The sequence below is a fragment of the Podarcis vaucheri genome (genome assembly GCF_965113315.1).
Source record: "Podarcis vaucheri genome assembly, chromosome: 7".
NCBI lineage: Eukaryota > Metazoa > Chordata > Lepidosauria > Squamata > Lacertidae > Podarcis > Podarcis vaucheri.
In genome coordinates, this window is record NC_138765.1 from 89136340 (window position 1) to 89206660 (window position 70321).

Here is a 70321-nt window from a genome sequence, read left to right on the forward strand (position 1 = left end):
CACGTGACCTCCTGTCTTCTGCTTGCCAGGATTCAAGCAATCTTGATCTTGAACACCTTTGACCCAGGAGAGGACTGACCAGCAGTGGTGCTTTCAAGGTCCAATCATCAGACTGGAGATCAGACAGACCCAAGAGCCATCAAGTTTCATAAATAATTGAGCATCTCTTTTTTTGACATAATTTTTTATTGCTTTTCATACAATATTCGATTCACTTTCCATACACTATTCTCATTTTGACCTCCCATCCTTACTTCCATGATGTTTCTCTTCAAATCCTTATATTTATTGCCTTAAATATAATACTTATTTCTATAAAATATATCCTCATTATGTTCCTTTGTCATTCTCATTCCTTTGCTTATATTTCCAGTCCTGCCTGCAATTTCATTTGGCTATAATAGTTTCTCAGATAATCTGAAAAGGGCCTCCACTCTTTCCCAAATATTCCATCCTTTTGGTCACTTATTTTTGGCGTCAATTTCGCCATCTGCATGTAGCCCAGTAGCATCTCCTAGCTATAAAAACTTGAGAACTCTCTCACTCTCTACATGTGTGTGTGCCTCTCTCTCTCTGTGTGTGTGTATACATAAATAAAATTTATGTAGTGCTTGAGTGTCAAAAACAACAACCCTCAAAGTGGTTTACAAAGAGAATAAAACAATGAAACTACAACTCCTTTGAATATTCAAAAGATAAAATCAGCAATCTGCTAAAAACAGATTAAAACACACATTGACATTCTACCTATTTGTGTTGGTTTGCCCAAACTGAAATGTGTGTCCTGTTGGAACCTGCATTCGACCGAGCTGGCAAAGCTCATCCTCCAACGATGATTAACTACCAGAGCCTTTGATGAGGCTCCAGTCACGTTTCCCCATTACGCAGAGTATCCAGCATGCAGGGAAGGACGAGAAGTTTGAGCTACATTGCAAAGAGTTTTATTTCTAACTATGCAGACAGAAAAGAAACACCCCCTCTCTGTGAGAGCAGAGACACAACTGAACAAACAAAGGAACAGGAAACCAGTAACGTCACATCCGTCTCCTGTCTTCCATGAGACTTCCAACAGTCTGGAATCCCTGGAATGTAAACGGAGTCCTGTGACTCCAAGCAACTGCACAGTGGCACAAACAGAAGCTAACATGTCCGTCCCCGTCCCCCCACTGAATATATATTTTACTGAACCATGAAAGGGGCAGAGGGAGACATATTCCAAGGGTATCCTTGAAATTCCTTTAAATGTTCACAGCTCTGTGGAAATACACACCCTGATCCTCCAGATCAATAATGCATATTCCCAAGTCTCTTCCCCAACTGTTAAAGAGAGAGAGAGAGAGAGAGAGAGAGAGAGAGAGAGAGAGAGAAAGAAATATACTGGGAGTTGAGAGTGGATTTCATGCTATTTATTCAGCTCATAGTGGTGAGGAGGAATCAAAGTTCCCCCAGAATGTCTGCTTTATATATATTATTTACACAATGGGCCCTATGTGATTGGCTAATTCCGGGATTCACCTGTAAGCAAATCAGGTTGAGGATTCACTTCCACCTGGAGCTGGATTGGGTGGCTCCTGTGGACCAATCAGACTGCTGCATTCTGGGTCCTATTGTTCTAGGACCAATCAGACTGCTGCCTTTTGGATCCTGTTCAACTCAGTACAGAAAGAAAGAAAGAAAGAAAGAAAGAAAGAAAGAAAGAAAGAAAGAAAGAAAGAAAGAAAGAAAGAAAGATGTTTTGCACAGGTGCCAAAAAGAGGACAGCAAAGGCGCTTGCCTGGTGTCAAGAGGCAGGTAGTTCCACAGTGTAACGCTTTAGACTGGCAATGAGAAATGGTTGTGCTTCTTGAGCAATCCCTTCAAGAGGCAATTCTGGCATGGTCCATAGCGTCTCCTTCCTTCTTTTCCTTACAAGGGAAAACGCTCCCCGTTGTTGACACTACTCCTAGCGCACTGTTGTGCCGTCAAGCATCAATACAAGGTGGAACAATCAGATAAGCTCCTTTATCTCCAGCTGCAGGTTTCCCATTAGTCAGAAACCTTCTGCTTCAACTCTCTGGGGGGATAAGTGGCACCTTTGAGTCCTGCTTGTCACCAAGAGCTTATTTTGGAGTGGTCTCCTGGAGCATGAGAGAATGCGAGTTATGTCTGCTTTGTGGGTGGGGTGTTAGACATCAATATGCCCCGGGAAAATAAGATCTCCTGCTAAAAGAACCTGTGCCAAGTTCTCTATTTATATTGTGAAACAGAGCTTTGCTGCGGTTCTTTCCCTGTGAGGCTCCCGAGCAGAACCCAGGGAACACCGCTGAAATCCCTTAAGAAAGGACAAACGGTCTCTAAAGAGAATGCTCAGCGCCTGTTTGTGTCATTCCTTCCTTCGTAATTTTGTTTGCTGCTTTTCTGTGCTCAAAGAGGCTTACTACTGCGATAGGAATTTTGAGGTCTTAAAGGTAAAGGGTAAAGGGACCCCTGACCGTTAGGTCCAGTTGTGGCCGACTCTGGGGTTGTGGCGCACATCTTGCTTTATTGACCGAGGGAGCCGGTGTACAGCTTCCGGGTCATGTGGCCTGCATGACTAAGCCGCTTCTGGCGAACCAGAGCAGTGCACGGAAACGCCGTTTACCTTCCCACCAGAGTGGTACCTATTTATCTACTTGCACTTTGACGTGCTTTTGAACTGCTAGGTTGGCAGGAGCAGGGACTGAGCAACGGGAGCTCACCCCGTCGCGGGGATTCAAACCACCGACCTTCTGATCAGCAAGTCCTAGGCTCTGTGGTTTAACCCACAGCACCACCCGCATCCCTTTGAGGTCTTAAAAGGTAAAGGTACCCCTGCCCGAACGGGCCAGTCTTGACAGACTCTGGGGTTTGTGCGCCCATCTCACTCAAGAGGCTGGGGGCCAGCGCTGTCCGGAGACACTTCCGGGTCACGTGGCCAGCGTGACAAAGCTGCATCTGGCGAGCCAGCGCAGCACACGGAACGCCGTTTACCTTCCCGCTGGTAAGCGGTACCTATTTATCTACTTGCACCCGGGGGTGCTTTCGAACTGCTAGGTTGGCAGGCGCTGGGACCGAGCAGCAGGAGCGCACCCCGCCGCGGGGATTCGAACCTCCGACCTTTCGATCGGCAAGCCCTAGGCGCTGAGGCTTTTACCCACAGCGCCACCCGCGTCCTTATATGTTAAATGTTCATAAGTGTACCAACCAAGCACGTACATAGATCAGCGCAGGGGGATCGACCTGGAACCATTTTTGATTCCTAAACTGAGCAAATGTTTTCTCTGCAAGGTCAAAGGAAAATGGAAGACTCCCCATTGTCTTTTCCTTCACAAATCCTGTCTTAAGGGTATGTCTGTTTTTGAATAGGGCGTGAGCCTGTGACCTGGCCCAGGAACTAAGTATTTATCATTACAAAAGACTGGCCAGGCTCCCCAGGCAATCCAATCAAGTAACCTGCCAGACAGGAGATAAACAACTACGGGGAGAAAAACAACATTCAATTTTCTGTTTTAGACCACCTTTTCTGTGAAGGTATAATGTTTCTGGGGGGTGGTCTTGATCCAGTGGCGTAGCGTGGGTTGTCAGCACCCGGGGCAAGGCAAGTAATTTTCGCCCCCTAACCCGTGGATTTGCGCCCCCTAATCCTAACCCCCAGATGTTGCACCCGGTGCGGCCGGCCCCCCCTGTACCCCCCACGCTACACCACTGTCTTGATCTACAGGGTGGAATTTCAAAAGTCTTTATAAGGCCTTGCACGCCATTGTTCTGGGTTCCTCCTCCTTTCCTGCGTGTGAGGGGAGCACCCTGTTGCAACAGATCAATAAAGATCAGGCTTACTAGCTGCTTTGCTTCTCAATATTCTCTGGTTGGCCTCTGTTATTTTGTCCTACCAATAGAAACCTACAAAAGGACTCTATATGGGCTCTTGGATACCCCATAAGGGAAAAGGGCAGAGAGTTTGTTTACAACATACATGTGCATGCCACGCCTTCCCACAAAAGTTGGACAGCCACCTGTCAGGGACGAATCCCGCATTGCAGCAGGGGGTTGGACTAGATGACCCTTGGTGTCCCTTCTACAATTCTATTTTTCTCTGCCAACCCACTCCTGCACATTGCTTTGCGAGGTCACAGCCTCGAAAAGTGACTGATCAGTAACTGAAGCAAATAAACAGACAGAGAGCTACGGCTACCCATGGAATTGCCGCCTCAGTTGAAGTTTCGCGTACCGTTCCTGGAGGGAATCGGTTCTCCATGAATATCTCCCTCATCCACACAATGAAATGCAAGGCAGCTGCTTCAGCAAGTAATGGCGCTGGCTGCCTCCTCATCTTCCTCCTCCAGGGAACCAGGTTTTCCCTCTTCCGCTGACACTTTGATTAATTAGCAAAAAGCGTGCTAAACGCCATGCATATTAAAAGCCGAGGTGTCAAGCACGGCGTGTTGAGAGAGGCCTGCTGCGCAACAGAGAAGCGGGTGGCAGCGCCCCATGGAGACCCGGAAGGTTCCGTGTCAGCTTCTGTCAGAAACAGGCACCGAGGGCTGGCGGGTTCAACAGGGATGCTTTGCAGAGGGGAAGTAGCCAGAGGAGCGTCAACAAAATCTGCAACGTTATATGAATTCTAAGGTCCCAAATATACAGTCATACGTCGGGTTGAAGTAGCATCGGGATGAATCTTTTCGGGTTGCGCTCTGTGGTGACCCGGAAGTAATGGAGTGCGTTTCTTCCGGGTTTCACTGCTTGCACATATGCAGACGCTCAAATTGACATCATGCGCATGCGCAGAAGCGGCAAAACGCGACACACATATGTGCAGACGCACAGTCATGTCTTACGTTTACTTCTGGATGCGAACGGGGCTCTGGAACAGATCCCGTTCGTATCCAGAGCTACCACTGTAAAAGAAACGTTCATAAATGTACAAGGCAAACACATATATAAATATATAAACCACGTGTCTGAAATAGTACGGGAGAGCAATCCTGAAGCCAGTTTGACTCTCCCAAATTGACCTCAATTTTTTCTCTGCAAGGAGGAAGGAAATGCGAAAGCCTCTCCACTGTCTTTTGCTTACCTGTCTTAAGGGCACATTTGTGTATGAACAGGGTGAACCTGTGACCTGGTTTCAGGAATTTAAAGTATTTACCATCACAAAAGAACGGCCAGGCTGCCCAGGTAAAGCAACCAGTGACCATTAACTGATATCCTGACAAACAAGATTTCTGCTGTAGACCACCCCCTTCTGTGATGTATATATGATGTTTTGGGGGTGGTCTTGAGCTACAGGATGGGCAATTTCAAAAGTCTATATAAGGGCTTGCACACCATTGTTCTGGGTTCCTCCTCTCTCCTGCGTGTGGTGAGTGAGGACCCTGTTGCAACACTTGAATAAAGATCAGGCCTACTAGCTGCTTTGCTTCTCAATATTCTCTGCTTGGCCTCTGTTATTTTCTCCTACCGATAGGGAACCCACTTAAGGACTCTATACGGGCTCTTGGATAGGGACGTGGGTGGCGCTGTGGGTTAAACCACAGAGCCTAGGACTTGCCGATCAGAAGGCCGGCAGCTCGAATCCCCATGACGGGGTGAGCTCCTGTTGCTCGGTCCCTGCTCCTTCCAACCTAGCAGTTTGAAAGCACCCTAAAAAGTGCAAGTAGATAAATAGGTACCGCTCCGGCAGGAAGGTAAACGGCCTTTCCGTGCGCTGCTCTGGTTCGCCAGAAGCGGCTTAGTCATGGGGGCCACATGACCCGGAAGCTGTACGCCGGCTCCCTCGGCCAATAAAGCCAGATGAGCGCCGCAACCCCAGAGTCGGTCACGACTGGACCGAATGGTCAGGGGTCCCTTTACCTTTTTACGGGCTCTTGGAAACCCCATAGGGGAAAAGGAACAGATTTTTTCTATATCAGCGGTAACAGGAGGCCTGCAGCTTACATGAATGTGTGTGTTTACATTCCAGGGGTCTGTGCGAAAAGGCAAAATTGTGCCAAGCCAGAAGGACCCCTGGAAATGTCCCCCCTCCCACCTGTTCGAAGGCAGTGTGCCAAGAGGGCCGTACTTGGTGGCCTCTGGGAGATCTTGGGAGCCTCGCAGGGCCCTCCCAGGGCCCTAGCGTGATTTTCCTGGGGGCATGGGTGCCAACTTGAATAAAATATTGGGGGGGGGGTAGGTAAGCACCACTTCACATAATCAATCGCACAACGCATCAGACACCATTTGAATGGCAATGCCCATTAAATTGGGGGAGTGCCCCTCTCAAATATTTAATCGGGGGGGGGCTGAAGGGATCTGGGCCTCTAGGAGTTGACTTCTCTGCCTGGAGGCTGGCTGACAAGGGGGGAGCATGGAAAGCTCTTTCATGCCTGGTTTTCTCACTGCAGCATAGGTGCCAACTCTTGGGGGCCAAGGTCCCTTTGCCTCCCCCCCAAAAAAAAAATTAGGGGAACCGCAGGGCTTACCTGGGTCCCCCCCAAAATTTTATGCAAGTTGGCACTTCTGCCTTGCAGAAAGAGCTTTTCATTTATTTATTTTTGTAATAATTTCCATTGCATTTTCTGTTTTATAGTTTCAAATGAGCGTTTTAAAAAAATTTAAAATATCCAGTGACTTCCCCTCTTCTTTTTCCATGCTTCCATTTTACGTATCATACATGCCTGCATATTTTACTACAACCCTTCAAATCAATTTCCCACTTTTACATCCATCAAAAATTATTTACGGGTCTCTGGAGGCTCTCATGAGATCTCTCAAGCGACCCCTTCTGGCAGTTCTTTCGCCCTCTTTCTATTGATCCGCTATATTTTTCAACAGAGCATGCAAGGCTGTGATCGCATAAGTAAACTGTGCACAAGGTTTCGGGACTCCTATATGGAGGTGGCAGAGCCGTCACCTCAGGGCAGCACATTTTCTGTTTACTTTTGAGCCACAACTCTTTGCGAGAAAGTGCGCCGGTCAAATCGATCTTCATAGAATCCCACCTCTGGTTTTTGCTCACCGCCCCAGCCCCATCGGTGAAATCGTGAATTATCTCCCAAATTAACTGCATGTGAAATTGGATAGACAGACTGGCTCAGCCCACCTTTTGTAGAAAATATTTATTAATGGACTATGAAATATTAACAGAAAAGACAACAAGAAGAGCAAGAAAGTTGCTCGACAGGCTCCGTGAAACAACAAATCCCTGAAGCATGATTTATACCCATGGGACTTCACACTCCTTTCACTTCAGTCAAATCCTCCACTGGGGGGGGCAAGGTGTGTGTGTGTGTGTGTGTGTGTGTGTGTGAGAGAGAGAGAGAGAGAGAGAGAGAGAGAGAGAGAGATTTCCTGAATATGTATTAGAGAACTCAGGGACGGTCATCTCACATAGGTCTATTCATGTGGGAGATTCAAACCACCAAGAACCAGTTGTCTGTGTAGTAGAATCAGCTGGGGTCTGAGAATCCTGCCTTTCTTTTTTGAAACTCAAGTAGCTAGCCCTCATGCTTTGTCAGAGAACTTTGAAATCAAGTAGGCAGTGCGCAGCTCTGGTGTTTAGAGGATGGAGCTGTGTTGCTCCACCTGTCTACAAAACCTGTTTTATTGATCTATAACAGTTCTCCTGGCACAGTGGTGAAGACCTGTGGCCCCCTCCCCAAATGCTGCTGTGCTAGAACTCCCACCTAGAGACCCCAGGTTCAGCCGCCCCTGCTCTGACCATAAAACCCTCTCATCCATCATTAAAAAACCACGACTCTCCCTTTGGCATCTCAAGGGAGCAAAATGAAACATTATCTGGTGTGATAGGGATTTTGAGATCTTAGATATATGGTAATGTTCATAAGTGTACCAACCAAGCACGTACATAGATTAGCACAGGAAGACCGACCTGGAACCATTTTGATGTTTTCCCTGCAAGGGGGGGGGGGTCAGGGAGCCTTCCCATTGTCTCAGGAATTGAGTAATCAGCATTTTAATGGCTGATAAGCTATCAGGATAGGCAATCAGGAAAGGCAATCAAATAACCTGGCAAACAGGAAAAACAACATTCAAATTTCTGTTTAAGATTGCCTTTTCTGTGATGTAGGTATGATGTATCTGGGGGGTGGTCTTAGGTTACACCCCTTCTGTGATGTATGTATGATGTTTCTGGGGGTGGTCTTGATCTACAGGGTGGCAATTTCAGAAGTCCATATAAGGCCTTGCACGTCATTGTTCTGGGTTCCTCCTTTTCTGTGTGTGAGGGGAGCACCCTGTTGCAACAGACCAATAAAGATCAGGCTTACTAGCTGCTTTGCGTCTCAATATTCTCTGCTTGGCCTCTGTTATTCTCTCCTACCAATAGGGAACCTATGTAAGGACTCTGTATGGGCTCTTGGATACCCTATAAGGGAAAAGGGCAATTTTGTTTACAACACTGGGTACGGGGCAGAAGATTCATCCTGAATCTTTGGCTGTGTTTGAAGCAGGGTCTTGGAAACCTTTGGCCTGGAGTCAGGAGAAACGCAGCCTCGTGGACCCTCCCCCAAAAGATGGTCTTTCCTTTAGCACCAGAGTTTCATTTTCTGAGCCGTTTTCATGCACCAGAAGTGGGAGACTATTTTGGCCTGGAGGGGCCCGACCCTTATCTAAGCCCAACCCCATGGGTCAGCTTTGATGTCAGGTGATTTATAAGAGGGCAGTCCCATCCACAGACCCATGGCGGGGCAGTGGGGGGGGGAGTGTCTGCTTAGCCACTGCATTCTGCGCAGTACATGGACCCAGCAGGACTGAACTCTACCCCCACCCCACCCCACCCATCAGCAGACATCGGCCAGTGACACCAGCTGACTGTCAGCTGCCTGTGGTTTGGCCTGGCGGGTCTGGGGAAATGGCCTCATGCGGAAAATTGGGCCCCCTGGCAGAAGGTTGGCAGAAGGTTAAAATGAATTCGGGAGAAGGGTTGGGAATTCTTAGGATGCAGCACAGCCGCATGACGATGGAGCGTGCCCAGGGGGTTCAGAATGCTGCACTGTTTTCTGGGGATGGAACCAGCAGTGGTGTAGTGGTTAAGAGCGGTGGACTCGTAATCTGGTGAACCGGGTTCGCTTCCCTGCTCCTCCACATGTTGTCGAAACATGACGTCTGATCTCCCTGGAGACCTAGAGATATAATGTTAGACTGCTTTGCCTCTTTCATTTGGCAAATGTTTTGTGTCACTGGGAAGGCGGTAATTCTGTATTGATTTGCTATGGATGTTTGTAAGGGACCCCTGACCATTAGGTCCAGTCGTGGCCGACTCTGGGGTTGCGGCGCTCATCTCGCTTTATTGGCCGAGGGAGCCGGCGTACAGATTCCGGGTCGTGTGACCAGCATGACTAAGCCGCTTCTGGAGAACCAGAGATGCTCACGGAAATGCCGTTTACCTTCCTGCCGGAGTGGTACCTATTTATCTGCTTGCACTTGGAAGTGCTTTCAAACTGCTAGGTTGGCAGGAGCAGGGACCGAGCAACGGGAGCTCATCCCGTCATGGGGATTCGAACCGCCAACCTTCTGATCGGCAAGCCCTAGGCTCTGTGGTTTAATATCCCATGGATGTTTGTATGTGATGCCAATAAAAGGTTTGATGATGATGATGACATGCAGCTGCTGGGTGACCTTGGGCCAGTCACTTCTCTCAAGTCTCTCAGCCCCACTCACCTCACAGAGTGTTTGTTGTGGGGGAGGAAGGGAAAAGGAGATTGTTTGCCATTTTGAGACTCCTTAAGGGGAGTGAAAGGCGGGGTATCAAGTCCAAACTCTTCTTCACCAGGGGGAGGGGGAACGGAACGGCATCTCCGTGAAAAGAGCATGGCTGGCTGGCTTTCCGAACAGCAGCATGCCAGGCTGCAGATCCCATTTTGTTCCCATTTTGATATGAAAAATGTGAGAATTTGGCTTTGTCATTGGGGTCAACAATGGGGGCGAATGCACTGTGAGCGGAACTACGTTGCAGATATTTAGAAAAATGAGTGCTTTTTTGTCATTTTGGCTACACCAGTTGTACATGGTTTGGTGGAGTTGCTAAGAGGTCAGTCGGGGCATGAAGGGGCAGCCATTCCATCAGACGGCTTCAGCAGAAGAGACAGGAAGCAGGACTCATTTCATTGGCTTCCCTGGAGGCCCACCTCTGTCAGGCATCTCCTGCCCCTGAACTGCACCCAACTGGTCATTGTAGGAACCACTGTTTAAGAATAGGTGCCTGAGTTTGATTGTTTCCTCTTCCCTCCCCTGCCCTTGCCCCTTGTGTGTCGTGTTGTTGCTGTTGTTTTCTAGATTGTAAACCTGTGGGCAGGAAATGGCTTGTTTTGACTGATTGTATATAAGATACTCTGCAAGCCTTTTTGGCTGAAGAGCCAGGGTACAAGTGGTCTAAATAAATGAAATAATAAACAAATTTGAGGATACAAATACTGCTTTGGAAGCAGCACTGCCTGATTGCTTCTGTGCCGTCTGCAACATGCATAGTTGCAATCGGATTATTGCTATTTTAAAAACTAAGCCTACAGTGTTCTGTCTGCTCCTGCCTATTAAAAATCTGTCCTACACTTTCAAATGTTTGGCGCAAGGAAGCATGAACAACAAAGTTTATTCCATAGTTCCTGTATTTCCATTACTGAAAGATAGATTGATGCAGGAAAGTTTAATTTTGAAGACTTGGCCTTGAAGCTTGCATGGGTGACTATGGGCAAATGTTTATGGGATGGCCTTTGTGATTTATCCCATGAGGATGAATGACAGGATTGTATTGATATGATACATAACTCCTTTTTTTGGAACCATTGAAAATTTAGAAGCCCTGGGAATATCAGATTGTAGTTGGAAAACCCACTCTGCAATATCCGACCTCCTCCTTGCCTCTGTGAGCAGACCAACAGATGCGTATATTCTACAGCTCAGCTCAGACTAGAATTGTCTCCTTTTCAGTCACTGAAGAGGGTTTTGTGAAGCTCCTGCGGGCAATAGTTGAATGGACAGTGTCCTCACTCAGTGCATTGGCCAGCCTGGAGAGGACAGTCACCTTAAACTTTTTGAAATCTTGGCCCATGAAGACATAAAGAACAGGGTTCATGCAACTGTTGGAAACAGCAATGGCTGTGACAATTGGTATTCCATTCTCAAGGACGGCTTTGCTGAGAAACTGGTGCTGCGTTTCCATGAGGTTGAGGACATGGTATGGGCACCAACAGAAGAAAAAAGTCATTATAATGGCAATGATGATTCTCAAGGGCTTTTTGGACTTGGCGAGGCGGTTTCTTTTCAGACGGACAATAATGATAATGTAACACACTGTGATGACAGTCATTGGTACTATGAAACCAGCCAGGAATCGCAGAATGGTGACTGTCTTATGCCTCTTTTCATCTAAATGGTGGTGAGCTGAAAGGCTGGACAAAGAGTAGTTGTTAAAACAAATGACACGATCTTGATGTGCTGCTGTGTCCCGAAAAACAAGGGCAGGAGAACTCAACAGAAAGCCAAGAACCCAGATGAGGGCACACAGCAACCAAGCAATCTTAGGATTCCGGTGGTTTTGAGACCAGACTGGAAAAGCCACCGAGATGCAGCGATCGATGCTGATCATGGTCAACAAGAACACACTGGTGTACATATTGAGAACAAGAAGGAAGGTGTTGACCTTACACATCCCTTTGCCAAAGACCCAGTGGTAGCCCATGGCGGTGTAGGCAATGTTCAAAGGCAGGAAGACATTGAAGAGGAAGTCAGCCACCGCCAAATTCAGGAACCAGATGGCGTTGACCGACTTCTTCATCTTGAGCGTGATGACGGAAATGACCAAGCCGTTGCCCAGGAGGCCCAGGATGCAAGTGACCGTGAAGATTAGGAGAGCAAGGATTCGAGTGATGAATGTAAAGTCTTGGGCTGATTCCTTCGTCCGGTGGCTTTCATCAGTGGTGACGTAGTAGTCGTCATTGTAGTAGCGGCTTAAATCATCGTAGTAGTCCGTAAAATTATCAGGTAGATCCATGACCTGTTGGAACACAGATTGGTGAAAAAGTTAACTTTGTGCAAGCGCCACTTACAGGGCAAACTCCAAAAGAGAGGAGCAGAGACAGCTGGAGCCCCCTAACTCCTGGAATGATTGGGGAGAGGGAGGAGCCCTACACTACTTGCGTGTAGTGCCTCTGTGTAAGTGAGGGTGAGCCCTCTAAGGTCTAACAGCCATGCCACTACGCCCACCACTCTGCACAGGTTGGAGGGCGAAGTTTGGCTTGCCCTGATCACCTGTAGGTTGCCTGCATAGGTGAACATGATGCTTGAACAGGTTTAAAGACTGCAGCTGTAAACAAGAGAGGCTAACTGACAAAGGAGAGGGAGAGTTGCAGTAAGGGCCGGCTCCAGACATTTTGCTACCCGAGGCAAAGGACAAGATGGGGACAAGAGATACACAGTAAAATGCTTCATGAGAGATATTTGTAAGAGGAGTGTTGTGTGCTGATTGGCTACGGGTGGAGTGCGACAGCTGGAACAGGTTGTGGGGAAAGAGTGAGCTGGGTTTTAGGGGGAGAAGGAGAAGGCTGGTTGTTGTGGGTCCTGAGGATTAGGGGATAGGATTAGCATTAGGAATGGGGTTTTAATTATATGTTAAAATCCAAAGTATTCAAACACAGGTATTAGAAACAAATCACATAAGAAGCTGCTGTATTAAGCTTTTACTTGAGTAATAAAGTTTTGCTGTTCCAAGAACGTCTCATATTTGGCCAAGCTATCAAGAGATAATGGTCTTTTTATGGTGGCAACAGAGCACCAGTAATTAGGGTTTTCAAAGGCCAGAAGTGGGAGCCTTCAATATATTTATTGCCCGATCTTCACCCTAAGTTCCCAGGTTGGGTTACAGAATTAAAACACAATATTAAAAACCAATTAAAACAACCTGCAGCCGTAAAAATAAAGCGGGCCCTAAAAATACATGCCTCAAAATAATTTTGCAAAAGGAAGTAAGAGTTACAGAGAAGGTATACTGGTTTTACTGCATATAGGACGGGAAGATATAAGATTGCATATATCCAATGAAGATTCCAAGCCCTACATTCCTGGAATTCCTTCCACCAGATTGTAATTTTCAAGCTACACACAATCAGCTCTCTCACTCTTGTTATCAGTGGTTGTGAAACTCTGAGTTCATTGGAAGTGTATTTGGAGTTTTCCCATGGAAATATGTAAACATGTGAATCTACCTTTTACTGAGTTAGACCACTGTTCTGTCTAATACAACACTGACCACACTGACTGGCTTACAGCTCCCCTGAGTTTCAGGCAATAACCTTTCTGAGTCTTCCTGCATACAATTCTATGTCTGTATGAGTCGTGTCCGTTGATGCTGAGAATTGAACCTTGGACAATACAAAACAGACGCTCAGTCCAAAATCAATCAGGGCAGTCAAGACACCTTCCTCACTACTGCAGATTTCTCTTTGCAATGCACAGAGGAGTGTTGGGAGTGTTCTGGATAAAGGACATAAGGAGATTAGTGTGGCTTTTCCTTTGCCCTGGAGTGGTTTACAATTCAGATGATAACTAATAGTATCATTTGCAATATTCAAAACTGATATTGAAGACAATAGAGATGCGCGTATGAAGTGGTAGTGCAGCCTGACCAAAAACCCAACAGCGTGACTGGGAAAGTGAGTCAGGATAAAGCATTCTAATTTACAGCACTTTTCCTTTTGTCTCTGGCCAAATTCCGGGCTGAGACCAGTGAAGTTTTTTCAGATGCAGAGGCGCAGTTCTCCAGGGCCACAGGGGGTTATTGCCCCCTTACTTAATTAAGTCCTACTGAGTTTGAGGGCCCCGGTGCCAGCCTTACAGTGCCATCCTATTTGTGCTTACTCAGAAATAAGCCCCGCTATAATTTTCTGTGTTTCTGAGCAGCTGTCCTTTTTAATGGACTCATTAGAGCAGTGGTGTCCAAACTTTTTTCAAAGAGGGCCAGATTTGATGAAGTGAAGGGCCGTGAGGGCCAACTAAAGGGCTGTTGAGCTTTTTTAAGGACTGAAGTTGTTGAGCTTTTTTTATGATTTTACCCCAAAGTTATTGAACGTTGGTTTTTTTAGGGTTGAAGTTGTTGAGGTTTTTAACTGACCAGCAGGTTGGATTAGACTCCCAAAACATGCCTACATTAGAGGGTGTCTGGAAGTGAAGCTGTGAAGAAAGTGTTGGGAAGCTGCCAGGGAGATGGGGGCATCAGGCAGGCCCCCAGCTGGCTCCAGCCACCGGCCGGCAGCTAGGCGAACTCCGGTTCCCGGAGCAGCATCAATCAGCGACACGAGCCTCCAAAATGTTCAGAAGCTGTGCATGCTCTTATCAGCAGAGTGAATAAATCCTCACAACAGAAGCGGCGGACAGAGACATGTGTAAGCATTATTTACAGGCGTTTATTCAGCATAGTTCAGGAACAAAGGAAAAACATGTCTGCTTCCCTTCGTGTCCAGCAAAACAGCAGTATAGCAAAAGCAATATACAAACGGAAGTTCCCAGCAAACCTGTGCTGGAAGTAAACAGGCATGTGACACACAACAGTCATGCCTGTTCCTTTTAAGGTGGAACAGAACTATATCCTAACATGCTTCCCCTTTCCGTGTAACCCGTAGTACCTGTGGTTCAACCCAATTGCAACCTCTGTACATAAACCTTAAGTTGCTCTCTGGTAACAACTTTAGACAACAGATCTGCAGGAATTTCGTTTCCTGGCATGTAGGACACCTGAATGAATCCTTTCTGAATACACTCTCTTGCACGATGTAACTTTATCTGCAAGTATTTGGTTCTTTGCTTGCAACTTTCTGAGTTCAGCAAAGCCAAACAAGATCTATTGTCTTGATACACCTGTATAGGACATTTCACAGAAACCTTGATGTCCTGAAACAGTTGCATCAACCATTCACAATCCATGAGTGAAAATGACAGAGCATTGAGTTCTGCTTCACAGGAACTTAGGCTTACTGTCGTCTGCTTTTTGCACAGCCAGTCAAAGGTGTTGCCATGGTTTATGGTCCTATCACCTCCCCCATCCCGCAATTTTGCAGTTGCAGGCAATGTCAGGGCAAAGCCCAAGAAGACACACACACACACACACACACACACACACACACACACACACACGCCTACATGGCAAGGCAGGCAGGCTGACTGTGGTTCCTCTGCCTTGTCAGAGTTCGCAGAGTTCTTCTCTCACCCACAAGGCTGCCTCAGCACATTTGCTAAACCACCAGACAGTGTGTCCCAAATTAGAAGCCTCCAACTTCCTGACTCAGCTGCTGCCCACCATGTTAGCAGCGGCGAGAAAACAAGCAGGCAGCGAGAATGCCCGTGTCACAGGGCCAGGGAATAACTCCAACACGGTTTTCGTGAGGGAAAGTCCTCTTGTTTTACAGTGGAGCAGCACAAAACAGGCTATTGAAGCAGCATTTTCAGTCTGTGTGCCAAAGGGGGCCTTCTTGTCTCCGACATTTCAGTGCCAATGAAAAAGACAAAGCACTTGGTTGCCTGTGAATTGTAATTACAGGTAGGTAGCCGTGTTGGTCTGCAGTAGTCAAAACAAAATAAAAAAAATTCCTTCCAGTAGCACCTTAGAGACCAACTAAGTTTGTTCCTGGTATGAGCTTTCGTGTGCATGCGCACTTCTTCAGATACCTGCAGAAGATATCAGATATGGTATCTGAAGAAGTGTGCATGCACACGAAAGCTCATACCAAGAACAAACTTAGTTGGTCTCTAAGGTCCTACGAGAAGGGGGGGGGGAATTATTTTGTGAATTGTAAGGCAGAAAGCATCCATTGCACAAATGGACCAATCTTCTCCTCCACCCCTACTTCTTATTCTGTAATCTACCTCATGATTTGTAATCCCCATGATTTGTAGTAGGGTTGGGCTGCATTTTAATGCATACCTAATTCACACATCCCTAAACAACACGAGAAGGGGAACTACAGCTGTCCTTTAACATTCACACACAGAATCATAGAATTGTGGGGTTGGAAGGGACCCTGAGGACCATCTTAGCCTACTCCCTGCAAGCAGGGAAATGCTGGCCCAAGTCACCCAGTGAACTTCATGGCTGAGGAGGGATTTGGACACTGCCCCCCCCAGGTCCTATTTAGTTCAGTGGGTGGCGCTGTGGTCTAAACTACTGAGACTCTTGGGCTTGCCAATCAGAAGGTCGGTGGTTTGAATCCCCACAACAGAGGGAGCTCCCGTTGCTCTGACCCAGCTCCTGCCAACCTAGCAGTTCGAAAGCACACTAGTGCAAGTAGTTAAATAGGTACCGCTGCGGCGGGAAGGTAAATGGCATGAAAGAGAGATGAGCGCCACAACCCCATAGTTGCCTTTGACTGGACTTAACCGTCCAGGAGTCTTTACCTTTTACTTAGTTCAGCACTCTAACCACATCAACACACAGGCATCTCCCTCTCAGAGTCAAACTTCATTATATCCTAGGCTGGCCAACTTACCTTGGCACCTGAGAGTAAAAATCCACTAATAATAAATTAAACAACTGACAATTTGCAGTTCTTCCATCACACACCCCTCTGCTTCATGGTGGGGCTGGCCTTCCCCCCATCCTTCCCAAGCTAGATGGAGGACCTTTTCCTTAACTAGTTAAAGCACAAGCCTTTCTCAACCTGTCCCTTTTGCATCTGCAATCCGGCCAGTTTCTGGAGTGGGGAGGGGTGGGGTGCTGTGACGTAGTGTTGGGGGTGCCAGGGGGGCCGTTGCCCTGGGCGCACATAAGGGGGCGTAAACCAGGTGCCACCCACAGAGATCCAGCCCATGTGCACCCGCCCATCGGTGGCGAGGGCTGGGGAACGTGAAGGATGCTCTTCAACTTCCATGCCCCGCCCCTGCCCCGCCCCACGGCCTGAGCCACCCCACACCCCGGGCACTGGCAGACAGTGCTATGCCCCTGATGGGGTGGAAGCAGAAAGGTACCAACATCAGAACCCGAAAGCAACAAGCCGGAATAAACACGCAAAGAAACTTTGTCATTGGAGTTTGGCTGCGAGGCAGTCCGGACATGTAATTAACGGCAATCGCAAGCAGATGTGGAAAGAACATCTGCCGGGAGGTCTCACACTCCCACTGGCTGGCCTGAATTCCTGACGCTGCTCATAAAGCCCAGCGGCCAACAGAGTGGTTTCTTTCCCAAAGTCAGAGCTGGCTCTGCTCTTTCCTGGACGGAACTTGATGCAGCCAGCACCCTTTCCTCTTCGCAGCCAGCTGTGTTCAGACTTTCTGCCGTCAAATGCTTCATACTTAGACATTAAAGCATGGAGATAGCACGTCTCCAGCAGTTACATCACCTTCCGTACTGAATGAGCCTTTGTATTTCTTTTGGCCCTCGTGGAAGAATCCATAACATTATACAGATCTCTGGTGTGGCTGCCTTGGGAACACTGTGTACAGCTCTGTTGCTTCACCTCAGAAAGAGTGAAGCAGAGTTGGAGAAAGTTCAGGAAAGGGCTACCAAAATGATCAGAACCACCCAGTCCAACATTCTGTTCTCGCAGCTAGCCTTCTCTATTTATAGTCTCTCATATACATGAGCTGCGGAGCTAAAGAAGGCCAACTTTCATAGGTGAGCTTCAAATAAACAGGATATGTCACAATTGACTACAGGCCTATAATTTAGCTCAATTACGGGGTTATGGGGTGGGGGTGGGGAATCCATTAGTCGGAAGAAACTGAAAGGTCTTTTAAGGCAAATATCTATCCAAAGGGTACAACCTTTCAAGATATGGCAGCACCTTAAAGACATTTATTATGGCATCAGCCAGGGCCCATTTTGCTGGTTACATCTCATCCTTGGAAAGATGAAGTAGGCCTGAAGTTTGAATTCCCCACGCCCAAAGCCAGAAGGGATGAGATCTTTACATGGACGGAAAGAGAGAAGTGGCAAAAAGTACAAAGCGTTATAGGAATTCAAATATACAGTGGTACCTTGGGTTACAGACACTTCAGGTTACGCGTTTTCGGGTTGCGCACTGTGCCGAACCCGGAAGTACCGGAACGGGTTACTTCCAGGTTTCGGCGCTTGCGCATGCACAGAAACACATGCGCGAGCAGCGAAAGCATTCTGTTACTTCCGGGTCGCTGCGGAGCGCAACCCGAAGGCGCTCAACAACTTCAACCTGAGGTATGACTGTAGATGACATGTGAGCATCAGTCCTTCCCGGGAGTGGGAAAGACACAATCATGTCTTGAGCGACAAAACAACAAAATAAAATTACACGAGATGTGGTAGAAGCAGGAGGCCAACGTGATTGCAACGGCCTCATGTGATGTTCCCCAAATAGACAGCTGAAGACGTCCATTTCTGTTGACTTCCTCCCATCAGGCCATCCTATTGCTCATTTTCCACCTGGCATGCTATAGTTGTCCCTCCCTGCCTCCATCAAGGACTCCATTCTCATTCCGAAAAGATATTGTTGCCTGTCAGTCCAACCTCTGAGTGGCAAGAGACTCCCAAGGCTTCCTGCACTTACTCAGGGTTCAGTTTCCTTGGGATGAAGGTCCACGGAGATTGTGGTGTCTTCAGGACATACCTTCTACCCCCACAGATTCAAGATCCCAAGAATCGGGAGGGACTCAGGGCATCATCCAAACAGACCCCCACCCACCCACTCACAACAACATTTGGAAGGGTCTGGCATTCAGATGGCTGAGAAGACTGCCAAAAATATAACCTGTTTCCCAGACGCAAACCTAGAACTGTGCTTGGTGAGCAGTGGAAGAGATGCTTTAAGACAAATCCAGACTTGTTGTCACCAAAGGCAAAATAATGCTCACTGAATTTGAGGGATTCAAGCCTAGCACAGGTCTCTTGAACAAAGGCCTTCTGAATGACTGTGATGTTTTCACCACCACAATGGCTTAAAGTTCAGAGCCAATCTACCCTTGAGTGGTAGACCAGATCGCAGAATTCTGGACCACACAGCTTTAGGCTGAAACTGGAGAAGGCGTATTTTTAATGTTCCCTGCATGGAGAAATCTAGTACAGCAGGGAGAAAGGTTCCATGCATCCCTCTCCCTGACTTGCTACTTTATATACTGAAGTGAGATGGTTGGTGTATGTGCGTGTTTTAAAAAAGAAATCTCATGAGGACCATCTGAATATATGAGTCACCACTTGAGAAGCGCATAATTCAGAGGACTGCTCATTCTATCTCTCTACAGACAGAGCAACCAAAATGGCAAGGACCCATAACATTATGTCTGCTGACTGGGAACAGTTGTGGACCGCCGGTATAAAATTTACGGCATGTAATGCCTTAAGAGAGAATATTATGAAAATGATTTACAGGTGGTACATGACCCCAGTCAAGCTAGCAAGAATTTACCATTTGCCTGACAATAAGTGTTGGAAATGTAAAGAAACGGAAGGTACTTTTTTTCACCTTTGGTGGACGTGCCCGAAGATTAAGGCCTTCTGGGAAATAATATATAATGAAATGAAAAAGGTACTTAAATGTACTTTCCCTAAGAAACCAGAAGCCTTTCTCTTGGGCATTGTCGGCCAATTGGTGCCAAAGAAAGACAGGACTTTTTTATGTATGCTACTACAGCAGCAAGTATTCTTATCGCAAAGTATTGGAAGACAGAGGATCTACCCACTCTGGAAGAATGGCAGATGAAGGTGATAGACTATATGGGACTGGCTGAAATGACTGGCAGAATCCAAGACCAGGGAAAAGAGACGGCGGAAGAAGATTGGAAGAAATTCAAAATTTATCTTAAGAAATATTGTAAAATTAATGAGTGCTAAAATGTTGAGGTTATAGAAAAAAGGGGATTACAGCTGTAAAAGATTAAGTAAAAGAAAAGAACAAGGGAAAATCAGATAAACTCAAGGGGGAGGATTTGCTGAAACAAATTTGGGAATTGGGATGCAGAAAGGGGAGGTATGGGGAAGTCGGTGAAGTAAGGTTTAAGAAAAAAGGATGTGAAATTATACATGTTTGTTTATGTGTTTGTTTGTTTGTTTGTATTGTGTATTGTTTGTGTTTATATAAAGTGTGAAAAACCAATAAAATTTTTTATAAAAAAAACCCAAAATGGCAAGGACTCACTGCCCCAGATCCCCTATCTCAGTGTTTCCCAACCACTGTTCCGCGGCACACTAGTGTGCCGCGAGATGTTGCCTGGTGTGCCGCGAGATGTTGCCTGGAGGGAGGCGGGCAAGTCGGGCAGCGAGAGGCAGGGCAGCGGCGGTGAGGAGAGGCCGCCCAGCGCAGGGCTCTCGCCGTCTGCCTGCCTGGCTGCCTGCGAGCTCGGCGGGCAGCGCCTCCGTCCGCAGCGCCCGCCTCGCGGCTCTCATTCCCTGCCCCTGCCAAAGCTCACCCAGCCAAGCCGCACTCTCCTTCCTGCCTCGCTTTGCTGCCTCCTCCCCCCCCCCAAAGCTTGGAGGTTCCCCGGCAAGGGGGAGGGGAAAAAATTGAAACTTACACTTTCGTGCGTCCCTCCCGGCGTGACGCTGCGCGCTGACGTCACGGGGCTGTAATGGTGGTGTGCCTCGAGATTTTTTTCATCAAACAAGTGTGCCTTTGCCCAAAAAAGGTTGGGAAACACTGCCCTATCTGACCCCAACCATGGACCAGTATGTTTCTCCCATTCTTCCTTCCATCCCAATTTCCCATTTGGTACCAGCAATCTGTCACAGTTCTCTAAGCCCTAGAGTCTGCTTATCTTTCAAGATACAATACAGACTTCTCTGTTTGTTTTCCAAAGTCATTACTTTCCAGAATGGAGATAAGGATGTGTGCAGAGTTTGGGCGTGGGGGAGGCTTTTGTGAACTTAGCATCGCTGGCTCTGCTCAAAAGATATCTGGAACAGAGGGGGAAGAAAAGAAAAACAGGACCAGAATCCAGGGTTCTGAGGTCAAGATGAGACTTCACTGTAATAACATGGCAACACCCTGACCACTGCAGCCTATTATTATTATTATTATTATTATTATTATTAGCCACCCATCTGACTGGGTTGCCCCAACCACTCAGGGTGGCTCCCAACAAAATATTAAAGCCCATATGCTAGTAAACTTGAGGCTGGATTACTGCAGTGCTTTCTACGTTGGGCTGCCCTTGGGCCCCATTTGGAAGTTCCAGCCGGTGTAGAATATAGGTGCCAGATTGCTGGTGGGAACATCTACTCAATAACACAGGACACCATTCTTAATGCCTCTGTACTGGCTGCCCATCTACTACAGAGCTAGGTTTGAGTTCCTTGTACAGTGGTACCTAGGTTTTCAAATGTAATCTGTTCTGGAAGTCCATTCGACCTCTGAAACATTCAAAAACCAAGGTGCGTCTTCCGATTGGTGCAGGCGCCCTGGAAACAATAGCCGACAGCCACATCGGACATTTGGCTTCCAAAAAACGTTCAAAAACCGGAACACTTACTTCCAGGGTTTTGGTATTTGGGAGCCAAAATGTTCGAGTACCAAGGCGTTCGAGAACCAAGGTTCCACTGTATTAATTTATGAAGCCCTGAACAACTTAGGTCCAGGGTACCCTAAGGATATCCTGAACCCTTCTATCCCAGCTTTGCTCGCTAAAATCACTTTGGGAGTGTTGCTGGTCGTTCCCCAAGTCTTGTTAAAAGGTGACATGAAAGAAGTTTATCAAATTAAGCCTGGCATGGAGAAAGTGGATACAGAGAGGTTTCCCTTCCTCTCTCACTAGAACTTTTGGACATCCAATGAACTGAATGATTCTGGACAGATGAGAGATATTTCTAACCGTTTCCCAGTCCCGATTTAGCAGCCGTCAGTAGCAAGCAACTGGCCGGGAGTGGCAATTTCCTCCTCAATAAATATCCAAGCCGGCCGTTAATTAAAACCTTTCGATGCTGATCTCATCAGCCCAGCTCAGCACTCCCTGCAGACGGCTCATACATTTTAATGGGAGGTGTCTGCCACTCTGCGTTTGTTCAGAGAGAGAAGTGGACTCCATGAAATCTTTGGGCTGCAAAGTGTGGGAAGGTAGATTCTCCTACCACCACGATCTCTTGGCTGCTGCACAAGAACTGGAGAGATCAGCACTCTGGTTTTTCCAAGTGGCCTTGCCTTGCAATGGCGAGGCTGGAGTCCAGCTGAAAGTGGTTCTTAGCCGGGGCTGCTACTGTTTGCTGCCTCCCAGTACAGACAGATAATAATAATAATAATAATAATAATAATAATAATAATAATAATAATAATATATTATTTATACCCCGCCCATCTGGCTGAGTTTCCCCAGCCACTCTGGGCGGCTCCCAATCAAGTGTTAAAAACAGTACAGTGTTAAATATTAAAAACTTCCCTGAACAGGGCTGCCTTCAGATATCTTTTGAACGTAGGATAGCTGCTTATTTCCTTCACATCTGAAGGAAGGGTGCTCCACAGGGCAGACGCCACTACCAAGAAGGCCCTCTGTCTGGTTCCCTGTAACCTCACTTCTCGCAATGAGGGAACTCCCAGAAGGCCCTTGGCGCAGGATCTCAGTGTCCGGGCTGAACGATGGGAGTGGAGATGCTCTTTCAGGTATACAGGACTGAGATCATTTTTGCAGGTGTTCAATTGTAAGTCCACCTCATCCTGATCCCGCATCATTCTGTGTTGGGTCTGCGAAAAAGTCCTCAGTGCATAGCACAAGGATGGAAGAATGAGGAAATCCCAACGAAAGAACAGTGGCAAGAAAAATTGATGACTTATGCAGAACTGGCTAAACTGACATACGAATTGCGAGACAAGGACAACTGTGACTTGAAGGAAGAATGGGAGCTTTTTACAAATTATTTAAAAAGACAACAAAATGAACTGGACTCCTTGGCAGGGTTTGAATAAACACACACAAATTTATTGGTTGATAACATGATAGATAATGTAAGGATATGTACAAGTTTATAACATGCCGAGAACAACATGTGCTGAGAAATCAGAGAGAGGAGCTGAGGGAAGTCTTTTGGGGGGGGGGGTTGGATGGGGGGATGGGGGAAAAGGGGAGAAAAGATGAATATGATATGTTGTGAAAATGTGGCTTTGTAGGAATTGTTAATAAAAAGAAAAAAGAAAAAGTCCTCAGGGCAAAAACAGCCACAAAGAGGGAGAGGAAAGGAGGCTTGCTGTTGTTGTTTAGTCGTTTAGTCGTGTCCGACTCTTTGTGACCCCATGGACCAGAGCATGCCAGGCACTCCTGTCTTCCACTGCCTCCCTCAGTTTGGTCAAACTCATGCTGGTAGCTTCGAGAACACTGTCCAACCATCTCGTCCTCTGTCATCCCCTTCTCCTTGTGCCCTCCATCTTTCCCAACATCAGGGTCTTTTCCAGGGAGTCTTCTCTTCTCATGAGGTGGCCAAAGTCTTGGAGCCTCAGCTTCACGATCTGTCCTTCCAGCCACAGAGAGGGAGGAGAGGAGGCAGATGTGTATTTTTGCTCCCTACACACGTCCCTTTGACTCAGCAATACCAGGCACGCCCTTGGGAAGGAACATTTTCATTCCGGTATGTTCTGTACCTCAGAAGAACACTTGATGGAGAGTTCAGGCTTTTCTTCTGCCGCTCTAGAGGGGAGGACTCGAAACCAATGGATTTAAACAACAAGAAAGGAGAGTCTGACTAAACATTTGGAAGACCTTTCTGGCAACGAGAGCTGTTCAAGAGGGGAATGGGCTCCCTCAGAAGGTGGTGGGCTCTTCTTCCTTGGAGGCCTTTAAGCAGAAGTTGGATGGCCACCTGTCAGGGGTGCTTTAGCTGAGATCCCTGTGTTGCAGGCGGGTTGGGCTAGATGACCCTTGAGGTCCCTTCCATGATTCTGTGGTTTCCTCCAGGCAGCTCTGCCACACATTTGTAAACTGCCAGCATCCGCCAAGCACTTTCCAAGCCCCGACTTGCCAGCTGGAAAGATAGAGGGTGACAAAACGTTGTTTCATGCTTCCCTTGATAAATGCCAGAGAGGGCTTTGCACACTGGGATGCACACAGATGGAGAGAGAAATCTCCTTCCCCCACTCCGCTGCTCCTATCTCTGGAGATTTCCAATCAGGAAAGGCTCTGTTTTTCACCTGAAGTGTGGGTCGCGTTGCACACAGATTCAACTCCAAGCCTTCCCTCTGTAAGTCTGCGTTAGGCTGCTTCTCCAGGGACAGAGGGCGGTCGTGGAAGGAGGCAAAGGTGGCTTGATGCTGACAGGTGTGTCAAAGATGGGGCAACAGAGGAATGGAAGGGACAGGGAATGCTGTGTCTAGAGCACAGACTGAGCCAATATATTGAGGTGTAGTGGTTACAGCATCAGACCTCGACCTGGGAGAGACCTGGGTTCAAATTCCAACTTGCCCACGAAGCTCACAGGGTGACCATGATCCAGTCACAGCCTCTCTGCCTAACCTACTCCAGAGGATTGTTGTGGAGATTTCATGAGGAGGGGTAGAACCATGTACAGTGGTACCTCGGGTTAAGTACTTAATTCGTTCCAGAGGTCCATTCTTAACCTGAAACTGTTCTTAACCTGAAGCACCACTTTAGCTAATGGGGCCTCCCGCTGCTGCTGCACCGCCGGAGCACAATTTCTGTTCTCATCCTGAAGCAAAGTTCTTAACCTGAGGTACTATTTCTGGGTTAATGGAGTCTGTAACCTGAAGCGTATGTAACCTGAAGTGTATGTAACCTGAGTTACCACTGTATTTGAAGATGGCTATCACATCACCTCTTGAGGCTTATCCACGTTTACCTGTCCTTTATGCTTTCCTTGCATTGTTCACACTTTCCCCATGAAAACCCACTCTCTAAAGCTGAATTGGAGCAAATGGCAATCCTCCAAAAGCCCGAATTGCCATTTGTTGCACTTCAGCTTTAAAGAGCAGGTTTTTGCAAGGAGAGCTCTGGTGTGCAGGGCTCTCATGGAGCTTTAAAGTCAAACATGGAGCTTTAAAGTAAGGATCTATGCCTGGAAAGAGCAGGGCAAAAGGTAATGGTGGCTAAGCCCTCAATCTTCTCTTCTCTAGGCTTTAAATGCGAGCTGCTGGGTGGTGGTGGTGCAAAGTCTGGTGTTTGAGATGCACTCTTTCCATGGATGGGAATCCGTTTGCTCCTTTGCATGTTTCTGAGCTTCAGTTGCTAAAGGCAGACCTTTAGAAGGTGGCAGATCGAAGGCAGATTTTGGCACTGCACTCCATGAAGACACTGGCAGGGGTTTTTTATTGGCCTCTTTTACCATCTGCGGACTGGAAGCAATGCTAAAATTAATAGCAACCAATATAGCAAAATAACAGAAGATGAAGGGAATGTCAGAAGCTGGGCTCCTTCTTTGCTCTTATCCACTGTCTGCAATGTGTGTTCAAAAAAGAAGTCTTCGCTAAGGACATCTCCTGCAGAATCAAGCTGAGAATGCATCCAATGGGGGGAAATAAATCCCTGATGATTCTTATATTGCCCACTGCTCAGGAAATAAGTTTTGTGCTGGAATTGGAGAACTCGCTGAGTTCATTTTCACAGATGATCTGGTTCTGGTTGTCCTTTCATGTGGGGGTGTCCACCCATGTACAGCTTTCTCTGTGGATGTTGGGACAAACTGTTCTGGTTCCATGATGATCTAAGCCAGGACTGAGGAACTTGTGGACCTCCAGATGTTAAAAACAAAATAAAATTACACATCACTTGGGAAGACAGGCAAACTAATGCCAGTGTACTGGAAGAAGCAAAGATCACCAGCATCGAAGCAATGATTTTTCAGCATCAACTTCGTTGAACTGTTGTGTGCGTACCTGATCATCGTCTTCCAAAGCAACTGCTCTATTCCGAACTTAAAAATGGAAAGCATAATGCTGGTGGTCAACAAAAGAGGTCTAAAGACTCTCCCGAGGCAAATCTTTAAAAATGTAGGATAAACACTGACAATTGGGGAACACTGGCCTGTGAGCGCTCCAGTCGGAGAACAGCCTTTACCAAAGGTATAATGGGCTTTGAAGATGCTCAAACTCAGAATGCAAGGGAGAAACGTGCTAAGAGGAAGGCACGCTTGGCAAATCGACACCGTGATCAACTCCCTCCTGGAAACCTATGTCCCCACTGTGGAAGGACGTGTGGATCCAGAATTGGCCTCCAAAGTCACTTACAGACTCACTGTTAAAACTGTGTTGATGGAAGACAATCTTACTACGAGTGATCGCAGAAGAAGAAGAAGAAGAAGAAGAAGAAGAAGAAGAAGAAGAAGAAGAAGCAGAAGCAGCCGCCTTACAGCTCCCTTCATCCCTCACCATTGGCTATGCTGCCTGGGGCTGATGGGGTCCAACAAGATTAGGAGGACCAGAGTTTTTCCTGCAGTCTAAATACAGGATGAACAGATGTCTCAGGTTCAGCACTGGGAATCCCCTTCCCCCCCCAAAAACCTCCCAACAACTACTAATGAAGAGTTGATGTCCTTGTGAATTAACTATTTCTAGAGTCAACTTGATGCAGGTGGCGCTGTGGGTTAAACCACAGAGCCTAGGGCTTGCCAATCAGAAGGTGGGCAGTTTGAATCCCCGTGATGGAGTGAGCTCCCGTTGCTCCCTGCTCCTGCCAACCTAGCAGTTCGAAAGCACATCAAAGTGCAAGTAGATAAATAGGTACCACTCCGGCAGGAAGGTAAATGGTGTTTCCGTGTGCTGCTCTGGTTCGCCAGAAGCGGCTTAGTCATGCTGGCCACATGACCCGGAAGCTGTACACCGGTTCCCTCCACCAGTAAAACAAGATGAGCGCCGCAACCCCAGAGTCGTTCACAACTGGACCTAATGGTCAGAGGTTCCTTTACCTACAGTCAACTTGGCTGCAGGATTTGGGGCACGTCGATGCAGAATTTTTGGGCATTGGAAGAAAAGGGCCTGTTCTACCATGATCTTTCTGTTAAGTGCCTGCTCAGTACAAATGCAGCACACATTTTGAGTAGGTGGCTGAGAGGAGAAGGAGGACACACAAAAGGTCACAGATGTTCTTTATCCCAAAAATCTTGTGTCCCCTCCCCCCCTTGCCTGGTCTGCAAAAGGCTTGGCATGTGGAGAAGCTGGACCCTGGATCCATCCTGGGACAGTTACGGAGCCAAAAGCATTTCCTTGGAGCAGCAAACAGACCCCAGTTAACAAACAGCTGCAACAGTCTCCACAGCTGGTTTGGACATATTGACCTTTAGAGAATAGACCCATCCAGCCCTGATCACTCCTCTTGCTCCACACTGATGACCAGTGATGCACTCTTGCACCAAAGCCTTTAAATTTACAGATGGGGTAGACCTGACCTCTGTTTTATAGACCAGCCAGCATCACCTTCCAAGAAGGGAAACCATCAAATAACATGAGTGCCCCTCTCTGGTTTCCATCTCACTGTGGTTTCCATCTCCCCCGATTTCTGTGCTGTGTAGGGACTGCCCATTAGCACCAGCCTGGCATCCACAATGGCTGATGATGCCCAGAGCCAGGGTGAGGGCAGCTCCCAGAACCAGTTCAAAACTAATGTTCTTCTGCTCCATCATCTTAAGTCTCCCACAGCAAGTGCTAGTCATTGACTTCCTGAATACTGTGTTCCTAACATGCCCATTTTTCTGACCAGCCAGGTGTTCCATACTGAAAGCCTGCCATCCCTTAGGATGTTTGACGTTGCTACATAGAGAGTTAAGGATCAGACTCTTTCAGGCTGAAGCCGTTCAGTTTTAAAGAAAGCTACAATCAAGCTGCCTTCTACCAACTCTGACCATTGCCCTATTTTGGCCAGTATTACCTGCACTGACTGGCAGCGGGTGTCCAGGGACTCAGGCACAGAGAGGCCTTTCCCATGACCTGCTTCTGGGTCCTCTTTAATGGGAGATGCCAGGATTTGAAACTGGAACCTTCAGCACACAAAGCAGGTTGTCATGGCCCCAGATCAGGACTCTGGAGGCAGAGTTCTCCAGCAATTCCTCTTTAGGAAGAGATGAGTCCACTTCCTAATTTGCCGCATATAGGTCTGGGGGCTCCAGAAGCCTGCTTCCTTCCCTTCAGCCCCAATGAGACACCTCTGCTACCAGACTCTTGGGAGACCAAGAAAGTCCCAGGAAGAGATTTTCCACAGCTGAAAACACCATTACCATTACTTCAAGGGAACCAGTGGTTGTGAAAGAAAACACCAGTTCTTTAACTTGCCAGGGGAATTTTTTTAAGTGGTGAGGCCTCCATACTTAGCCCTGCTATAAAACCCAGGTCTTGCTGAGGCAACTTGTATGTCTTACCTCAACTGCAAGAGTGCTATTCATGTTGCTGAATGCCCACTCTTCTTGCCTTCCAAGAGGTTGACCCATCACTTTCCTTGGCCCATCACCCCTTTGCAGTGGTGGGCATCCTTGCAGACCATTGCACAGCTGCTCTGCCCCCAGCTATGGTCCTACCCCGCTTGAAAGTGGTTTGAGAGGAGGCATCACTTCCTATAGGACGCGGGTGGTGCTGTGGGTTAAACCACAGAGCCTAGGACTTGCCGATCAGAAGGTTGGTGGTTCGAATCCCCGTGACGGGGTGAGCTCCCATTGCTCGGTCCCTGCCAACCTAGCAGTTCTAAAGCATGTCAAAGTGCAAGTAGATAAATAGGTACCACTCCAGCGGGAAGGTAAACGGCATTTCCGTGTGCTGCTCTGGTTTGCCAGAAGCGGCTTAGTCATGCTGGCCACATAACCCGGAAGCTGTACGTCGGCTCCCTCGGCCAGTAAAGCGAGATGAGCGCCGCAACCCCAGAGTCGGCCATGACTGGACCTAATGGTCAGGGGTCCCTTTACCTTTACCTTATAGGGTTGTGGGTCAGGCTGGATGATGCCTGGGTCCTTTCCAAGCCAATCCAGAAATGTTTCGAATCCAGCAGAAGAGGCTGCCAAACCAGTCATACCAGTTCCTTTGTTAGGGTAATGGCTTTGGCTGGCCAGTTAAGTTCTGCCATTTACTATATCCAAAGAGGCTGCTCTGTTGCCATAGAGACAAATGGGTGGGCCTTTTCCCGCCTCACCTGGCGGGATGCCAAGTCATCCTAGGAAAAGAGCCAGAAAGGAGTTCTGCGTGTTTGTGAGAGAGTTTTGGCTGATTCTGGATGCTGGGGAGACAGAGGCATGCCTTACTATGTGCTAGACCCAAAGCTATGGCTTGGGGCTCCCCTGGAAAATTAATGGGGAGATAAGAGCTCTTGCTGTGTGAATGCTGTACTCTTATGTTCAGGTTGTATATATATGCAAAAAATAATAAAGCTTATTTTCTCCTGCTCTGGAGGGTAGGACTCAAACAATGGCTTCAAGTTGCAAGAAAGGAGATTACGACTAAATATCAGGAATAACTTTCTGACAGTAAAAGCTGTTTAACAGTAGAATAGTCTCCCATGGGAGGTTGCAGACTACTTTTTCGGAGGTTTTTAAGCAGAGGTTGGTTGGCCAACTGCACTGGATTCTTTAGCTGAGATTCCTGCATTGGACTAGATGAGTCGAACTCTACAATTCTATGGTTCTATGTTCTGATGATGTGACTTTTGCTGTCATTGTGATATTCAGCTTATTTTTCAGCTTCTGTTTGGTTAACAGGGTTTTATAGATTGCAACTGCTTTATCAATGACTTGCTAACTATTCCACACGATTTATGCTGCATTTCTGATGCTCTGTTCTGTTGATGTTGTTTATTGTTTGTAAGCCGCCTTGAGATTCATTTGAACGAAAAGCAGCAGAGAAATGCAATAAAATAATATCAATCAGACCAGTGACCTTCATTCCAATAGACACTAATCTCTACGAAACCCTGGAGTTGCGCGACACTTGGCGACTGGGCGCACGCGAAAATACATTTCTTTCATCCCACTGTCTCCTTCCATCGAGGCTTCGGAAACACTTTAAAAGTCAGGCAGACCTGTTTACCAGAGTATCAAAAGCAGGAAGAGTATTCACACCGCAAGTGGCAATCCCTCTTTCAAACCGTCTCCAGCTCTCTTGACAAAATGGGCTTACTCTTTTGCGTAAGCCTTGACCCCCACAAAAGCCTTTAAAAACACACAGCTGGTTGAAAACCAGGCTGCTTCTAACACTTTCTTCCTCCATTTATGTCTAGATCCTCCAGAGTCACAGGGCTGAAATCCGAACACAACATGTTGATGTTAAATGAGGAAACTCTCGTTTCCTCAATGCCAGAGCCCTGATGAAAACGCTCACTGAGAAATCTGCAAGAGGGAACTATGAACAGATGTCCTTTTAACTACGCAAACAAGGAGAGAATTGAAATCGTCGCGGCAGCCAACCTTCCAAAATCTCTACACTTCCTTCATTCCCCCCTCCATCTGTTTTGCTTTCCTGGTCCAACCATTGCAAATACATTGTTTTCACTTCTGCAAAAGAAAATCCCCGCAAGCAATTTTTTTTTTTTGCTTCGTTCTTTCTTTCTTAACCTTTCCATCCCTTCACACTGAAATGTGAGGAGTCTTTTGTATTGCACAAAAGAAAAAAAAGGCCTGACCTTAAAGAAATTGGACTTTCACGAGGAAATAGCAGGGGGATTTCAGTAAGTCACGCCAAACCTCGCCTCAGTTTCCCTGTCTTTAGAGGGGGACTTTGAAGGAAATATTTCAGAATAAATCCTGATAAAAAGAAAGAGATGTTGTGGGCAGGTGGTTAACCTGTCTGGGAATTAGGTAAACAGCCTGTTCCATATTGAGTCACACTCTCCTCGAAGGAGCAAATTTGTAGCCTGCGGCTCCTCATCGATTCAGCACTATTACCACCATGAAGTGTATTTTTCAGCTGTTACACCAGTTAAGAAAGGGACGTGGGTGGCGCTGTTGGTTGAACCACAGAGCCTAGGACTTGCTGATCAGAAGGTCGGCGGTTCGAATCCCCGCGACGGGGTGAGCTCCTGTTGCTCGGTCCCTGCTCCTGCCAACCTAGCAGTTCGAAAGCACCTCAAAGTGCAAGTAGATAAACAGGTACTGCTCCGGCAGGAAGGTAAACGGTGTTTCCGTGCACTGCTCTGGTTCGCCAGAAGCAGCTTAGTCATGCTGGCCACATGACCTGGAAGCTGTACGCCGGCTCCCTTGGCCAATAAAGCGAGATGAGCACCACAACCCCAGAGTCGGTCACGACTGGACCTAATGGTCAGGGATCCCTTTACACCAGCTAAGGCCATTCCTGGACTGAGACGGCCTTGCCATAGCCTAGCAGCCTTCTAACTAGATTACTGTAATCCAATTTACATGGGGCTGCCCTTGAAGACAGTATAGCTAATCAGCTTTGCAAGATCGACTATGTCCTCTGTTGGAAGACAGAGGAGAAATGTGACTTTGTTAATTCTCCTTGACCTCTCAGCGGTTTTCGATACCATCAGCCATGGGATCCTTCTGGAGTGGCTGTCCAAGTTAGGGGTGCAGGGCTGGATTTAGGTTTAATGAGGCCCTAAGCTACTGAAGGTAATGAGGCCTTTTATATGTCCAGCTGTCCTTTGTCAACAACAAATGGTCGCTGGTTTTTTGTGTTGAATATATGCTACATGGTAATTTATGGACCTAATAGGTATCTAAAGCCATTTGTACATGTTGCCATGCAACCAGTCCATGCAGAACGTAGGCACCCTATATATAGGTAAAGGTAAAGGGACCCCTGACCATTAGGTCCAGTCGTGGCCAACTCGGGGGATGCACGCTCATCTTGCTCTATAGGCCAAGGGAGCTGGTGTACAGCTTCTGGGTCATGTGACCAGATTGACTAAGCTGCTTCTGGCGAACCAGAGCAGCGCACGGAAACACCGTTGACCTTCCTGCCTATTTATCTACTTGCACTTTGACATTCTTTTGAACTGCTAGGTTGGCAGGAGCTGGGACCGAGCAACGGGAGCTCACCCCGTCGCGGGGATTCAAACCGCTGACCTTCTGATCGGCAAGTCCTAGGCTCTGTAGTTTAACCCACAGCGCCACCCATGTCCCACCCTATATATAGAAATGGGCAAACCAGTGATATTTTAGGGAGCAGGCTAGTAGGCGGGGCCCATTACTTACATCATAGGAGCCCACACAACACAAAACACTGTTGCTGTATGTGGGTTTTATTTTATTTGTTTTTTTACTTACTTTTTTACCATCGGCTGGGTGAGGACTGCAGGGCCTGTTCCCTTCCAGGGCCTTTTCCAACTGGCCCAGGGGGCGTGGCCCAGGCCCTTATTTGGAACAAACTTTTGGGGAAGCTGGGAAGTGTTCTGCAATTGCTTCCCTGTTCTAATGTGTTTTAAAATGTCCTCAAGCAGTCGGTGGCAATTTAAATTTGTATTTCTTTTTTTCCTTTTTTCTCTTGCTGGGGGTGGGTGGGTGTAATGGATATTTGGTTGGGGATTAATTTTAGTGTAATTGTTCTGTTTTTGTTTTCTGTTGTTTTATTGGTTCTGTATAGTTTGTGTTTTGTTTTTAAGGGGTGGGATCAGGGCTGCCTGGGAGTGAGGCCCCAGCCAACACGATGGCTGGGACAAGCTCCACAGGGGGGGAAGCACTGGGACATCCGATCTCGGTGATCATGGGCAGGAGGCGGAGTTACGCTAAGACCAGACCATGTCATTACCGAGGAGGCAGGTTTAGTCGTTGTTTGAAGACTATCCCTGCCTCCGGGTCTGGCCTTGACCAGATGGATACTGGAATCAACAGGGGAAACCCACATAACCTGAAGGTGTTGCTGTGTAATGCCAGGTCAATGGTGAATAAAACCACTGCCATCCACGACCTGATTGTGGATGGAGGATTTGACCTGGCTTGTGTGACAGAGACCTGGTTGAATGAGACAGATGGGCCCGTCCTTGCTGCCGCCTGCCCGCCAGGTTTCTCTTACGCACAGCAACCCAGGTCATGTGGGCGGGGAGGGGGGGTTGCAGTGATTTTTAGGAAGTCATTAGTCTGCACCAGGCGTCCTACTGGGAAGACCCAGTTTTCTGAGTGCATGTTCTGGAAGTTGGGCAATAGGGGCAGTACAGGATTCCTTTTGGTGTACCGACCTCCCCGCTGCACCAAGGATTCCCTGTCCGAGCTGCTTCAGGTCGTGGCGGATGTTCTCCTGGAGACACCTAGTTTGGTTGTCCTAGGGGATTTTAACATCCACGCCGACACGACCTTACAAGGGGCCGCTCGGGACTTCGTGGAAAGCATGGCCTCCATGGGGCTGTCCCTGAATAAGTTGGGCCCAACTCATAGTCATGGACATGCCTTAGACCTGGTATTCACCTCTAGCGACGTGGGTGATCTGACACTAAGTAAAAATGAAACCAAAGAAGTGCCATGGTCAGATCACTTCCTGGTGCAACTGGACTTCTCCGCGACCCTTCCCCTCTGCAGGGAGGTGGGACCAATTCGGATGGTCCGCCCCCGCCACTTAATGGATCCAAATGGTTTCCAGAGAGTGGTAGGGGATGCTTTATCCCATGTTGATGGCCTTTCAGCTGATTCCCTGGTGGCCCGCTGGAATGCGGAGTTAACCAGGGCTATCGACTGTCTGGCTCCGAAGCGCCCTCTCCGATTGCATGGAGCCAGGACAGCCCCGTGGTTTTCTTCGGAGCTGAGGGCGATGAAACAATCGCTGAGACGGCTAGAGCGTCGGTGGCAGAAAACTCACTCCGAATCTGACCGGACACAGGTTAGAGCTCAACGTCGAGCCTACCAAGTGGCGATAGCGACGGCGAAGAAGACTTTCTTCACCGCCTCTATTGCATCTGCAGAAAATAGTAGCAGGAGACTCTTTCAGGTGGTCCGCAATTTAACGGAACCACCTTTACCATCGGGGCCTTGTAAAGACCCCAAGATCTCCTGCAACGATTTTGCAAAGTTTTTTGCAGATAAAATCACTCATATTCGGAAGGAGCTAGACACCACCGTGGGAGCAGGGCTGGGGCGGGAGAGTGCTAGAGCCCTGTCTGGTCAAGTTGCATGGAATCAATTTCAATCCGTTACCCCCGAGGATGTGGACAGGCTGCTTGGACGAGTGAAACCAACCACCTGTCTCCTTGATCCTTGCCCATCCTGGCTTATAAAAGCTAGCCGGGAAGGGCTGGGCGATGGGCTCTGCGGGGTGGTGAATGCTTCCCTCTGTGAGGGAACATTCCCAGATCCGCTGAAAGAGGCGGTCATTAAACCGCTTCTTAAAAAACCATCTTTAGACCCGGCCAGTATGGCCAACTATCGCCCAGTCTCAAATCTTCCATTCTTGGGCAAGGTGATTGAGCGTGTGGTTGCTGAACAACTCCAGGCACGCCTGGAGGATGCGGACCATTTGGATCCCTTCCAATCAGGGTTCAGGCCTCATCATGGGACTGAAACTGCCTTGGTCGCACTGGTTGATGATCTCCGGCGAGCTAGGGACAAAGGTGAGAGTTGTTTCCTAGTTCTGCTGGATCTCTCAGCGGCCTTTGATACAATCGACCATAACATCCTTCTGGACCGTCTAGAGGGGTTGGGAGCTGGGGGCACTGTTATACAGTGGTTTCGCTCCTTTCTCCTGGGCCGTGTTCAGAAAGTGGTGGTGGGGGATGAGTGTTCAGACCCTTGGGCCCTCACTTGTGGGGTGCCTCAGGGTTCCGTCCTCTCCCCCATGCTTTTTAACATCTATATGAAGCCGCTGGGAGAGATCATCAGGGGGTTTGGACTGGGTGTCCATCAATATGCAGATGATACCCAGCTCTACCTTTCTTTCAAATCAGAACCAGTGAAGGCGGTGAAGGTCCTGTGTGAGTGCCTGGAGGCGGTTGGAGGATGGATGGCGGCTAATGGATTGAAGTTGAATCCTGACAAGACAGAAGTACTGTTTTTGGGGGACAGGGGGCGGGCTGGTGTGGAGGACTCCCTGGTCCTGAATGGGGTAACTGTGCCCCTGAAGGACCAGGTGCGTAGCCTGGGAGTCATTTTGGACTCACAGCTGTCCATGGAGGCACAGGTCAATTCTGTATCCAGGGCAGCTGTCTACCAACTCCACCTGGTACGCAGGCTGAGACCCTACTTGCCCGCTGACTGTCTGGCCAGAGTGGTGCATGCTCTAGTTATCTCCCGCTTGGACTACTGCAATGCGCTCTACGTGGGGCTACCTTTGAAGGTGACTCGGAAACTACAACTAATCCAGAATGCGGCAGCTAGACTGGTGACTGGGGGCGGCCGCCGAGACCACATAACACCGGTCTTGAAAGACCTACATTGGCTCCCAGTACGTTTCCGAGCACAATTCAAAGTGTTGGTGTTGACCTTTAAAGCCCTAAACGGCTTCGGCCCAGTATACCTGAAGGAGCGTCTCCACCCCCATCGTTCTGCCCGGACACTGAGGTCCAGCGCCGAGGGCCTTCTGGCGGTTCCCTCATTGCGAGAAGCGAAGCTACAGGGAACCAGGCAGAGGGCCTTTTCGGTGGTGGCGCCCGCCCTGTGGAATGCCCTCCCATCGGATGTCAAGGTGATGGAAAACTACCTGACATTCAGAAAACATCTTAAGGCGGCCCTATTCAGGGAAGCTTTTAATGTATGATATTTTAGTGTTTTTTGGTTTCTGTGGAAGCCGCCCAGAGTGGCTGGGGAAACCCAGCCAGATGGGCGGGGTATAAATAATAAATTATTATTATTATTATTATTATTTGGAAATGTACATCCAGGTTTGTTTTTCCTTTAAACTTTTTTGGGGCCCCCAAGAAAGTGGGGCCCTAAGCTATAGCTTGTTTAGTTTATACGTAAATCTGGGACTGTAGCGGCTGGTGGCATCGCACCGCTTTGCAGTGGTTCTGGTCCTGCTTGGGTGGTTGTTTCCAGAGGTTGATGCTTGGGGAGTGTTCTTCAACCCCATGGAGACTTCAGGGTTTGATTTTATTCCCTGTCATTATCCCTAAGCCTAACATCTACATGAAACGACTGAATGGGGTTATCCAGAGTTTTGGAGTATGTTTAGGGAAGTTTTTAATATTTAATGCTGTATTGTTTTTAACACTCGATTGTGAGCCACCCAGAGTGGCTGGGGAAACTCAGCCAGATGGGTGGAATATAAATAATAAATTATTATTATTATTATTATTATTATTATTATTATTATGTCAGTAATATGCTGATGGGACACGGGTGGCGCTGTAGGTTAAACCACAGAGCCTAGGGCTTGCTGATCAGAAGGTCAGCGGTTCGAATCCCCACAATGGGGTGAGCTCCCGTTGCTCAGTCCCTGCTCCTGCCAACCTAGCAGTTCAAAAGCACGTCAAAGTGCAAGTAGATAAATAGGTACCGCTCCGGCGGGAAGGTAAATGGTATTTCCGTGCAGTGTTCTGGTTCACCAGAAGCGGCTTAGTCATGCTGGCCACATGACCTGGAAGCTGTACGCCGGCTCCCTCGGCCAATAAAGCGAGATGAGCGCCGCAATCCCAGAGTCGGCCACGACTGGACCTAATGGTCAGGGGTCCCTTTACCTTTACCTTTAATATGCTGATGACCCACAGCGGGGGGTTGGGAGGCCTTGGGAATGCCCCACTTACCATCCCTACAAGTGGCTTCTCAATGGCCAGGAACTTCTGATACAAAGTTCTCAAAGACTTCTCAACAAGAGAAAGACAATCAAGATAAAGTGGGGGAGGGCACAAGATGTTGGACATAACATAATGATGGCTGACTGGGAACGGTTATGGACCACAGGTATGAAATTTACAGCATGTAATGCCTTAAGAGAAAATTTAATGAAAATGACTTATAGGTGGTACATGACACCAGTTAAGCTTCAAAAAATCTACCATTTGCCCGATAATAAATGTTGGAAATGTAATGAGACTGAAGGTACATTTCACCTTTGGTGGACGTGCCCAGGGATTAAGGCATTCTGGGAGATGATTTATAATGAAATAAAAAAGGTATTTAAATATACCTTCCTTAAGAAACCAGAGGCCTTTCTCCTGGGCATGGTCGACCAATTGGTGTTAAAGAAGGATAGAACTTTTTTTATGTATGCAACAACAGCAGCAAGAATACTCATCGCGAAATATTGGAAGACACAAGATTTACCCACCAGGGAAGAATGGCAGATGAAGTTGATGGACTACATGGAATTGGTGGAAATGACTGGCAGAATCCGAGACCAGGGAGAAGAGTTGGTGGAAAAAGTTTAAAAACTATTTACAGAAATATTGTAAAATTAATGAATGTTAGAAAGATGTTGGAATGAAGTTATATGCCTTTAGTAGAAATGTTATAAGGAATTAAGTATAAATAGATTATTAGAGCATTAAAGGGGAAAATAAGGTTAGAATGTGTTAAGACAATTATAGGATAGAAAACAGAGGAAGATGGAAAGGAATTGCTGAAACAATTAATAGAAGTGGAATACAAAAAGGGAGGTGTGAGGAGGTCGTGGAAATTAGTGAAAGAAAGATAAGATATTGAAATTGGACTGTGTTTTAAATGGTTTTTGTTTTGTTTTGTTAGTTGTATGTGAGTGTTTTGCAGTTTTGGTTTTTTTTGTATTGTATTGTATTATTGTATGTTTTTTCTTTTTTGGTTTATTGCAGTGTTGTGTTCAATTTGTTGGAAAACTAATAAATATTATTATAAAAAAAAACAAGATAAAGTGGGGGAGCAGCAGAACAGAAACTAAGGGACAGTAAACTAAACTTCTTTTTCTTTTCTTTTTAACGAAGAAAGTGAATTTGTACATAAATGTAGTGAGTTTTAGGAAATAGTCCTCCCTTGCGACACTAGGGATGGAGCAGAAATTTGTTCAGAAATTTGCATCCTAACACAAAGTGACCTAATTCACATTTCCCAAACCAACTCGCAAACCGAAAGGCAGCCATACGCTTCTCCAAATTTTGCAATGCAGTTCTCCAAACAAAAACAAAAAGTGTACGGAATTTAAATCTGTTCCCACACACTTCTTTCTTTCCACCAACTTCCCATTTTTCATATGCACGTCTTTCGTATTGGCTTATATTAACATAATTTCTAACATTCACATCTCAATTTATTTTCAGTTTTTCATTACACTCCCGCCCTGCGCCTCCAAAAAAACTTTGAGACAATATGGAAGTATTTATCTGAGCATCTTTCTTTTTTTTTTTTGGTAAGAATCGTATTAAGAAAAAATTGCTTGCAATATTAAGCAAATTGCATCAAAAATATTAGTAGAAATGTTCATGAATATTCGTACACATTTTTGTGCAGACTTAAACTTAATACGGGAGAAATTATTAAGACTAAACTTAATACAGGAGAAATGAGAACTTAATATGGGAGAAATAAGACACTGAGAGATACCAAAACAGACATTTTCATCCACACTACTTTTAAATCGAAATATCTAAATGGGCAAACATTCAGTTCAAGCTCATGGAAGCTTTTGATATTTGAAGGACCTTTTCGTAAGGGGAAACGGTTATGTGGGAGAGATGAAGAACTAATTTAGGAGTGCAAAGCATTATTTAAAGGGGTAAGCTGCAGTTGTGGTGATTTTGGATCACAAGCCATCTGACTTAAGTGAAGGGATCCGGTTACATATTCCCATCCCCCTCGTCCCCCCCAAAAAGAGAAAAAGAAAACCACTCTTCTTCTCAGCCAAAGCGCTGAGAAAAAACTTCAACCAGGAATATAAAAAAGAAATATTTTCAAATATCTAAAGGGCTGTCACATGGAAGATGAAACAAGCTTGTTATTGTGCTACTCCAGAGGGAAGGACCTGAACCGATAGATTCAAATGACAAGAAGATTCTGATGAAACATTGGGAAGAACTTTCTGAGGGTAAGAACTAATTGACAGTGGAATGGACTTTGGAGATCTCTTCCTCCTTGGAGGTTTTTAAACAGAGGTCAGGGATTTTTTAAAGCTCTGTTTCCTGCTCTAGATGACCCTTCCACCTCAACAATTCCATGATTCTGTGAAATTTGACAGTAGAGAGTCCTTGGATGGGTCCATCAGTCAATGCCAAAGGGACCAGTAATGAGAGGGTTGGATCTAGAAGTGATAGCATTGCCTACTAAGATGCTTTGCACACTGGGCTAGGACCTTTGTTCCATGTGACCTAGCATCGTCTTCTGCGGGTCAAAACAGTTCTTCAAAATCCTCCTCCTATTAGTTATAGAGGTAAAGGGACCCTGACCATTAGGTCCAGTCATGGCCGACTCTGGGGTTGTAGTACTCATCTCGCTTTATTGGCTGAGGGAGCCGGCGTACAGCTTCCGGGTCATGTGGCCAGCATGAATAAGCCGCTTCTGGCAAACCAGAGCAGTGAACGGAAACGCCGTTTACCTTCCCGCCAGAGCAGTACCTATTTATCTACTTGCACTTTGACGTGCTTTCAAACTGCTAGGTTGGCAGGAGCAGGGACCGAGCAACGGGAGCTCACCCCGTCCAGGGATTCCAACCACCGACCTTCTGATCGGCAAGTCCTAGGCTCTGTGGTTTAACCCACAGCACCACCAGCAAATGCCCAATGTTACCATTCTCTATAGCAGGGCTTGGCAAGGCTTACCAGGCATGGGCCGGATCATTCCCACGGAGATCCTTCATGGGTTGGTCCAGTGCAGTGCGACGCCAGAAATCGAATCTCTGCATGTCCGTGGCACCGGAAATCGCTTCTGTGCATGCCCAGACGCTGAAAATTGCGCCTGTGCAGAAGCAATTTTCAGCATCTGGGCATGCGCAGAAGCAATTTCTGGAGCCGCAGAAGGGAGTCCCTGCGTCACACTGCACCGGTTTAGTGCAGCGCAGTAAACTCGTCGAGTGGGCGGCTCAGTTTGGGGGTGGCTCGGGGGCCAGTTAAACGGCCTCTGTGGGCCACTTCTGGCCCATGGGCCGAAGGTTGGGGACCCCTGCTCTATAGCCACCACTAAATAAAGTGCATTGTCTGTCTGTCTGTCACACAGAATTAGAAGGGACCCTGGGGGTCTCTTTCTCTCCCTTTAGGACACCAACCCATCACTACCTCAATCTCTAGCTGCTGTGAGGCCACCAGGATCAGGCCAGCCCATCATCACATGAATCCTAGAATAGATGGAGGTGAGATGGAAAATCACCTTACCTACAGTGAGGAAAATGCCAGTCTCCTGGGTCCACCCTTCAGAGGAACTGATCCTGGGCTATATCAACAGCTGCTCAGATTTGGCCAACTGCGTTTGAATGAAGCCAGCATTTCTTACGAGGACTGCTGAAGTGGACGTGTGTTGTCTGGTGCCAAGAAATCAAGGTGTCCCTTTATTTAAGAGAGAGAAAAGCAGAGAGGGACTTTTGGATCTAGGCTGCAGAGGTTCCAGTCAAAAGCACCCTCCGCTGGTACTGGCATCTCAGTGAGGAAGTGGCTTTATTATTCTAAGAAATTGTGGTGAAGTCTTCCTTCCTTCCACAGCTGTCATGCAAAGTCAGCTGCATCAGCCATCGCAGGGATGTCGCCTCGCTTCTCCAAAAAGAGGCTATGGTCAGCATCTTTGCTGCTAGGGGCAAATTCTGGCCTCGTCGGGCAGCAAGCAGGGTTCTTTGGGTCACCAACCAGTTGTCCACACCACAAGACACAGCCAGTGTTTACACTGGGTGAGGGATTTAGGGCATAATATTCAACTATCAGACTGGGAAAGGTTATGGGAAATTGATTTGAAATTCTCGGCATGTTGTACGCGGAAAGAAAACTGGATGAAAATGATGTACTGGTGGTATTTGAATCCTAGTAAGTTAGCAAAAGTAAGGGATGTGGGTGGTGTTGTGGGTTAAACCACAGAGCCTAGGACTTGCCGATCAGAAGGTCGGTGGTTCGAATCCCCACGACGGGGTGAGCTCCTGTTGCTCGGTCCCTGTTCCTGCCAACCTAATGGTCAGGGGACCCTTTAAGTTAGCAAAAATGTATAAGACAAGTACAAAGAAAAAGAAGGTACCTTTAAGACAAGTACAAAGAAAAAGAAGGTACCTTTTATTGTATGTGGTGGACGTGTAAGGTAATGAAAGCATTCTGGGAAATGATATATAACGAATTGAAAAAAATGTTTAAAATAACTTTTGTAAAAAAACAACAACCAGAAGCTTCATTACAGTGGTACCTTGGTTCTCAAATGCCTTGGTTCTCAAACACCGAAAACCCAGAAGTAAGTGTTCCAGTTTTAGAATGTTTTTCGGAAGCCGAACATCCAATGCGGCTGTCGGCTATTGTTTCTGGGGCATCTGCACCAATCAGAAGCTGGGCCTTGGTTTTCAAACATTTCGGAAGTCAAATGTACTTCTGGAAAGGATTAAGTTTGGCGCTTTTGTTTTTGCTATTTATTTTGCATTTTTGTTTTTGAGGCTTTTTTGGTTAATTTGTTTTTGTGACTGTGTAGAACCCAGTTCAGCTACTGATTGATTGATTGATTGATTGTGTGACTACGGAAATGGATAAAAGCCCCCCATCCAAACAATGACTATCATCAGTGCAGGTAAGAAAAATTAAAAAAAAAATTATCATCTACAATACTGTCTTATTTATTTTATAGTACAGTACATTGATTATTGCTTTCATTTTATGGATCAATGGTCTTGTTAGATAGTAAAATTCATGTTAAATTGCTGTTTTAGGGATTGTTTTTAAAAGTCTGGAACTGCTTAATTCATTTTGGATTAGTTTCTATGGGAAACCGCGCCTTGGTTTTGGAACGCTTTGGTTTTGGAACAAACTTCCGGAACGGATTAACTTTGAGAACCAAGGTACCAATGTATTAGGAACTGTAGGTACCAACATTCCAAGGGAACAGAAAAGACTTTTCTTGTATGTGACAACAGCCACACACATGTTATTACGGTATCTCAGAGATGGAAAGAAGAGTCCGGACCAGAGAGGAATGGCAAATCAAGCTTTTGGACTACACTGAAATGGCAAAACTGACTGGAAGGCTCAGGAACCAAGAAGACAAAAACTTCAATAAAGAATGGGGAAATTTTATAATTTATCTACAGTAGGAGACCATTGTAAACAAATGAAAACATTACCAGGAATTTAGTAACACTTGTAATGGAGCAAATGTCATGGACAATATGGAAAAGTATAAAATGTGGATTATGAAATAATATGCAGTTAAGAGGGTGTACAGTAGGACCCGTGGAGGGGAAGGTGGGAAGTCCAGAGATTTGGAGAAATCACTAAATATGGATATGTAATTTAGATTGTTATAAATTAATATTTGTAAAACCAAATAAAAATTATTATAAAAGAAAAGAACACACAACCCATGTTGGACAAGCCCAGCAAAGCAGGAGTGAGATGTTTGCTACTAGAATCAAAAGATTTACCAGCCCAAGCCAGGTGAAAAACACATATAATTAGAAAGAAGTGATAGCGTGCCTAGGAATTTATTTTTTGTACCCAAACCAAACTGAGCTCTTATTTCATTATTTATACCCCACCCATCTGATGGGGTTGCCCCAACCACTCTGGGCAGCTTCCAACATATATAAAAACATAATAAAACATTAAACATTTTTTAAAAAAAACTTCCCTCTACAGGGCTGCGTTCAGATGTCTTCTAAAGGTTGTATAGTTACTTATCTCCTTGGCTCAGGAGACTCATAACTCCATACTCTCCAACATTTATCCAATGAAAATAGGGGTGTTCTATGGAAAAGGTGGGACATTTTGAGATCAAATCAGAAACCGGGACGGCTTCTGTAAATCTGGGACGGCCCCTGGAAAATAGCCACACTTGAATGGTCTGCAAAAGTATGTATATAAGGAGGGATTCTGTTATGCACTGAGTTGAATAGGATCCAAAAGGCAGCAGTCTGACTGGTCCTAGAACAATAGGGTCCAGAATGCAGCAGTCTGATTGGTCCTAGAACAATAGGGTCCAGAATGCAGCAGTCTGATTGGTCCACAGGAGCCACCCAATCCAGCTCCAGGTCGAAGCGAATCCGCAACCTGATTGGCCTACAGGTGAATCCCGGAATTAGCCAATCACATGGGGCCCATTGTGTAAATAATATATATAAAGCAGACATTCTGGGGGAACTTTGATTCCTCCTCACCACTATGAGCTGAATAAAGAGCATGAAATCCAGTCTCGACTCTGAGTATATATCAGATTCATAGGCGCCGACTCCATGGGGCTTGAGGGGGCTTGAGCCCCCTCAAAAAATTTTTTGGGGGGGCTCAGCCCCCCCAATAATCTCGGGCGCCCTTGCCGCCGTCCCCCGCCTCCTCCCCACCTGCTCCCTCCCCAGCCAGCCAGCCAGCCGCGCGCCCTAGCCGGAGAGCCCCGGCCGTCCCCCGCGAGAACAGGGGAATCCCCGGGGGCGGGGGCTTCTGCCTCTAGCCCCAGGTTTCCCGCATATCAGCTGTTCCGGAGCTGATTAATAGGCAGCAGCACGCTCTCCCCTATTCGCTCACGAGGGGGCGGCGCCACTTTATTTGCATATTCATGAGCTTATTTGCATATTCATGAGCTTATTTACATTTCACGAGCTTTCCCGGGCCCCCCCAATATTTTTTATAAGTCCGCGTCCCTGATCAGATTCACACTAAAACGCTGGTGAGACTTTAAGAAGAAGGGGAGGGGGACCGATTCACAACCTGATGTGGAGAGCTGCACTTAAGGCTGGGAAAATGAGAAGCTACATCTGGCAGAGTCACCCCTCCCTACACAGCAGCCAGAGGCTCTGGAGAGCGGCTGCTAGTCTGAGTAAATCCTGGGCTGTGTAGGAAACAGGCTGGCCTGATAGAAGGCCGGCTTCCTGCCTTCTCTCTGCGACAAGGCTGACTCTGGTGCCAGCATTTGAGAAACCCACCAGATGCACAACCAATGCTTTCCGCTTTCTCCAACCAATGACGACTACAGGATGCTAGAATCCTCCAGGAATAGAAACTTTTCCTTTTCCTTTTTTTGCTACAGAATGTCGTGAGCCATCCACGAGGATGGATTTGGGGCAGTTAATGTCTGAAATCCTGGACAGACACTGCAAGACAGCAGAAAATACGGAGCAAGGTGGACCAATAGTCTGTTTCAGTATAACACCACTCCCTCTGTTCCAGTGGCAATGGCTTTCCAGCATCTTGACATCTCCCTCTGCCATAGCTGTCAACTTACAGCCTTGAAAATAAGGGACCAGCAGCCAAAATAAGGGATTTCAGTCAACCAGCTGAAATATGAAGTTAAAAGGGACCAGATAATTTGGGAAAGCAGCACCGGTTTTTAGCCCTTCGTTTCCAGAGGTTGCTGCTCAAGACACCAGCTGATGAAACACTGCAATTAAATAACTACAAGCAGCAACCACTTTTCGGCAAAACGAAGTCCAAGCTACGAAGATGCTGCTGCAGTTCTGTATCTTTTCTCTCATGCTCCATCTGCAGCTCTCAATTCCATCAGGTGGGGCGGGAGAAGGGGGGAAATAGCGCCCGAAGCAAACCCGCAGATCAGACCATCTATGCTAGTCTACCACTACAAATCTATGGGAGAAGCACTTGCGGTCCTTCCCTTGTAGCCCTTGGAACACCTGCCCGCGCCTCCGCCTCTTCCTCTTCCTCCTCTCTCTGAACTGCTTTCTCTATGGTTGCCCTCGCTCTCCTCTCAAGGCTCCTCAGCAATTCATAGGTTGCCCTCGCTCTCCTCTCAAGGCTCCTCAGCTGCCCATCTTATCTGGGTCCTTCGGCAGCAAAGCCGCAGTATGGCCTAGTGGGAGCGGGAGTGGCGGCAACGGGCAGAGGGGAGGTCCCAGGCAAAGACGCTCAGTTCGGCGGCCACGAGGAGGATGACGGCGGAAGGGCCCGAGGCTCCCGCCAGTCCCGGTGGGGAGGGGCTCCCAGGGGCCGAGGCTGGTGAGAGGAGGCCGGAGGGGGGCGGGCCGGGCAGCCAAGCAACACAGTTGGAGCATCCCTCCTCCCTGGCCAGCAGGGAGGGAGGGAGAGGAACTGCTTCCTTTGAAACCCGGGAAATTTAAGGGACATCCATCAATAAGGGACAGCAGCGGGACATGGCGCTGGGATAAGGGACTGTCCCTCCAAATAAGGGACGCTTGACAGCTATGCCCTCAGCCCCATCCTTCCAGCCATAGATGCTGGAACTGAGCTGGGAATCTTTCTGCATGGAGAGGTGGGGGAACTTTTCTGACCCAAGGGCCACATTTCCCATTTGCCCAGTGTCCGGGGGCCATGTTTCAGCAGAGGGTGTGACCAAACCAATGATGGGCGTGGCCACACCCATAAATCGCACACAGGACACACAAGAAATAAAAACACCCTCATAGATTTTGGGCACTATATTGAATTGGAAGCATGGATAAAATTATGGAATGAGGGTTTGAGATTCACTGGATGTATGGCTTTGAAAGAGAACTTACTAAAAATGATTTTACAGATGGCATTTAATGCCAACAAAATTGGCTAAAATGTATAGGAAGAGGGATAGAAGATGCTGGAAATGTAAAGAAGTAGACGGAGGATATTATCACATGTGGTGGACCTGTGACAAGGTGAAAAAATTCTGGGAGTTAATTTATACTGAGCTTTAAAAGATATTTAAGTATGCCTTTTCTGCTTGGTCTAATGGGAAGGGAAATTAAAATAAAAGACCGAAGACTATTTATGTATGTCACAGCTTCCGCAAGGATTCTACTGGCCCAAAAATGGAAAACACAAGACATACCTACTATTATGGGGTGGCAGATGAAGATGACAGACTTTGTGGAATTTGCCAAATTGACAGGAAGGATCTGGGACCAGGATGACCAGAGATACCAGAATAACTGGAGTAAATTTATTGAGTACAGTGGTACCTCGGGTTACATACACTTCAGGTTACAGACTCTGCTAACCCAGAAATAGCACCTCGAGTTAAGAACTTTGCTTCAGGATGAGAACAGAAATTGTGCTCTGGCAGCACAGTGGCAGCAGGAGGCCCCATTAGCTAAAGTGGTACCTCAGGTTAAGAACAGTTTCAGTTATGAACGGACCTCCGGAATGAATTAAGTACTTACCCTAGGTACCACTGTATTTAAAGGAGAACTGTAAAAGCTTAAAGACACTAGCAGGACCGAATTATAATGGAATATAATGTAACCTATAATGTAAAATAGTAGAGATGTAAGAATAAAATACGCGATAAAAATGCGACAGGTGATGCCAATTGAAGGGATGGAGGGAAGTCAGGACTCAGCAGAGTCAAAGGGTATATATTTTGACAAATGTATGGATTGTTGGGGAAAGGTTATTTAAAGAAAACAATAAAAATTTATTTGGAGAAAATAAATAAACTCAATTCCAGGCCCAAAAACAGAAAAAAAGAAAAGAAAAAAGAAATAAAACTGCCCTTGTGTTTTCTGCATTGCAGAGGGTTTGACTAGATGAGTCCTGGGGTGCCTTCTAACTCTGCTATGGTTCTATGAAACACAGGTACACACACTCACATACATGGGTATGCACACTAATTCCCCACCCCATCACACAATAGTGGTTGGGCAGAGGGGGGGAATAAATTTAAAAGCTGTCTTGGGAAATTTTATTTATTTATTTATACATACATACATACATACGTAGGGACGCGGGTGGCGCTGTGGGTTAAACCACAGAGCCTTGGACTTGCCGATCAAAAGGTCGGTGGTTTGAATCACCACAACGGGGTGAGCTCCCATTGCTCGGTCCCTGCTCATGCCAACCTAGCAGTTCGAAAGCAAGCCCAAAAGTGCAAGTAGATAAATAGGTACCACTCCAGCGGGAAGGTAAACGGTGTTTCTGTACACTGCTCTGGTTTGCCAGAAGCGGCTTAGTCATGCTGGCCACATGACCTGGAAGCTGTACGCCGGCTCCCTCAGCCAATAAAGCGAGATGAGCGCCGCAACCCCAGAGTCAGCCATGACTGGACCTAATGGTCAGGGGTCCCGTTACCTTTACCTTTACATGCATACATTCCCCCATCCAACTGGCTGTGTTTCTCCAGCCACTCTGGGCGGCTCCCAACAAAATATTAAAAACAGAATAAAACAGGCACAGGCAAACTCGGCCCTCCTGATGTTTTCGGACTACAATTCCCATCATCCCTGACCACTGGTCCTGTTATCTAGGATCATGGGAGTTGTAGTCCCAAAACATCTGGAGGGCCGAGTTTGCCTATGCCTGGAATAAAACATCAGTCATTAAAAACTTCCCTAAACAGGGCTGCCTTCAGATGTCTTCTAAAAGTCAGATAGTTGTTTATTTCCTTGACATCTGATGGGAGGGCATTCCACAGGGTGGGCACACCACTGAGAAGGCCCTGTGCCTGGTTCCCTATAACCTCGTTTCTCACAGGGAGGGAGCCGCCAGAAGGCCCTCAGCACTGGACCTCAGTGTCCGGGCAGAACAATGGGGGTGGAGACGCTCCTTCAGGTCTACTGGGCCGGGATTCATTCAATAATAAATTCAAACATCAGGAAAGCCCTTCTGGAGCACCCCAAGTCCATATCTAGTCCCATAATGGCTGTTCAAGTGACCAATGGAAGCCCCAAAGTAAGGCTTGAAGCTAGCTGACATTGAGGCTTCTTTATTTAAAGATAGGTTTCTAGTCCTTAAGGTGGGGAAAGTTTACTTAGAAGTGTGTCAACAATTCCTTTGGACATCTCAGGAGAAGCCCATGAGTGACTGCATAAGATTCCCAGTGATTTCAGGGCAGGGGTGGAGCTGGTAGCACTTTGCTCATATCTAACAAGTTAAAGAAGGTAAATGAGTAATATATATTTTTTAAAATAAATGGCAGAAGGTGGACTAAATGACCTATTGGTGCTCCCAGTTCTGTGATTCTCTGTTGCGAAAGCAGCTCCGAAGCCAGGCACTCTGGACCCTGGTGGAAAACGCCTTCGCAACACCTGCTTGTCTCAGCTTTCAGTAGGGAAATGGTTTTTGGATTACACAGCGCAGTGAAGTCACTGCGTCTCTGTGGTGCGCACACCCCTTCCAGAGGTTTCTTGCCGATTAAACTATTTCACAACCACACAGAACTTCAGAACAGGAGAAAATGTGCTTGCTTGGCGTTTGAAGTTCAGCTCTGCAGAAAGCGGGGGCAGAAAAGGAGAACAGAATCCAAGGCGAACAGATGTCAGAGCAGAAATGCTGAAGCGGGGGGGGGGGACTCCCCAGATTCTCCTCTGCAAAGCCGGGTGGCAAATATTTTTCTGGCCGCATTTTATTCTCAACATCTACACCTGGCTTCCAGCGCATTTTTAACAGCAGACCACATTTGATGGTATCAGCTAACTATTTGAAATGGCATTGAGTCAAATAATTCTGTGCTAACTTCATTTGCACAACCAATCAGGAGACAAGCCTTTTTAAATACCAGAATTCAATTCTGAAACCCAAATATACATATTTGGCAGGGGGAGAAATCCAAACTCAAGACTGAGATGGCCTCGTTTCAAACATCCATTCTCTTTCATCCCATCTGAGCAAAACTGGCCTTTGCCAAACTGACAGAACAACTAAGAGCTTCCAGAGGGCTCTCTTTCGAACCAGCCCCTCAAGTTCTGCAAGTTTTAGCTGACTCTAAACACAGAGTTTGTTAGATGAAAGCAAAACATGAGAAGGAAATACCTTTGGGATTAGTTGAATTTTCCACCGCTTCTGCCTCGTAGCTCACACTTTTCTTCCCCGAGAGAAGCTGCACCGATCTCTCCAAACCGTTGCATCAAGGCAGAGAGGAACATTTCCAAGTTCTTTCCAAGGAGCTGGTAACAGAGAAAGTCCTTCAGCAGAGGCGATGCCCTTTGCACATGCTCAGAAAACGTTTGGGACTCCTCTTCATCCTCAGAAGTGGCTGTTCCCAGGACACACAGATCCTCTAAACTGAAGTCATAAAGGCACAACGTGCGCATTTCATCTCCCTTTTAAAGAACGGAGGAAGAGAAAAAGACGAAAGGAAACAAACAAGCCCCACCAGAATATCAGGATGAGAAATTTGGCAGGGATTCCTTCCCTTAAATCAGCAGCTGGAAGGAGAGGGTGTAACCCACTGACCTAGGAAAGCTGGCAAACAGCCTGCTGGAAAGCCATAGGCTAATAAGTGCTGGTAGTGGGAAGAACCCATTGCCAGACTTTTCTCTCTTTTTTTTAGCACACCGGGGTTTTGCTTGGGGCACCGTTCAGAAAAATCAAAGGAACTGAGGTCTTTGGAAGAGAGGCTGGTCTGTTTTATCTGATGAAGGTGCAACAGGCTGCACTCTGCAGATGGGGACATCATTGGGGGGGGGGGCTATTCAGGTTAAAGGGGTCTCCCTACAAGAGTTAGAACATAAGAACATAAGATGGGTTTGCTGATCAGGCCAAATGCTCATCCTGTCCTCACAGTGACCAGCAAGATACCTCAATGGACACAAAAGTTGTTGAGTTTGTCTGTTTTTGCAAAATCCTAGCTATGTCCAGACGTATGACAACCCTGCCTTTCTCCTCCTGAAGCTTCCAATAATTGGTATTCAGAAGTATTACACATATCCTCCAACATTTCCACAATAAAAATGTTGTTGTTTAGTCGTGTCCGAGTCTTCGTGACCCCATGGACCAGAGCACACCAGGCACTTCTGTCTTCCACTGCCTCCCGCAGTTTGGTCAAACTCATGCTGGTAGCTTCAAGAACACTGTCCAACCATCTCGTCCTCTGTCGTCCCCTTCTCCTTGTGCCCTCCATCTTTCCCAACATCAGGGTCTTTTCCAGGGAGTTTTCTCTTCTCATGAGGTGGCCAAAGTATTGGAGCCTCAGCTTCAGGATCTGTCCTTTCAGTGAACACTCAGGGCTGATTTCCTTCAGAATGGAGAGGTTTGATCTTCTTGCAGTCCATGGGACTCCCAAGAGTCTCCTCCAGCACCATAATTCAAAAGCATCAATTCTTCAGCGATCAGCCTTCTTTATGGTCCAGCTCTCACTTCCATATATCACTACTGGGAAAACCATAGCTTTAACTATACGGACCTTTGTCGACAATAAAAATAGGGATGTCCTATTTCATAGTTGTTGTTATTGTTGTTATTTTACAATTAGTCCCTGCCCATCTGACTTGGTTGCCCCAGCCACTCTGGGTGGCTTCCAACATACGTATAATGATTAAACTTTTTTTTTTATTAAAAAAACCCCTTCCCTATACAGGGCTGCCTTCAGACGGCTTCTAAAGGTTGCATATGTCTTATAACACCATACCCTTCGATGAAAATAGGGATGGCCAACATTCCTACAATGAAAATAGGGGCATCTTAAGGAAAAGTGGGTACATTCTGGGATCTAACCAAAAACTGGGACGGCTTCTGTAAATAGTGGCACTGGGAAGGGTCTGCATTTTTGCCTGTGGGGGCAGAGAATATCCATTTTGGCTTGTAACCATTGGTAGCCTGATCGTCCATGAATTATAAGGACATGAGAAGGACCCATCTAGCCTGGGGTTACCAGACGTCCCCAGTTCCCAGGGACACTCCCCGGATTTGCAGATCTGTCCCTGGCAGTGGCGTAGCGTGGGTTGTCAGCACCCGGGGCAAGGCAAGTAATTTGCGCCCCCTAACCCGTGGATTTGCGCCCCCTAACCCTAACCTCCAGATGTTGCGCCCGGTGCGGCCGGCCCCCCCTGCACCCCCACGCTACGCCACTGGTCCCTGGACAAATTCCGTCCCCAGAATGTCCCCAGATTTGCAAATCCGTCCTCTGGAAACGTGGCAGCGGCAGCCTCAGCAGCCCGGAGCCAGCCTGTTATCGCTGCCCGCTGCCGTGGTGCCTGCCATTTTCCCTGTGCTATGGCAGCGACCATCTCCTGAAGCCAGCCAGAGCCAACTGCACTACCAGGCTGGCCCCTCCTGGGCAACAGCGGCCCGCCCATGACTCCTGAGCCTCCCCTGATCTGTCAAAACAAAGGGGCAAGGGGGAAGGAAATCAGGGAAGGCTTGGGAGTCACAGGCGGGTGGCACGCCATTGCCCAATTTTTTAAAAAACTGCGCATTTATGTTTCACAGGGTGCGAAAGAAGGGCTTTGCACCTTTATACAATATGCATGTGTGCTTGGGCCCATGGTTTTTTGCCTCACCAAAAAGAGGTGTCTGTGGATTCATTGAAAAAAATCTGGTAACCATAATCTAGCCCAGCTTCCTGTTCTCACGGTGGCCAGACAGATACCTCTTCTTGGGAAGACCACAATCTGGATTTGAGCACAGCAGTGGCCCTCTCCCTGGTCCTGCTCCACATCAACTGGCCTTCAGTGGCACAGACTGCAAGAGCAGCCTTCTGCGCTGAGAGAGCAGTGACCTTTCCCCAGATGGACAGCCAGACATCCCGGCAGCAGCTGGGCCGCGAACCTCCCTTGAAACAGGCCCCCGCCCACTCACACCGATGGATCTCATTTGCCTCTTTCGCAACCCCTTTCTGGTTTGCTCTGGCACCTGGTGGAAATTGTCCTCCGGGCTGCCAGGATGTCCCCCACTCCGGGAAGCGGGTGGGCAATGCCGGATGAGGCCAGAGAAGATGGGGTTGGGCGGGGGGGGGGGGAGAGATGTTAAGGTTGTCTGCCTTTGCTCTCCCCTTCCATCAGCCAATCTGCAAAATAAGCAGCCCTAAGCAAAAGTTATTTGATTTGCGCAACGCACACTGCCTCAGGCGTCTTCCGAGGTGCAGATTTAATAGAGATAAATAATGCATTGTTTACGGGGGCGATGATGCCCCAAAATGCTCACGAGGTGGTTTTTCTGCCTGCCTCTTCCATAATCGCTTTGACAGCGAGTCCTGGGATGTTTTGTGCCCCTGCCAACTTTCACTAGAGATGGAGTTCTGCCCCAATAGGGACTGTGAAGAGGAGTTTCCCTGCTTGGCCCTGCTTCAGGAATCCACCTGTGCCTTCACGACAGAAGCAAGACTGGCAGCAACTTCCATCTTCCCCCTCAGATAATAATAATAATAATAATAATAATAATAGAGACGCGGGTGGCGCTGTGGGTTAAATCACAGAGCCTAGGACTTGCAGATCAGAAGGTCAGTGGTTTGAATCCCCGTGACAGGGTGAGCTCCCGTTGCTCGGTCCCTGCTCCTCCCAACCTAGCAGTTCGAAAGCACAAAGTGCAAGTAGATAAATAGGTACCGCTCCAGCGGGAAGGTAAGCAGCGTTTCCGTGTGCTGCTGTGGTTCACCAGAAGCGGCTTAGTCATGCTGGCCACATGACCCGGAAGCTGTCTGTGGACAAACGCCGGCTCCCTCCTCGGCCAATAAAGCGAGATGAGCGCCGCAACCCCAGAGTTGGTCACGACTGGACCTAATGGTCAGGGGTCCCTTCACCCTTTACCTTTAATAATAATAATAATAATAACAATAATAATAATAATAATTTATTATTTATACCCCACCCATCTGGCTGAGTTTCCCCAGCCACTCTGGGAGGCTCCCAACAGAATATTAAAAACACAATAAAACATCAAACATTAAAAACTTCCCTAAACAGGGCTGCCTTCAGGTGCCATTGAAAAGTCAGTTAGTTGCTTATTTCCTTGACATCTGATGGGAGGGCGATCCACAGGGTGGGTGCCACTACCGAGAAGGCCCTCTGCCTGGTTCCCTGTAGCTTTGCTTCTTGCAATAAGGGAACCGCCAAAAGGCCCTCGGTGCTGGATCTCAGTGTCCGGGCTGAACGATGGGGGTGGAGACGCTCCTTCAGGTATACAGATCTATTTGCATGCCTAACTACCAACGCACCAAAGGGAGAGGCAGCGACTGTCCCAGTCAACAGGCCTAGAAGCAAGAAGGTGTGTGATTAATGTGGGTGAGAAACTCTTTATCATCTGTATTTAATGATATGGTGGCGGCGGTTGTTTTTCTGAACCAGAACAGCTCTCCGGGCAGCAAAAATGAGGTCTGGATCTTACTGGGGCAGCAGAAGGAGTATTCCCAAAATGACCACCACTTGTTTTTACCCACAGCTCCCCTTGGAACAATGCTAGGTGACAATGTAGCTTCATTCATGAGGCCATGGGGTGGGGGTTAAAATGGAGGCCTGCCATTATTGCTTGAAACTGGAGCAACAGCAAAAGAAAAAGAAAAAGCAGTGAAAGAGCAAAAATATATAGGCCTGCTTTTGTCCGCCTCTCGCCCTCAATTTATGTGGAAGTTCCTTGAGGAGAACTGTCAGTCCAGCCCTAATGATATAATGGGCACCAATTGCAGAATTCAGCTGTTCTGCATGCAGAATTTGGGTGCATCAGAAAGACAGTGTTGTCTCGTCTTTTCTTTTCCTCTTTTGATTTTTTTTTACTTCGTATTTTTGTTATTTCTTTATCCCCCCCCCTTTTTTGTTCCTTTAGAAATTTTCTATTCTCTACATAATTTTCTTTTTCTTCATATGTAAAGAGATAGCATATAATGTTTGTATAGATATGGAAATTTTTAATCAATAAAGAATAATATTAAGAAAAAGAAAAAGAAAGACAGTGCTTTTTTTCTAAAAAAATGTTTAGGGGTACTCTCATTTTGACTCAAGAAAATCCCTATTTTATAGTTCAAATCGGGGGGGGGAATACAGTAAATGGACAAAAGTACAAAGATTCACAAAATGTTTAGGGGTATGCGTACCCCTAGAACAGTGTTTCCCAACCTTTTTTGGGCAAAGGCACACTTGTTTCATGGAAAAAATCTCGAGGCACACCACCATGCCAGATGGGGAAAGGTCACTTTTTACTTATGTAACAAAAAAATAAAAAAATAGTAACAGCATAGAAGGTAGAGAAGGTAGGACTCGAACCAGTGGATTCACGTTACAATAAAGATTTTGACTAAACATGGGAAAGAACTTTCTGCTGGTAAGGGCTGTTCAACAGGGGAATGGTCTCCCTCGGGAGGTTTTTCCCTTCTTGGAGGTTTTTAAGCAGAGGTGGGATGTCTGTCTGCCATGGATGCTATGGCTGAGATTCCTGCACTGCAGGGGTTGTACAGTACTGGATAGCCCTGGGGATCCCTTCCAACTCTACGATCCTATTAGGATCCCTTTTATAAAAGAGAGAACTTTAATGGCACGGCCATTATTTATTTCGGCTTCTCCCAACGGGGCCACGAAGGATCAGAAAAGCTGAAGAAGAGACCCTTCCTCAGAGGAGGCGGGAGACCACCGGACCCGCCGAGGAGGGGAATCCGGCCGCCTTTCCCTCCAGAGCTTCGCCTTTTGCCCCAGCCAAGTTGCGCCGAGGGCGCCTTGCGGGCTCTGCGTGGCTTCAGGCGGAGCCTAGGAGCCACTTCCCAGCCTGGAGGGCAGGCTGTGCGCGGACCCCGCCACTCTCGGGGCGCGATCCAGACCCGGCTGCCTTCCACGGCCAGCAGAGGTAGGCCGCCGGCTTCTAACCCGGCGGAACTGGGGCGTCCCGGGCGCAGTGCCGCGCTCCCCGCTCCTCCCGCCCCCTTCTCCCGGGTGCCCCCTCCCTCCTTTGTTCTCCGGAGCCCCGCCTCCCCCTCTGCCCCAGCTCGCCTATTGGCTCACGCAGCCGCCACTCAGGTGGGGGCCCGCTTTGGCCCCGCTCCCCGGCCGCCGAGAGAGAGTGGGAGCGTGTGGGGCTGGGCTGGGCGGCCGGGCGTCTCCTTCCCTGCGCTGCTTCGGCCGCGTCTGCAGCCGCCGCGGGACCAGGCGGGAGGCCAGTCATGCCCAGACACTGCCAGGCGCTCGGAAGGAGCCGTCGCTCCGCCGGGCAGCGCCTGCCTGCGCGCCCCTCGCTCCCTGCGCCGAGGATGGCGGGGGCGCCGGGCGCAAGGCAGCGCCGGGGCTGCTGGGCAAGCGGCAGATGCTGATGCAGTTTGGGGAATTCCTGTCACAGGGAGCAAGGCAGAAGCGGATGACGGGGCACATTCCCCGGGGGAGCGGGGCCGGAGGATTAGCCTGACTCGCCCGCCTCCCTCCCAAGGCACACTAGGCAACGTCCGGCGGCACACACCGGTTGGGAAACACTGCCCTAGAAACAAAGTACTGGGTGCGATATTGTTAAGTTGTGGGTGAACATATCAGACAATACAGCGATTTTTCAAACAGCTCTTGTTTATTCAGGGTTCAGCCAGCCTGTTTATATAGAGCTCCACTAGAACGTATCAGTAACCACTTTCTGTAACTATCCAATCACTGAACGTCACTTTCAATCCCTTATTTGCATATGTGGACCTGAGTGAAAACTATCTACAGTATCCCCCTGCTGGCCCAGGGTGAGAACTTCAGTACATAACAAATACATTCCATGGCAACCGTGGGCTGGCCCAGCGAGGGCCGGCCCCTCAAGATTGGGGGGGGGGCGGTTTTCCAGCCCCATCCCAATATTGGGGGGGGGGCTATGTCTGTCATCATGCCCTCCCCTGAACAGCTGCCCCAGGAGAGCCAATGCCCTCAGCCGCGCCATCAATTATAAAATGTAAACTTTCATAAAAAATTATAGACTGCTCCACTGTAAAACAACAACATAACCCTCCAAGGGGCTCACAAAAAAGATATATAAATAAGCAGTGCTCATTTTTCTAGAAAATTAGGTGCCAGTACTCACCATGAAGCTGTTAGGAAGCGCCATACTTTTTAACAACAAAAAGAGGGGCCGGCGCTGTGTACCCCCCTGAAGAAAAAGGCACTGTCAATAAGGAGAATTAACAGGTTAAAACTCACACCAGCTTTCTAAACATACAGGTGTTGTTGTTGTGTTTACAAATATGGACTGGGCATTATGTGGCACCTATAACAGGGCCAGTTCCACTGAACACAGTTCCCACTTTGAGCCCTGGGGCACATGGCATCACTACCCTTTAAAGCAGGGGTCAGCCAACTTTTTCAGTAGGGGGCTGGTCCACTGTCCCTCAGACCTTGTTGGGGGGGAAAAAAATAATGCCCTATGCCCCACAAATAACCCAGAGATGCATTTTAAATAAAAACACACATTCTACTCGTGTAAAAACACGCTGATTCCCGGACCATCCGTGGGCCAGATTTAGAAGACGATTGGGCTGGATCCGGCCCCTGGGCCTTAGTTTGCCTACCCATGCTTGGACAAGCTTTTCCCATGGACAAGTATTTCTTGCTTGGACAAGCTTTCCCCCCTTTTTCTGAGGGCATCAAAAGCAGAAGTAAAGTGATATCCATCTCCAAAGCCCATGACTCATATCCTTCCTTCTTCCTTGACTTTTAAGCACCATTCCATTTGCACTCCTTTTGCAAGAAGGTGACCTTATCCCCTCCTCTTCCTGCAAGCGTGAGCCAGAAGATGCAACCCAGTGCCAGATTGACGTATAAGCTAAACAAGCTATAGCTTAGGGTCCACGCTCTTGGGGACCCCCCCCAAAAAAAAATAAAGGAAAAAAACCTGGATGTACATTTCCCAAAAAATAAGATATAAAACAAATAAAATAAAACCTACATACAGCAATGTTGTGTAGGCTGCTATGGTGTAAGTCAGGCACCCCCAAACTAGGCCCTCCAGATGTTTTGGGACTACAACTCCCATCATCCCTGGCCCCTGGCCCTGGAGGGCTGCCTGGTGTAAGTAATGGGGCCAGCCTGCTAGCCTGCTCCCTAAATTATCACTGGTTTGCTCATTTCTATATATAGGGTGCCTACCTTCTGCTATTTATAATTGTTAATAGTTTGCATCATCTATTGACACCTATTATTTCATGTTATAGAAAGTTTCTAGAGACTAGATTATGAGTCTTTGTAAATTGCGTTTCTAAAGGAACTTTTGTTCTTGCCAAATGCCAATGTGTTTGCATTACTGTATTAAGTTTGTCATGAACAAAAAATCATTTTAAGTTAGAGCTTAATAATTATTTCACTATTAATATGCTTCTTCTTAATTGTATTTAGCTCATTCACTTAGAACAGGCATGTCCAAAGTCGATTTCGGGGGCCTAGTCTGGCCCACCGCTCAGTTTAATCTGGCAGTATATGTCCTGGGATAAAACCCTAAAAAATTGTAAAACTGTAAAAGAAGCTCAACAACTTCATCAATCCTTAAAAAAAAAGCTCAGCAGCTTTGGTCGGCCCTCACGCATGTGCACTTCATCACATTTGGCCCTCTTTGAAAAAGGTTTGGGCACCCCTGACTTAGAACCGACCACTAATGCCACTTTGTCGTTGCATAGAAATTCTTGTTACTTTAAGCTTATCAATAAAGCTCCAAAAAAAAAAAAAAAAAGCTTCAAATATACATTGTTATTTCTTAGTGATAATTTCATCTTTTTAAAAATTCTTTTTGAGGTGTTTTGCAATCATACATTTTATGGGACAAGTAAATAAATAAGAAGAAGAAGAAGAGTTTGGATTTGATATCCCGCCTTTCACTCCCTTTAAGGAGTCTCAAAGCGGCTAACATTCTCCTTTCCCTTCCTCCCCCACAACAAACACTCTGTGAGGTGAGTGGGGCTGAGAGACTTCAGAGAAGTGTGACTGGCCCAAGGTCACCCAGCAGCTGCATGTGGAGGAGCGGAGACACGAACCCGGTTCCCCAGATTACAAGACCACTGCTCTTAACCACTATGCCACACTGGCTCTAATAAACCTCGCCTAAAGCTATGGTTTTCTCAGTAGTGATGTATGGAAGTGAGAGCTGGACCATAAAGAAGGCTGATCGCTGAAGAATTGATGCTTTTGAATTATGGTGCTGGAGGAGACTCTTGAGAGTCCCATGGACTGCAAGAAGATCAGACCTATCCATTCTGAAGGAAATCAGCCCTGAGTGCTGACTGGAAGGACAGATCCTGAAGCTGAGGCTCCAATACTTTGGCCCAGGGGCGCTGACTTATAAAAAATATTGGGGGGGCCCATACCGGGGTCCTGCCGCTGGTTCGCTCGGGTAGCCGGGAGAACGCAGTTCGAGGTGGCGGTGTTGGGGAGAGATCCTTGCTCAGGGCGCCACGAGACTTGGCGGCCGGCGGCCTATCTGGGGGGTTTTGGAGCGTATTTCGGCGGAGCGATTGGGGAGGAGGGGGCTTGTTGCCGGATTCTTCAGCTGGGCCGGAGATCCGCTGCTGGGGGGTCCCTGGGCCGAGTTGTGAGCACGGCCTGCTGAAGGGAGATCCAGCCGATTGCGCAACGGGGACGGCCGGGGCTCTCTGGCTAGGGCGCGCGGCTGGCTGGCTGGCTGGCGAGGGAGCAGGTGGGGAGGAGGCGGGCCTCAACCACTTTGGCTGCCCCCCCCAGCAAAAATCCTGGCTACGCCCATGCCCCCCCATGCCCCAGCTCCTTCTGCCCCCTCCCTTGGTTTTCTATATAGTAGACCCTTCGGAGAAGTCCCGCCTGCTCCTGCGTCCCCTGCCAAGAGATTTTCTTTCCATAATGCAAGGCTGCATTTCCCCCTTCCCACCCCAGTTGCTTGCGGGTTAGTTATTCCCCTCCACGCTCTTGAAGCAGGCAATCCTTTTTAATTTTTTTAAGGTGAGCTGAATTTCCAAGCATTTGACATTTTGGGTGAGGCGGCGGCCTTCCCAGGCGCGGCGAGAGATGCAAACAAAGCAAGAAGGCTGCCCTTTTGGGGAAGGAGGGTTGCTGCAACCTGCACGGCTGCCCTGGCCCCTTGGCCAAGCAAACTCCGCGGGACGGGGGGTGCTTGTCGTTGTCTCTGCGCCAAGAGGCGCCTCGGCAGGGGCCGCCCGCCCCACGGAACAGGGAGGCGGGGAGAGCAGGGCTCCCTCCCCGGAAGTGAGCGCCTGTTGCGCAGCCGGAGGATTTCGGCATCGCAGCGCCTTGCAGGACGAGGGAGGCGCGCTGGGGAGCAGGGATGCCACTCCGCGCTTGCTGCCCCGGGTAGAGCCCGCTTGCACCGTGCCCCCATCCCCCCCCCGGCTCGTGCTCAGCGGCGGCGCTCGGCTGGAGGGGCGCCCGAGATTATTAGGGGGCGGAGCCCCACCAAACGAATTTTTGAGGGTGCCATTTTCGCTGCTCTCCATCAAGCCTGCTCGCTGATCTGCTCAAAGACTCCTATAAATCAAGATGGTATCAGTACCTCGAAAAAAAGATTGAATCTTTAGGCATCGAGCTGGAGCCCCTGTATAATTCTAATGAGCAATACATTTTCCATAATATCCTAGCTAGACTAAAGGATGTGGAGAGACAAAATATTATGGCAGCTGTAAATAAAATTTGCTCCCCTATATTCTATGATTTAAATATCTTAGATAGCAGAGTCAATTACGTCACTAAATTAATAATCCCAGCCCAACGTAGGGCTTTTATGCTGGCCCGGTTGAATGTCTTTCCCTCAGCATTTGTCTGGGGAAGATATCAAAACATCCCTAGAAACAAGAGATTCTGCAGATGCTCTATGAATGTCCCGGACACTGTAGAGCATATTCTCTTTCATTGCCCATTGTACAGTACGCTCCGTCAACGCGTGCTGTCCCCTCTTTTGGGTGGTCTGGAACCCCAGCAAGGTGAATGTGCGGGATTCTGCCTATCCGACGTTGACCAAAGGGTAACGGCGGGGGTAGCCGAGTTTTTGGCTGCAGTCCTCCAAGGAGCAGGTTAACAAGGAAAACCACTGATTTTATATGTATATATATATATATATATGATTGTAGCCAACTGCTGCCTTTTATATATATTTCAAGGCTTTTACATGTTATTTTCCTTCTTACGGTTTTTATTTGCATAATGCCTAATAAAGGTTTGATTTCAGAATTTTTGAGGGGGCTCGGGCCCCCTCAGGCCCCATGGAGTCGGCGCCTATGCTTTGGCCGCCTCATGAGAAGAGAAGACTCCTTGAAAAAGACCCTGATGTTGGGAAAGATGGAGGGCGCAAGGAGAAGGGGATGACAAAGGACGAGATGGTTGGACAGTGTTCTCAAAGCTACCAGCATGAGTTTGACCAAGCTGCGGGAGGCAGTGGAAGACAGGAGTGCCTGGCGTGCTCTGGTCCATGGGGTCACGAGGAGTCGGACACGACCAAACGACTAAACAACAACAGAGAGACTACTGGGGATTGGTCTTGCGAACTTTTGCCGGCTCCTGAGCTACAGCCCTTCCTAAAATCAGTGTTGTTGTTGTTGTTGTTGCTGCTGCTGCTGCTGCTGCTGCTGCTATTGTTATGTCTTTTGAAAGAATGCAAGAGTCCACTTATGGTTTTCAAGCAAGCCATAGCAGCCCCCCCCCCCACTTCATAGTAAGCAACAAGTTCCTGATGCAAGACACGAATCAGAGCTAGAGCCTAGTAAAACTCAGATGGTTTAAAAATTATGTGTGGTCCGTTCTGCAATAAATGTTGATTTGAAGGCCCAGGCGGTCCAACATTTTTAGAAAAGAGGATAGTGCTATTTGCCTCTTCCAAAAAAAACAACAACCTGCTATGGATTGTTGTAGCATTTATGATTGAAAGTTTAAAGTTAAGATGTAAAAAGAATTATGAAAGTAATTAGATAAATAATTAGATGCAATGTAAATAAACATAAGAAATTGGAATCTTGAGGGGGCGGGGGGAAGGCAGTCAATTAGAATATGGATATGTTATGTTATTGAAATTGGTTTTTATTGAGAATTGAGAGCAGGTTATACGTCCTCAAAGGGCTTTATAGTTGCATGTAAATGGCTGTGCTCTTCATTTGTTAGGAGAACAAACCCTCTTCAACCCTCACCTCAAAAAAGGTACAGTGGTACCTCGGGTTACATACGCTTCAGGTTACAGACTCCGCTAACTTAGAAATAGTGCTTCAGGTTAAGAACTTTGCTTCAGGATAAGAACAGAAATCGGGCTCTGGTGGCGCGGCGGCAGCAGGAGACCCCATTAGCTAAAGTGGTGCTTCAGGTTAAGAACAGTTTCAGGTTAAGTACGGACCTCCGGAACGAATTAAGTACTTAACCTGAGGTACCACTGTATTGCAGAGTTGGGGGGAAATCCAGAAAAGGCAACCAAAATGATCAGGGGGTGGAGCGATTCCTCTTTGCGGCAAAGCTGTCCTTTCCCAAATTCTGGAGAGGGGAGAGACACCCAACCTCACAGAGAAGGAGCAAGGAGGATTTCCTGTTTGTTGAGAGGGGACAATTCTTCCCCCAAAGAATCCATGTTATTTTAAAAGCTGTGCCACATTAGTTTTGACATTTGAAGGCCTGCTGCTCCCGTCACATCGCGTTAGGGTGACGGGACCAGATACGTTGTCACCTCAGGTAACATGGCCGGAGTTAGCCAAGTGTGTTGTGAAGGGAGGCAGGCTGGTGAGTCGCGAGGAGAGCAGAGGAAGGACACCATCTCAGTGGACAGCCATTCTGCCCCACAATGTATTGCCAAGAGGACTAGCCACATTAGACCAAGGCCAAATTTGCTGGCTGCTCTGCCTGAGGAAGTGAAGATCAAGCAGGGACCTGATGGTGGTCTCTCCTTCCTCGGAGGTTTATAAGCAGAGGTTGGATGGCCATCTGTCGTGGATGCTGCAGCTGAGGTTCCTGCACTGCAGGGGATTCGAACAGAGGACCCTCGGGATCCCTTCCAACTCAACAATTCTATGACCCCTTCTAGTCCAAGAATCAAGACATGGTGTAGCGTTCCTTGGCTCACTCATGGCAGTTGAAGGGTTGAGGTGGAAGAGATGGAACTTGGCATCCATCGAGCAGAAAGTCCTGTCCTGTTGACCAAAAGAGGAGATCTAGATAGATAGATAGATAGATAGATAGATAGATAGATAGATAGATAGATGATTAGGGGTCAGCAAACTTTTTCAGCAGGGGGCCGGTCCACTGTCCCTCAGACCTTGTGGGGGGCCGGATTATACTGTAACCCGAGGTACCACTGTATTTTGAAAAAAATAATAATGAACGAATTCCTATGCCCCACAAAGACTCTCTGCCTAAGAGCCTGTAATGCTGGGCACTTAGAGAAGACTGTCCTAAAATGGATGGGCCAAGGATTTAACTCCATGTAAGGAACGCTCAAGGCTAAAAACAACTCTCTCCCACCACTGGAAAACGTTGGTTTCTGTTAAAACGAAGGGCAGAATTTGTGGTTTTGGCAACAGCCATTTTTTACTGAAATTATTTCCAGGAACATCCCCAAATGGAGGATAAAACTCACCACCCAAACAAGAACAACATGTCAGAATTTGGAAGCACATGAGTGGCAATCTTGCTGGCGCTCGATATTTCGACACTTAAATTCAGAGTTGAGAAAAGGATAGAATGGTGGTCAGTTTGGAGAGCAAATCCCAGCGGGCTAGCTGTGTTAGTCTGTTACAGCAAACCTAAAGGGGAAATAAGCTGTCAAGTTATGAAAGCAGCTTTAAAAAAAAAACCTCCAAAAAAAACCCAAGAAGGAAGTATTTGGATGTTATAGTTGGTTCCACACCAAATAGCTACTCCTGACCTCACTAAAAACACTCTCTATGCATGGTATGCAAGGACCAGGCCATAAATGTTTCCAGGGACCCAACCTTTGATGTGTTTTCTGTCTGGTTCCATGGTTACCAAGGCACTGACGTATAAATGAAGGATGTCATGCCATGGTTCCACACTGGCCTTGCCCACCTGTCCATGGAGCCAGCCAAGGGCGGACCCTTCTGGTGGTAGCACCTCATTAAAGATGATAGCAAGTTGGGTCACAGGCATTCGGACGGGTGGCCTCTGGAGAAAGCAAATTTGGCACTGGCAAGAAGTCTCCCCGGGGTGTTTCCCACCCAACTCAGTGCTAGGTTACCCATCAGACAGGCTAAGCATGTGCCCCAGCAAAGCAAACAAATGAGATACTGTTTCATTTCTGATTTTTAATAAAGAATTTGATTATTTATTTTTAAAAGCATTGAAGTAGCCATCATGGGGAAAACCAGAGCTACATTTCACTGATGAATTGTCAGCAGATGTGCAGGCCATATTGCCAAAGAAGTCTCGGTGTTTGGCATGCAGAAGGCACTGCCTTCAATCCCTTGCAGTGGCGTAGCGTGGGTTGTCAGCACCCGGGGCAAGGCAAGTAATTTGTGCCCCCTAACCCGTGGATTTGCGCCCCCTAACCCGTGGATTTGCGCCCCCTAACCCGTGGATTTGCGCCCCATAACCCTACCCCCCAGATGTTGCACCCGGTGCGGCCGGCCCCCCCTGCACCCTCCACGCTACGCCACTGATCCCTTGCACCTCCGCCTAGGGCTGGGAGAGAGGGCTCTTTAGAGCCCATCAACTTCCTTCCCTCCCGCCTCATGGCTTTCAAAATCAACCTTTATATCATTGCATTTTATACGTTTTCCAATTCTAATTTCGCTCGTTACAAAAAGACATTAAAATTTAGATTAAAATAAAATGGGAGAAAGTTTCTCATTACAAGTCTTCAGACAACCCTGCGAGTGATGTTAATTGCTTATTACAGTAATCTTTCAAATATCATATAAATTTACTCCAGTCCTTTTGGAATACTTGATCACGCTGGTTTCGGATTTTTCCTGTCAGCTTTGCCAGTTCCGCAAAGTCCATCATTTTCATCTGCCACTCTTCTTTCGTTGGTAGTTCTTGTTGTCTGTCTATCATCTATCTATCTATCTATCTATCTATCTATCTATCTATCTATCATCTATCTATCTATCTATCTATATCTATCACATGGGTAGGCAAACGAAGGCCCGGGGCCGTATCCAGCACAATCGCCTTCTCAAGTGTTTTTACATGAGTGGAATATGTGCTTTTTTTTAAAAAAAAATGTTTATTAAAGTTTCACAAGCAATAAAAAGTTTCAAAAATTAAACATAAGAAAAACTACAAAAATGGAAAAATACAAAGGCAAAACACATAAAAAATACACAATAGAAAACAGCTAACAAAAGAGGAAAAGGAAAAAAGGAAAGAAAAGCAAAAGCAAAAAGCAAAACAGAAAATAGATTAGTATTTTCATATCTTATACTTCATTCACTAGTTTCTTGACCTCCTCACACCTCCCTTTTTGTATTCCAGTTCAGATATTTAATTCAGCAAGTCCTTACCATATAGCATTTATCCTCACTCAAGATATTAACCTATTATAAATATCAATTTTCCAATTGTCAATCCCTATTTACATTTGCTTAGAAATCTTTTTACCAATACCACTTATTTTCCATCAGACATCGTTTTAACATTCCTTAATTTTACAGTATTTCTGCAAGTAGTCTTTAAATTTCTTCCAGTCTTCTTCCACCGACTCTTCTCCCTGGTCACGAATTCTGCCGGTCATTTCTGCCAATTCCATGTAGTCCATCACCCTCATCTGCCATTCTTCCAGTGTGGGTAGATCCTGTGTCTTCCAATACTTTGCAATGAGAATTCTTGCTGCTGTTGTAGCATACATAAAAAAGTTCTATCCTTCTTTGGCACTAATTGGCCGCCTATGCCCAGGAGGAAGGCCTCTGGTTTCTTCAGGAAGGTATATTTGAATACCTTTTTCAATTCATTGTATATCATCTCCCAGAAAGCCTTAATCCTTGGGCACGTCCACCAAAGGTGAAAGAATGTACCTTCAGTTTCTTTACATTCCCAACATTTATTATCGGGCAAGTGATAGATTTTTGCAAGCTTGACTGGGGTCATGTACCACCTGTATATCATTTTCATAATATTCTCTCTTAGGGCATTACATGCCGTAAACCTCATACCTGTGGTCCATAACTGTTCCCAGTCAGCAAACATAATGTTATGTCCAACATCCTGTGCCCATTTAATCATAGCAGATTTAACCGTTTCATCCTGAGTATTCCATTTTAACAGCAAGTTATACAGTAGAATATGTGCTTTTATTTAAAATGCATTTCTGGGTTATCTGTGGGGTGTAGGAATTCGTTCATTATTTGTTTTTTGTTTTTTTTCAAAATACAGTGGTATCTTAGGTTACAGACGCTTCAGGTTACAGACTCCGCTAACCCAGAAATAGTACCTCGGGTTAAGAAATTTGCTTCAGGATGAGAACAGAAATTGCGCGGCGGCGGCGTGGTGGCAGCAGGAGACCCCATTAGCTAAAGTGATACCTGTGGTTAAGAACAGTTTCAGGTTAAGAATGGACCTCCAGAACGAATTAAATTCTTAACCCAAGGTACCACTGCATAGTCCGGCCCCCCACAAGGTCTGAGGTACAGTGGACCGGCCCCCCTGCTGAAAAAGTTTGCTGACCCCTGTGCCTAAACTTTGGTGTTGAGCCCCTGATCTCCTACCCTTCCACTCCAATTTTCTAATGAATTCTGGAAACTGTAGTCTGGTGGGGGGTGAGGGTGTGTGTGAGTAAGCGGAAGTCTGTAAACAGGAACTAACACCGGCACCTCATCAGAACACAATCCGTCGAGTTTCCTCAATGGTGAGAAAACCGCTTGCAAGTCTGTTTTTATCCTTCCCGCACAAGGCAAGAAATATTTGAAGGAGGCTGCAAAGAGTGATGGCTGCATGTGTTTGCACCTTTCATGGGGTGCATTGGCTTAAAAAAAAAAAAAGACCTGTAAAAAAATATGACTTGGGGGAGGGCAGTGAGACCAAAGAGATGTGCTTTTAAAGAAGATATTTTCTCTAGCTCTTTGAAAGTCCTCATTCCATATGCACAGGGTGTGTTTTATAATGTTATGCTTTATGTATCTGCTTTCGGCTGCTCAGCTGCAGAAATGCAAGCTCCAGAGCTGAGTTTTGGCAATGTCATCAGGATCTCAGGCACGCATCGACTTGATTCCCAGCTCCTTTTGCTGGCTGAGCTGCTTTTTATAGGTCAGCAGTTGCAAAAGTCCCATGTCTCCCTCCCCTCTCCTGCAGCCACCTCCAATCTTTGTGAAATCAGCAAAACTGTCTCATTCGTGCCAGCACACGGGATGTTTTGCTTTACATATTCATCTTCTATTCAGCGGCAGAATCTATTCACATGCTTTTTTGTTTTTTAAATAAGCAAACACAAAACAGGTTGCGTTTCTTGCGAAACCTTTGGCAAAGATCCACAGCCGTGCTTGTCAGGACAGCTCATTGAAAGATCCTTGCAGGTGGATCAGAACAAAACATTTCGCGCGCCACCTAGAACTCTTTTTTCACACAGGGCATAGTTAAACTGTGGAACTCACCGCCACAGGGGGCAGTAATGGTGATCAACCTTGTTGTTGTTTAGTTGTGTCCGCCTCTTCGTGACCCCCTGGACCAGAGCACGCCAGGCACTCCTGTCTTCCACTGCCTCCCACAGTTTGGTCAAACTCATGCTGGTAGCTTCGAGAACCCTGTCCAACCATCTCGTCATCCTCTGTCGTCCCCTTCTTCTTGTGCCCTCCATCTTTCCCAACATCAGGGTCTTTTCCAGGGAGTCTTCTCTTCTCATGAGGTGGCCCAAGTATTGGAGCCCCAGCTTCAGGATCTGTCCTTCCAGTGAGCAGTCAGGGCTGATTTCCATAAGAATGGAGAGGTTTGATCTTCTTGCAGTCCATGGGACTCTCAAGAGTCTCCTCCAGCACCATAATTCAAAAGCATCAATTCTTTGGCAGTCAGCCTTCTTTATGGTCCAGCTCTCACTTCCATACATCACTACTCGGAAAACCATAGCTTAGCTATACAGACCTTTGTTGGCAAGGTGATGTCTCTGCTTTTTAAGATGTTGTCTAGGTTTGCCATCGCCTTTCTCCCAAGGAGCAGGCGTCTTTTAATTTCGTGACTGCTGTCACCATCTGCAGTGATCATGAAGCGCAAGAAAGTAAAATCTCTCACAGCCTCCATTTCTTCCCCTTCTATTTGCCAGGAGGTGATGGGACCAGTGGCCATGATCTTCGTTTTTTTGATGTTGAGCTTCAGACCATATTTTGCGCTCTCCTCTTCCACCCTCATTAAAAGGTTCTTTAATTCCTCCTCACTTTCTGCCATCAAGGTTGACTCATCTGCATATCTGAGGTTGTTGATATTTCTTCCCGCAATCTTAATTCAAGCTTGGGATTCATCCAGCCCAGCCTTGGCGATTAACCTGGGGTTGTGGAGGAGAGGGATATTGGTGGCTGCCGAAAAAGATAGCTCTGCTCTGCCTCAGCGGTCAGAGGCAGTAATGCACTACTTTGAGCTCCTTGGAGAAGGTGGGATATAAATGCAATATAAAAATAGCAACCTGTAGGCTGCAGAGTTATCCCAATATGACTCCATGGTGGAGATAGCACCCAATAGAGGCCAGGGATGCACCACCAGTGACCATTAAGTTAAATGGAAGCGCCTTGCGCTTCCCTCCTCTGTCCATCTGACTTTGGCCATGCCACAAACTCAGTTGTCCTTGCGCACACACAAAGCCACTTCCGCCCTGCAGAGGAGGTGGGATCGCGAGCGTCACGGCCCAGCCCCCCGCGCGATCATGGGAATCCCCTGCTGTGTCACCCCCTGGCCAGCCAATCGGCTGGCTCTGGGGGCGTGGCCTGCCCTATTTAACGCTGGCGCAGCCGGGGATCTCCCTCTTTTCCCGCCTATCAGCTGTTCCTGAAGCACCATCACTTGCCACGCATATTGAAGCATAGTCTGATAAAGGATTCCGGGGGGCGTGGCCCTGTCCGAAGCCTGGGGAGGTGAGGGCCTAAGGCACGCCCCCTATTGGTGACCCTGGGGGAGTTCCTAGTTGATGTGCATCTGCAGGACTCCCCCTACTGGTGGTTAACCCTTCCTGGACTTCAAGCAGACAGGCTGAAGCCGGATATAGTCGGTTAGGACCAATGCCTAAGCCAATACCAGTCATCACCTGCCACCAATAAAGTTGTGGCCTTATTTAGCCCATTAACCTTAATAATTGTGTCATGTGTCTTTATTTTCACTGGGGGGGACGGGAACTTGCCACGCAACTGCACGCGCAGAGAGACCAATCCCCATCTCTGAGCAGCAGGAGACTCCGGGGTGCCTGTGCTTAGCCTGGGTTCAGTTTCCTTGCAATGAAGACTGGCGTTTCTTTGGGATAACAGGCGTTGCTTGCACATAGATGCTAGGATGGAGCGTTTCACGGCAGTAAACCTCCAAGCGATCTTGCTTCCCCCGTAGCTTCCCAGGGATGGCCCAGGCAAAAGCTCTGGGTCCAGCTCAGAGCAAGACAATCTCTTGCCTCTCCAGATTCCAGCATCCTCCTAACTCACCAGACGCAACCCCTGCCACCAGCCTCTATGTCTCCATCTGGGGATGACGGGGCATCCCTCCAGGGAAATGTGTAGAGATTTCTCTCACTAGCTTACTTTCCCAGAGTTCTCAGCAGTGTTTCTGTATGTTTTTGAAGGTGCTTCTTTTTTCTTCTTCTTTTATAATAATTTTATTAGGTTTTACAAATATTTTCCAACATAACATCATTTTTATATAATCATCAGAGCTACATTTGGCTATATAAGCCTGAGACTTCCCTCATTCCCATCTGTTGGATTTCCCACCTAATCTCTAATAATGCATTTTCATAATTTATTATTATTATTAAATAATTTAATTATTATTAAATCTTAATCTTTGTCAATCATTTATATATTATACTACTACTAATTAATAATCATTTAACCTTATAAAATTTATTGTAACCCTACTAGCGATGTCAATTGTTTACAATTGTCTTTCAAATATATCATAAATGTATTCCAGTCTTTCAGAAAAGTCTGGTCCTGCTGGTTCTAAATTTTCCCCGCCAATTTAAGCCAATTCTGCATATTCCAATAGTTTCATCTGCCATTCTTCTTTCGTTGGTATCTCTTCTTATTTCCATCTTTGGGCTAATAATATTCTTGCTGCAGTTGCTGCATATAAAAACAATGTTTTATCTTGCTTATGTATTTCTCTACCTACAATACCTATCAAGGAGTCTTCTGGTGTTTTTTTTATAAATGTATATAAGGTGAAGGCTTTTTGGGAAATGATAAATAATGAGCTTACAAAAATGTTGAAATATACATTTTGGAAGGTGTTTCATTACGAACCAGAGTCATAGAAATAATGGTAAAGGTAAAGGGACCCCTGACCATTAGGTCCAGTCATGACCAACTCTGGAGTTGTGGCGCTCATCTTGCTTTATTGGCCGAGGGAGCCAGCTTACAGCTTCCAGGTCATGTGGCCAGTATGACTAAGCCGCTACTGGCGAACCAGAGCAGCGCACGGAAACGTCGTTTACCTTCCCGCTGGAGTGGTACCTATTTATCTACTTGCGCTTTGATGTGCTTTTGAACTGCTAGGTTGGAAGGAGCAGGGACCGAGCAACGGGAGCTCACCCCGTTGCGGGGATTCGAACCACCGACCTTCTGATCGGCAAGTGCTGGGCTCTGTGGTTTAACCCACTGCGCCACCCGCGTCTGTTTCATTACGAACCAGAATCATAGAAATAATGGTAGGAATCTCTTTATTTGATGGTGGCTGTAATGGGAATTGGGGTTGCTTGTGCGTAAACTGCAAACTGCTCCAAGCTGGTCGTATAGCTAAACCTTTCCCTGGTTTGACAGCCCTTACAACACGACTGTCTTAGTCACTGGCAGAATCCGTGAGTGGGCGTCTCCTAAACTTCCTCCAACATAGAAATTCTTTGACGCCAAGTCTCCTCCTAGATTCTCTGCGCGGCGTGGGCGTGCCAAGCGGAGGTCCTGTGCTCTCTCCGCTGATTTCACTGGAAGAGTCTCGGAGCCTCCCCTCTGCAGTACTCTCAGCCTCCCCTTTCTCCCTGGTGTCCCCTGGATTTCCTTCCCCAGCGGAAGCTCTCTCTCTCTCCTTGCTAGTTCCCTCCCCTGCATCATTGGAGCGTCTTACCTCTCCTCTTGCCTCTGATGGCAGTTCCCTGACAGTGGCTATTAGCTAAAGTGTGCTTTTATGTTCCCCTCTCCCTAGCAGGACAAGAAGAGTTTTGGGAAGCCTGTAAAATGAATGCTGCTTCCTGTCCAGCCCCACACCCCAATGCACGTACTGGCAAATAAAGTGTATCCACAGAAAATCTGGGCAATACATGTCTTATTTAACTTGTAAGGCCGATTGAATGTTGCCGCATGCAGCTGTGGCCTGCATCTCCATAACCTAAGAAGGAAGCCAGAAAGCAGGTGGTTTGTCCTTGCCACTTGAGTGGCAAATTCTGCCAAGGGGCTTTGGTAAAGCTGCTCGGCCAAGAGATGGTCACAACAATGCAAACACAACACATAGGCAAATAGTTAGTAGAAAATATATAATAGAATAATGATATCAAATTATAGGAGTAAGCCAATCAAAGTTCTTATATACAATATAGCAGAGTGGTAGCGAGGACCTTTCAAAAGTATCAACAGAAGACGTCTCCAAAGTTTCAAAAGTAAAGTCTCAATAGTTTTTCAAAAGTTTCAATGGAAGATGTCTCAAAAACCTGAAAAGGACAGTGTCTCCAGAATGATGCTGCTGTTTCGTAATAGTCTTTATCAGCTGGAAATAAGATGCAAGGCATACAACCGATGAATGATAACAAAACTGAGCTACCTGCATACACACTGTAAAATAAAGCAGAATAGACAAAACAGAATAAAGGTACATACCCGATATTTTTCAACAGAATACGTAAGTAAGATGCATGC

General features: G+C 47.2%; 1 protein-coding gene across 4 annotated transcripts; it reads right to left on the reverse strand.

Annotated features, from left to right (window-relative positions):
• Positions 1 to 10283: 10283 nt before the first annotated feature.
• On the reverse strand, positions 10284 to 48974 carry CMKLR1 (chemerin chemokine-like receptor 1). Of its 4 annotated transcripts, none has more exons than XM_082230402.1 (3): positions 48484 to 48974; positions 39998 to 40164; positions 10284 to 11986 (listed from the first exon to the last, which is right to left on the reverse strand). In XM_082230402.1, the coding sequence occupies exon 3, from the start codon at positions 11981 to 11983 to the stop codon at positions 10895 to 10897; it is 1089 nt and encodes a 362-aa protein (XP_082086528.1). In that variant the 5' UTR covers positions 11984 to 11986; positions 39998 to 40164; positions 48484 to 48974; the 3' UTR covers positions 10284 to 10894. The 4 variants fall into 4 exon arrangements, with proteins under 4 accessions (XP_082086528.1, XP_082086525.1, XP_082086527.1 ...); XM_082230399.1 differs by having other exon boundaries at positions 39994 to 40164; positions 48484 to 48968; XM_082230401.1 differs by lacking the exon at positions 39998 to 40164 and having other exon boundaries at positions 48484 to 48968.
• Positions 48975 to 70321: the final 21347 nt, after the last annotated feature.

Coding starts and splice junctions, on each gene's coding strand:
- CMKLR1 (XM_082230402.1), bottom strand. CDS start 11,983: ATGGATCTACCTGATAATTTTACGGACTACTACGATGATTTAAGCCGC.